General features: G+C 42.9%; 2 protein-coding genes across 18 annotated transcripts; both read right to left on the bottom strand.

Annotated features, from left to right (window-relative positions):
• Positions 1-12570: 12570 nt before the first annotated feature.
• LOC101001412 lies at positions 12571-33169 on the bottom strand. 15 transcript variants are annotated; one of them, XR_004182712.1, is made up of 7 exons: positions 30294-31295; positions 22925-23014; positions 20248-20504; positions 19328-19392; positions 15019-15074; positions 13431-13590; positions 12571-13176 (listed from the first exon to the last, which is right to left on the bottom strand). XR_004182712.1 is itself a non-coding variant. In XM_031664355.1 (4 exons), the coding sequence occupies exons 1-3, from the start codon at positions 31979-31981 to the stop codon at positions 13476-13478; spliced, it is 390 nt and encodes a 129-aa protein (XP_031520215.1). In that variant the 5' UTR covers positions 31982-33169; the 3' UTR covers positions 12571-13176; positions 13431-13475. The 15 variants fall into 15 exon arrangements, 1 of the variants encoding a protein (XP_031520215.1); XR_004182709.1 differs by having other exon boundaries at positions 20275-20504; XR_004182715.1 differs by lacking the exon at positions 30294-31295 and adding an exon at positions 31302-31654 and having other exon boundaries at positions 19328-20504.
• A 253-nt stretch (positions 33170-33422) lies between these two features.
• Positions 33423-54175, bottom strand: PITX2 (paired like homeodomain 2). Of its 3 annotated transcripts, XM_031664354.1 has the most exons (5): positions 52812-54175; positions 48981-49036; positions 48371-48508; positions 37156-37361; positions 33423-34685 (listed from the first exon to the last, which is right to left on the bottom strand). In XM_031664354.1, the coding sequence occupies exons 2-5, from the start codon at positions 49024-49026 to the stop codon at positions 34122-34124; spliced, it is 954 nt and encodes a 317-aa protein (XP_031520214.1). In that variant the 5' UTR covers positions 49027-49036; positions 52812-54175; the 3' UTR covers positions 33423-34121. The 3 variants fall into 3 exon arrangements, with proteins under 3 accessions (XP_031520214.1, XP_021794402.1, XP_003899146.1); XM_021938710.2 differs by lacking the exon at positions 48371-48508; XM_003899097.4 differs by lacking the exons at positions 48371-48508; positions 48981-49036; positions 52812-54175 and adding an exon at positions 38246-39098.
• Positions 54176-71301: the final 17126 nt, after the last annotated feature.

Here is a 71301-nt window from a genome sequence, read left to right as displayed (position 1 = left end):
TATGACTACATTTTCATCTACCTCTACATCTATATCCATGTTCTGTATCTAGTATTCACTAGGATTGTTCACAAGGTTTTGATTGTTTACAAGTTTTCTCTTTTTTGAGCCAATGGTAGAATTGCATCTTCCCACAGCAATAATCAGATATGGCCATTGCACTTGGTTTGATCACTGAAATGTAGGGGTAAGTATCATGTGCCATTCTTAAGCAAAAGCTTCCAGAGCAAACAGAACTTCCATATGTTCTGTTTTCCTTCTGGCGCAGCAACTGTCAAAGTTCTAGGTAGTGGCTGCATTGACCTAGTTTAAGAAGAACAATTATGTATGAAAAAGAGCCCTCCGCCATACCTCAATGAACATTTAACATGAGTAAGAAGTAAACATCTTCCCAGAAGTTTGGGAGGCTGAGTGGGAGGATCACTTGAGCCCAGGAGGTCAAGGCTGCAGTAAGCCCTGATTGCACCACTGCACTGCAGCCTGAGCAACAGAGCGAGACCCTGTCTCAAAAAAATAAAAATAAAAATAAATAAAAAATAAAAATGTAAGAAGTAAACTTTTGATGTATTAAAGTAAAAAAAAGCCTGAACAAATGGTTTACCAATGATGATCTGAATGACAGTTTACTGATTAAAATATGTAGATGGTAAATTAACATAAGAAAATATACTCACCATTATTTGTCATTAGGAAACTGAAAAGTAACATATCACTACAAACCTGTTAATGGCTAAAATTAAAAAACTAGCAATACCAGTTGATGTGGAGCAACAGGAAGAAACTCTTTTTTTTTTTTTTTTTTTTTTGGTGAGACAGAGTCTTGCTCTGTCACCCAGGCCGGAGTGCAATGATGCAATCTCAGCTCACTACAACCTCTGCCTCCCAGTTTCAAGCAATTCTCCTGTCTCAGCTTCCCAAGTAGCTGGGACTACAGGCACGTGCCACCATCCCTGGCTGATTTTTGTATTTTTAGTAGAGACGAGGTTTCACCATATTGGCCGGGCTGGTCTCGAACTCCTGACCTTGTGATCCACCTGCCTTGGCCTCCCAAAGTGGTAGGATTACAGGTGTGAGCCACCACGCCCGGCCAGGAACTTATTCATTGGTGCTGGGAATACAAAATGGTACTTTTTGGATGACAATGTTTCTAACAAAGCTAAACATAATCTTACCATATGATCCAGTAATTGCACTCCTACCCATTTACCTAGCTTATTTGAAAGTTTATGTACACAAGAAAACCTGCATATGAATGTCTATAGCAGACTTATGCATAATAGTCAAAAGTTGAAAGCAACAAAAATGCCGTTCAATAAGTGAATGGAAAAACAAACTATGATAAATCTACAAAATGGAATATTATTCCTCAATAAAAAGAAAGGAGCTATCAACTTACAAAAAAGCATTAATGAATCTTCAATGACTATTACTAAGTGGAAGAAGCCAGTTTGAAAGGGTGCAAGATATATGATTCCAACTATATACAATTCTGGAAAGCAAAACTATAGAGATGGTAAAATGATCAGTGGCTGCCAGGGGCTTGAGGCCAGGGGAGAAGTAAATAGGTGAAGCACAGGGGATATTTCAGGGCAATTAAACTACTGGATGATATTGTGATGGTGGATACATGGCATTAGGCATTTGTCAAAACCTAGAGAATTTACAGCACAGGAATAAACCTTAACATGTGCAAATAAAAAAAAAATTCATTTAGGGGCTTAGGGGGCTCCCAGATGAAATACAAAAAGTAACCAAAACTCTAACTGTATTACAAGTACATTTACAACCTCATTTAAAGGGGTTGGGGGAAAAGTGTTGACCTCTGTAACTATGAAAATGAATGAAATTTGTAAGATTGAGGGCAAAAGAAACTATACATAAGCACTGTACTTTAGTTGACTGTTATTTCCCATGGGAATATTGGTTAACAATTCTGATACTGCTATACACATATGGTGGAATTGAACAATTATGCAAATAGACAGAGGATGGCGGGAGCCTGGTTTCACATTACTGGAGTGGGAGGTTACAGACAAGCAAGGAAAGGAGGCTAGAATGAGCCATGTGGTAATGGATTACAGTTTAAGGCATCAGTATAAACTTAGCTTAATGTAGAGACAAATGGTCACATGTAGAGATATTTATAGATATGTGTATATATAGGGGTCAGTATATACACATGTTTTTCCTTGCTCTGTCAGTTGACAAACACTAGAAGCAATGACACAGTAGTATAGAGCACATTTAGCACCATTCTCCCATAAAAGAAACCAGGGCTCCTTGGAGAAATGACTCATTCTAGGACTGGGGCAGGAAATATACAAGATGAGCTGGTAGCATCTTATAGCGTCAGAAAGCAAGGAAGTGCTCAAAAACCAAATGAAGCAAAATAAAAAAACTTCATGACTGGAGTATGTCAGAGGGACACAGAAGTCAACTGAAAGAGCTCCCAGTGGCCAAAGCTGGAGCAATTGGAGCAAGAAAATAAATAACATAGTATTGAATTATAACCCAAAGTATAAAATAAATATCCATGAGTCCATATTGATATAAATAAATGTATAAATTAATAAGTTGGAGACACAATCTCCTATGCAGAAGTCCAAATAAGTGATGTAGTTGCTTCTGCCTCAAGGAAGTGAGGCATAGCTCCCCATTCCTTAAAAGCAGACTGTGCAGAGTGACTTCCTCCCAAAAAATACAGTAAAAAAAAAAGGGCGGGGGCGGGGGAAGATATCTGGGCCAGGTGCATAGATGAGAGTTTATTAAGTAGTATTAACTCATATGATCACAAGGTCTCACAATAGACCAAGGAAGCCAGTCCGAGTTCCAAAGTTGAAGAACCTGGAGTCCAATGTTCCAGGGCAGGAAGCATCCAGCGTGGGAGAAAGATGTAGGCTAGGAGGTAAAGCCAGTTTAGCCTTTTCACATTTTTCTGCCTGGTTTATATTCTGGAAGTGCTGGCAGCTGATTAGATGGTGCCCACCCAGATTAAGGGTGGGTCTGCCTTTCCCAGCCCACTGTCTCAAATGTTAAACATCCTCAGACACACCCGGGATCAATACTTTGCATTTTTCAGTCCAATCAAATTGACACTCAGTATAAACCATCACAGCAGGTCTTGTATATTATGTAGAAGGCTGAATGTTTATTTGAAGTCTCATGTTGCAGATTAATACTTTGCCATCTGACACTTAAGGGGTGGGCATCACTTGTCAGAAATTCAAATACTTTTTAATGCAATATGCCTTTGATAAGAAATAAAGCCTCTAGACACTACTGGAACTTTTCATAAAACTTCACCTTGTACTCATCCTGTATTTGCTTATTTGAGATCTAATTATATCTTGCCTATTTAGAAAGTCCTTTTTGAATATTCCTTATTTTATTAAAAAGGGAACGGGAAAGAGAACAACCATTTAATTCACTATAATGGTTAATAACAAAAGCGATGGAGACAATGCATTTTGGTCATAAACTGTGCCTTAATAAAAGATGGGTTTTCTTTCAAACTGCAAAAAGAAAAATTTAGTAACAGCAACCAAAAACACCGTAAGCCTATATGCTGTGCTGAAATACAAAAGCATAAGCCAAAACTAAGAGTGTCTTTATTTTCTATTTGGATGCAAGCCAAAATCAAACAGAAGTGACATAGCACCATTCTGCCTCCCCCACGAAGGAAAGAAGGAAGGAAGGAAGGAAGGAAGGAAGGAAGGAAGGGAGGAAGGAAGGAAGGAGAGGGTGGGAAAAAGAACAGTTTGCGGGAAAAAGACATCAAATAAAAGCAAAGGAATGCAACTTCCAAAGAAATCTCCAGTTCCTTACTGACTGTGAGGAAAAAAAACTTCTCACTGGATTAGTCCTGACATATTAAGAATTAAGAGCAGCCTCTAGTGGCAGATTAAAGATTTTACAAAGTAGCCTTGCAGAAACCAAAATGCCTTCTATTTCTTTTACTACTTGCTCTAAGCAAGCTCAGAGCCAAAGTAGCTCATCAACTTTAGCAAGTATGAATAATTTCACCCGGCTTTGAGTGTCCTTAATACTTATATTCTATTTTATTCTTTTTTATACGTAGTTGGCTAGACTATTATAATATCATGGTGGGGTAGGATGTGGTGGGGGAGGATTTTATTTCAAGGAACAAAGGATTGACTGAAGCCTAAATGAAGACAGATTTGATGAACTGAAGTCCAGTTCTCACTTAGCCTTTTCTATATCCTTAAATGAGGAGTGATCAAAACTAGAAATATCCTAAGGAAAACAGAAGTACCTGAGAAACAATGAATTTCCCTGAACTTCATCTTTCCAAAAGGAGTGCCTTTCTCCAACACTGAATATGCTAAATGTCTCGTTTTACACACCTGCGTTACTCCTTCCTCTGAACTCTATCATCTAAACCCTTGGTTTCTCATCACTTATGAAATTAAAAATAAATGAATAAATAAAATGTACTTCCTCATCAGTTATTGTTACAAAGACGCTGTTGTCTTGGGATAAACTCAACACGCCGTGATACGGTGTGAGGATTGCCTATCATGGCAGCTGTCCACTATCCACAGAAACAATCAGAAGAAAGTTTTAGGAATACCCAAGGGCAGGTTCTTTTTTTTTTTTTCTTTTCAGATTTTCACAACGGACAATACCAGGGAGCCGGGGGAAAACTGCTGAAAGCTGGGGACACAAACTGGCGACTCAGAGTGGATAGAAGTCACCCTACCAGAGAGACCAAGGAACTTCACCTACCACCAACCACTTCCCTGGACTTTTTTTTGTTTTGTTTTGTTTTTTGACGGAGTGTCTCCCTGTCGCCAGGCTGGAGTGCGGTGGCCCGATCTCAGCTCACTGCAACCTCCGTCTCCTGGGTTCAAGGGATTCTCCTGCCTCAGCCTCCCAAGTAACTGGGACTACAGGGGCCCGCCACCACGCCTGGCTAATTTTTTGTATTTTTAGTAGAGAACGGGTTTCACCGTGTTAGCCAGGATGGTCTCGATCTCCTGACCTCGTGATCCGCCCGCCTCGGCCTTCCAAAGTGCTGGGATTACAGGCGTGAGCCACCGCGCCCGGCCGTTCCCGTGACTTTTAACCAGACTTTTGGATAAAGTGTGGACTAGTAAAAGGCCGAAACTCTAGCCTGCTTTCCCCTGGTGTGGACACCCTTCCCGGTCCTCAGGAGCCTCAGAGGATCACCCTCTCCGCCCGTTCCTCTGGGGCCCCGCTTGGGAGGGCAGCGCAGACGAGGCCCGACCCGGGACGCCGCAGCCCTGGCCCACCAGCACTCCCGGCCCACCTGTTCTCAGGATCCTGTGCATCCAGCGTTGGGCTGGTGCATCCTGCAGGTCAGAACGCGGTTCCACCTAGGATGCAGGAGCAACAGATGTGCGCGGAAAGGCTCCAAGGACAAGGACGAAGCCTCAGGCTTCTCAAAATAAATGGCGCGCTTGGCCTTGGAGGGAAAGAAGGAGGCCTCCCGGAAGATGTAGAGGAGACCGGAAGTCCTGACCAGCATGGAAGTGGGAATCACCGACCGAGGTTTCTGCCTGGAGGAACTTGCGGGGCGGCCACATGGAGCCTCATGCACGTGCCCAGCGTGCGGGACAGGAGGCTTCTGCTGTTGGCGGGGTCCAGTGAACCCCAGGAAGGGCTGGGCTGGGTGCCTGGGGCGACGGTTATTCTTGGCCTGGGACTTGGTCACGTCTCCGTGGAAATATTGCTAATTGTTCCTTCACTTGAAAGACGAGACTGTAGACGAAATATTTTTAAACCTTGATGAGCCTGTTACTCCCAAGAGCTTCTCTTCAAATTACTTGGAGGTAGAATGAACCATAAAATAATATTGCCTTATTTCATATCCTTATATAATCATTTATTTTTTTAGAGCTTCTCTGCTTCTCTTACACATGTGCTTTCAAGTAAATTAATCTAGATTTTATTTTTTTATTAAAAATTCTTACCTCTTCATAGGAATGCTACAATAATGAATTAATATTTGCTAAGCACTTGGAAGGTGAAAACTACATAAAATTTGGTGGAATTACTCTATTATTATTGATACAGGAAAACAGTAACTTGATGGGACTGGTAACCCGGGCCATCTGCTATGTTGAATGTAATCATTATTGTAAAAATGCTTTGCCTATTCAGGCAAAGTGGTGGAGTACAGAAATAATTATCCACGTAATTCAAATTCCCCCAGAAAATGCAGTCCTACTTGTAAGGAAAAGTGGATCTCCTCACTGATTTTGTTTTGTTCATCTCTATTATTATTGTAACATTTAAGTTAATCAGTTGTATAAATGGAATCACCTGGTAACTTTTCCATTTTAATTTCTCTTTCCTGTGATGTAAAATGAATTAAGGCCAGATCTGCATTAACAAATTGAGAATTAAATAATATTTGTCCTTTTACAGCAGCCCCACTATTTTGATTTATATTCTGGTGTTGTAACAGCAGTTTAAATACAATTCCAGTAATTTCAAATATTTTACATCTGATGATTAGTTGCACAAATTTCTGACTAGTAGAGAGGAATAAGATTGATAATGTCTAATTTTTCTTAGGTATATGGTAACCAGAGCAAAGACAGGCATTATAGCTAAAATTAGATTTCCAGTTAAACTTACTTCCCCCAGAACACTTTTAATTATTAGGACAATTGCATTAATTCTCCTCTTTGCTAATGTCAACTTTGTCATAGCCCTCAACATCACATAGTACCAATTGTTTCAGAAATAATCTCAAGAGTTTTAGAAATAAATTATTTTTTCAACACAAGGTTTTTAAATGTAATGTTCCAAAATATCCAGTAAGCAGCTGTAATCAATCATTGTTAACTTTCCTGTCTTCAAGCACAGAAAACATTAACATTTAATATCACAAAAGTAGGCCAGACCACTATCATCAACGTAATAGTCATCATCATTTATATCACTTATTAAATTACTCAGTACAGGAGTGCCAGGAAATGAAATAATATTGTGACTTCACTAGAGGGAGCAATTCGTTTTAGTAAATTGTATTACTTAGCTCTATATATTTAGTAATCCTAGAGTGGATCTAGACATTTAACATAATTTGAGAATTAAAATGTACAGAATTCATGAGAGATCTCAGTGAAGATGTACTGTCATTTCAAGAGTTGTTTAGAGGTTTTCTTAAACTATCTGAGGAGAAAAGCAGGGCTTGAGAACACAATATGGAATAAGTCCAAGGTAGTGATACTTTAGCTGAACATCTGTCAGCATTTCCATTTTGCTTTAATTTTCACACATTTGTACTTTTAGAGAAGAAATTACTGTCCACTAAAATTGATGCAGCATGTAATTCATTAAAAGTTCAACAACAATCGCAGCAATAATAGCTAGTTTCCAAGTATCTGGTTATAAATGCAAATAAACTCCAGACTCAGTTGAATAAAGATACTTATGCTGGTTAACCACTTAAGTGACAGATGTTCAGGCCTAGTCACATTTCTGCTATACATTTCTATTACTAGCTATTTATGACAACCTCAACAGTTCACTTAGATTTGCATCCTATTTGATATGTTTCATACTCTTGGTTTTAGCCAGGAAAATGTTTTTAAGCAAAAATTAATATGGAATTAATGCAATTAATATTGCCACAAGTATGACTAATTATATTGTTTTGATTACATGTTAAATGTTAATGTTTAATGATATAGATCTGGCCTTTGAAAATAAAGTAAAATTTGAGTTACTATCATTGAATTAATGCCAAATCTAAAAATACAAAAGAAGCTACATTTTCAAAAATTATGGTATTATTTTATTTTAGAAATAATTCATTCAATACATATTTAGTAAATTTCTACCTAATGACGGATACTGTTAGGGTCTGAGGACACAAAGATAAGTAAAGATCCATCTAGGTTCACAATTTAATGATCCTTATAAAATATAATTGTTTTCTAACAATTTAATTCCATTTATGTTTTTAAAAACCTATGTTTTTAAAAGCTTCCTCAAGTCTTTTACTGAAAGCAGTGGCTTTTCTCCTTTTCTAATCACTGAGAAACCATGACAAGGACTCAGAGGTTAAAGAAAGCTTTAGTTTTCCAGTACATGAGACATGTTTAGAATATAAATTGTCAATTCTGTCTGCTCCAACTATTTACTACTATTTGTTTATATGTCTATGGGCTAGATGTTCTTCAGACTGCATTTCCCAAACTTTTCCCTAAAACCCTTCTCAAAAAAAAAATGCAGTCTGAATTCTTGTGCTACTGCATTGATGGTTTTGATCTTGATTTTTACCTAGGAATGCAGAAAGAGAGCAGGTAACTGATGAATCCCTGGTAATAGTGTATTCCACATGAAATCTATCTTCTTTCCTCATTATATCATCTAAAATATTTTATAGTCCCACAGTCTTATAACAGACTGAGTTAACCATAGGCTTTTGTGAAATACAATGTATCAAGGTTTCTATGAAGTTCTATTCCAAAATATTGAGATGCATATTGTTTGTTGCACTGATAGTGTCATTTCACATATTTTTGTGCTGTGAATTAAAGTATAAATATCAGAGCCACAAAGGGAAAACCATGACTGAAATATATTAGGGCTAAGGATTACACAGTGGAGATGGACAAATTTTCTTTTAAGTGAAATACTGTGAAAACTCACTTTATGACAAAGAAAAGGAACACTGGATTTCAAAAATGTTCTATATACTTATAATAATGAGATATTTTTATATTGGCATGTAATTTATGGAGACAGTTGAGAAAACAGAAATCCATTCATTTTACATTTTAAAGTTTATCTTCTTTTAAAATTATGTGAGGTTAGTTCTCATTATAGTAAATAAGTACATATCAATAAAAATTATACTCCATATTGAAAAACATTCTGGCAATGTGTTACTTGTTTATGCTATAATGTTCTTAAAACTAAATCTACAAACATAATGTAAAAGTCGCTTTAGAAGTTAGAAGCCCTAGCCCTTTCAAAAAGGGAGCTAAATACATTAATTTTTTTAGTATTTTAATATTTAACATTGAGTCACACATAACCATCCAATATGAAAAGTGGGGTCCTCCTGTCATCATCAGAAATCTACTTTCTTATACATTTTGGATTCTAAACTCAGACCAATTGAGTTTGTAGAGAAACTTAATTTAATTGCAGTATGTATTGAAAATGAGAGTTCTCCATTCTCCTTAATGATGATTTGTATTACCTCATTTTACCATTGCAAAGAAAATGTATTTATGCCTATTTGGAAATCCTTGGCCCTTGGCTTTTTGTGTATTTGCAGTTTACAAATGTTAATCCCAGTGGATCCTAGGGACTGGTAAATGCTCATAGGCTAGGAAGGTACTTTATAAGAAGTGAAAAAAATAGACATTCCCTTTCATTTATAAAGCAAATAATTTAAAAACTTTAAGCTAGAATCTAAACACCTTGGCATAGTAACTAAGGTTTTGAAAGGCAATTATACATAATACATGAATGTTTTTACACATATTTCGCTTTATATTTTTTCTACTTAATCTATATTAATAATATAAAACAAAAAGAAATCTGCTGGACAAATAAGGCTTAGCCTGAAGAAGCAATGATAAGAAAAAGTCCTGAACATAAGATTTTTTTCAAGACAGCAATTGAAGAATGGGCTTTTATATGAGCTAGGCTCTTGAGGAAACAGCTCAGAACACTGGGGCTCTATAATGTCAAAGAGAAGTTTACTTCAGACTTAAAGTCAGCATTTTCACATATGTTATTCTACTGATAATAGGATTAATGTCTTAATAACTTTGCAAAATGAAACTATTAACAAAATATTTTACAATTACCAGGCTCTTCATCTTCAATGCACAATAGATAACACATAAATGTTTGTATAACATTTATATATGTTCTACATAAATGTTAAACCCAGTTTCTATGTGGTAAAACTGAGAAGAGTCTTAACTTCAAAGACAACTGGTAAAAGACTATGGCTTTATTTTCCACATTTCTATTTAAGGAAATATTATTACATTAGGCAAAATTATTGATATGCTTTGGTTCTGTGTCCCCACCCAAATCTCATGTCTAATTGTAATTCCCGTATGTTGAAGGAAGGGCTGGATGGAAGGTGATAGAATCACAGGGCTGAATTTCCCCCTTGCTGTTCTTGTGATGAAGTTCTCAGGAGATCTGGTTGTTTGAAAGTGTGTAGCACCTCCTCGATCATTCTCTTCCTCCTGCTCTGCCATGGTAAGATGTGCTTGCCTCACCTTCATTTTCTGCCATGATTGTAGGTTTCCTGAGGTTCCTAGTCATACTTCCTGTTAAGCCTGTAGAACTGTGAGTCAGTTAAACTGCTTTTTGTCATAAATTACCCGGTCTCAGGTAGTTCTTTATAGCAGTGTGAGAATGGACTAATACAATTATCTAATAAAGAGTATTGCAGATATATTGCTGTTCTTATATTATCCCTACAATAATTTCTAAGTTGTTTTTAAGAATTAGGGCATGAACTCGTCTTCTCTAATTCTTTTTATTATTCAAGAAAAAAAAAACTATGTCTTTTAAGGGACCCCAAAATTGTGAGTATTACATAGAGAATTAAGAATTTAACATCCTGCCAGGGGCTGAGTGTGGTGGCTCACGTCTGTAATCCCAGCACTTAGGGAGACTGAGGCAGGCAAATTCCTCATGCTCAGGAGTTTGAGACCAGCCTGGGCAACGTGGTAAAACCCCGTCTCAAAAACAAAAAATAAAAAAAAAAAATTAACTGGGCATGGTGGCGCATGCCTGATACCTGTAGTCCCAGCTATAGACTGAGGCAGGAGGTTGGTTTGAACCTAGGAGGTGGAGGTCGCAGTGAACCGAGATTGTGCCACTGCACTCCAGCCTGAGTGAAAGAGAGAAACCCTGTTTCAAAAAAAAAAAAAAAAAAAATCCTGTCAGGGATGGTGGTTTATGCCTGTAATCCCAGCACTTTGGGAGGCCAAGGCAGGAGGATATCTTGAGCTTAGGAGTTCAAGACAAGCCTGAGCAACATAGTGACCTCATCTCTACAAAAAATTAAAAATTAGCTGGTGTGGTGGCATGTGTTTGTAGCCCCAGCTACTCAGGAGGCTGAGGTGGGAGGATCACTGGTGCCCAGGAGTTCAAGGCTGCAGTGAGCCATGATTGTGCCACTGCACTCCAGCCTGGGTGACAGAGCAAGACAAGAAGAGGAAGAGGAAGAGGAAGAAGAGGAAGAGGAAGAAGAAGAAGAGGAGGAGGAGGAGGAAGAAGAAGAAGAAGAAGAATTGTGTAACTTTGGTTTACTGACTGAAAGTTTAACACATGTGTGGCATATAATGGACCATCCTGATAAGCCTCAAACAGTATTAAAGAAATGATTCTCAGTAAATGATTTGTGCTTATCTTCTTTGTACTTTGTGATATGCAAGTTAGCTTTAGATTTTAGAAATCATTCTAACACAGAGTGTTTTTACTTTAAAATGAAGCCAAAGTTGGGAATCTGAATCTTAGCTTCAAGAAATACGTTTATCCTGGAGAAGCCTTAAAAAAAATCTTTAGACCAAATACCAATGAGAGGTATCTTCCTCTGTAATGGTCTTTTGGTCTTTCTGCTTCGTATCTAGATGCTGGTGTTAACTGGGAAAACACTTAAATTACATTCCATGGATCTGCAGAAAGTTCACTGTGTCACCTAAGATGGTACTTCTACAAGGCTTTGGAGCTTTGGGTAAGGGAGTGCCTCTAAAATTTGCTGGTTTATTGCAGAAAACTGAGTGTATCTTAGATTAAATGGGAAAGCAGCCTTATGGCCATTTTGTAAAGTTTATCCAACATTCCAGTCTAGGATTTTTCTGAACTACCTTTTTTATAGGTGGTAATCCTGCCTATGTTTCAATTTTTCCAATGTGGAAGTCATTATTGTGTTAAAGAATTTGAGGCCAGGCGTAGCGGCTCATGCCTGTAATCCCAGCACTTTGGGAGGCTGAGGCGGGTGGATCACGAGGTCAGGAGATGGAGACCATCCTGGCTAACACGGTGAAACCCCATCTCTACTAAAAAAAAAAATACAAAAAATTAGCCGGGCATGTTGGCGGGCGTCTGTAGTCTCAGCTACTCGGGAGGCTGAGGCAGGAGAATGGCATGAACCCAGGAGGTGGAGGTTGCAGTGAGCTGAGATAGTGCCACTGCACTCCGGCCTAGGTGACAGAGACTCTGTCTCAAAAAAAAAAAGAATTTGAAGCATCAAAAAATGCTTCCATATATTTTGTTGAGATCTATGATTCTACAACATTTAGCCTTTTGTTCTTTTTCTCCCCTTTGAAGAAACATAGGATATGCAGAATATATCTATTATTTCTTCGCTGCACTACTGCTTTAAATAGGTGTATAGATACCATGTCATTCCTTAGTCTACTCAAGGTTAAACATCACCAGTTGACTGAAGCACTCCTCATGTTATGTTTTGTTGTTTTCACTATCTTGATAGTACTTTAGTGCTCTCAATATCTTTACCAATGTCTGTCATACTATATGACTCAAGCTATAAACAATATCCTACATTGGTGTAAGTCTAGAAGTGAACTATTAATAGATGATATGAAACCTTTATTCAATTGATGCAGACAAAAACCACATAATTGTTTTAAGCAGTCTTACCATTGCCTCATATTGAGATTGCTGCATAATAAATTACCCCAAAACTTAGCCTGGTGTCACGGTGCCTGTCTGTAGTCACGGCTATTTGAGAGGCTGAAGTGGGAGGAACACTTGACCCCAGGAGTTCAAGGCTGTAGTCTGCTACTATCGTGCCTATGAATAACCACTGCACCCCAGCTTGGGTAACATAGTGAGATCTTATGTCTAAAAATAAATAAAAAATAATTTAGAAAAGTAGTGGCTGAGAACAACAATAAACATTTACTATCTCACACAGTCTGTGTAGCTCAGGAATTTGGGAATAGCTTGGCTGGGTGATTCTGGTTCAGTGTCTCTCATGAGATTGTGGTTGACATTTCAGCTGGGGCTACAATCCTCTGAAAGCTGTCTGAGGCTGACGGTCTGCTTCTAAGATGGCTCACTCACATGGCTGTCAGGTTTATTCTAGCTCGGTTTCTCACCAATGAACTTCTCCATAGGACTGCATGAGTATCTTCATGACATTATATGATGGCTGTCTTCTCCCAGAGTGATCTGAGAGAGAGAGAGAAAGAAAGAGATCCAAGCCACAATCTCTTTTATGTGCTAGCCTTTGAAATCACACATTGTCATTAACATAATACACTATTGGTGCACAGGTCAGCTCTATTCAGTATGGGAGAGGGCTACACAGTAGCGTGAGTACCAGAAAGCAAGGATTATTTGGAGGTCATCTTGTAGGCTGGCACTAGAGTCTAACCTCTATCTCCCAATGACTAACCTCCATCCCACATGCAAAGAATACTTACATATTCTCAAGACCATCAAAAATCTCGTTCCATTACAGCATCATCTCAAAGGCTACAATCTTGCTGTTCCAAACAGACCCAGATGTGAATAAGGCTTTTTGAGTGTGGTTCCTTGAGTATAGCTCCTTGAGTAAAATTCCTTGATCTGAAGATCTGTGAACTAAAGAGATAAAAAGTATGCTCTTCTTTACCCACATACACACCCAACATGTGCCATAAATAAAATAACCACTATAGACACTACTGTTCAAAGTGTGGAAAACAAAAGGCATATAAGAGTCACTGATCCATAGCAATTTTGAAATCTGGCTAGGCAAATATTGAACTAGTATTCATTCCTACTGCTTCCTGGGAATGATTCTCTATGACTCTTGGTTTAGACCTTTGAAATTTTGGCTCTATCTTCTGAACCAGCTTATTTTTCCGTGAAAAAGGTAGCCTAGGTTTGCAGCTGTATATTTTTCCTAGTCTGGTTCCTGCCAGTAGAAATTTGGAGGTACAAAAGCCTCTTTTATTGTGTTCTCTTCAGTCCAACCTGTTGATGTTTCTAACAGTGAAATACTCTTAAAAACTTTGTAAGTCTCCTGTGAATCTTACTGGGGTTAATTTCATTATACAAAAGCCACACCTGCCAATCTGTTTGAAATAAGCTCTGCTCTACTTAGAGCTTGTGCTGAGGTTATTCTTAAGCTTCTTAGAACCTCTAGTGTGACTCAATGGTTCTCTGAGGTACAACCTTAGATCTTTCTAAGGCCTTAGCAAAGGATTTTATAACCACTTCCTCAGCTTCATTTTTACACCATAGTTGTCTGACATCTGGCAGTGTCTGAGTTTGATCTTTGTCCAGAAGCCATTTCTTTATTTTAGCATTGTTTCCCATCTTGAGAAGCTAGCAATTTTCAAGGCCAGCAAGTTTCAGCTTCTTTTGGTTTGACAATCTGTCCTTTAGCTTATCTTCTTCTCTCTCACATTTTACTATAAACAACAAGAAGAAACCAAGTGGCACCTTCCAAACTCTGACTGGAAATTTTTTTACCTAGATCATCCATTTTATTAGATACAATTTCCAGTTCCACAGTATTGCAGGTAACTGTATTGCTTAACTTTCTGCCACTGTATTAAAACTATCCCCTTTTCCTCCGGTTTCTGATAATGATTTCCTCAGCAGAAGCCTCCTCAAAGATGTCAGGCTTATTAATAATAGTCTATTGAATAATCTTCAGCTGTCACTAACACTCTCTTCAACATCTTTCAGTTTCTGCCATTGCCTAATTCCAGTGCCTCTCCTATATATTTAAAATGTGTTAAAATGGCAGCAACTCACTTCCAAATATATTAGTTGTCTATTCATGTGTAGGAAATAACCACAAAACTTGATGACTCAAAACAATAACCATTATCTCATTCCTGAATTTGACAGCTACTTAGCTAAATGGTTCAGGGTGTCTAATAAGGTTGGATTCAAGATATTGGCTGAAATTGCAGCATCTAAAAATTTGACCATGGCTGTAAATTCTGCTTCCAAGATGCTCCCTCACATGGCTGTTAAGTTCATGCTGGCTGTTGACAGGCAGCCTCAGTTGCTTACCACATGGACATCTTCTTAGGGCTGTCTGTGTGTCCTCATGACATGGCAGCTACCTCCTCCAGAGAGAGTGATCAAAAAGAAAGCAAGGCAAAAGTTGCTGTATATTTTACGTGCTATCCTTGAATGCCACACATCGTTATTTCCACATATTCTATTAGCTACATAGGGAAACTTCATTCATTGGAGAGGGGGTGGGGCATGACATTGCAAGGGAATGTGAATTATAGGAGCCTGGAATCATTGAGGCCATTGTGGAGGCTGGCTACCATATTCACTGAAGTCCCTGATAATTTAATTTTGAGATGCTTCATTCCTTTTGGTATTAATTGATTTTTTGAAACCTAAACTGTACCCCAATCTATCATTAAGTTTTAGTTGTAGTTTCAGTTCTGTATTTCAACCTCTTCGGATTTTTTTGAATTTTACTTCTGTCATATCAATAATACTCTTGAGCTTTGAATTATTAAGCATGCTAAGTTATAAAATTTTTGAAATCCAACTTATTAATAAAAATGTTGCTGAACACTTGTGTCTCCAGGCCTATATACACTTACAAAGTTCATAAAATAAGTACATATATCTTTACCTCCACCATTATAGAAATGACACACACACTAAATTCACTTTTTTGTTAGATATAAATAGGAGTCTAGTTCCCCCATGCACTATGATAATATAGTATACTAAGCAGTGGGCAACTCCAGGTTCACCAGGAACTCTAATATATTTTTTTAAAGACTAGATTAATTATACTGACAAAAACCTTAAGAACTGAGTACTAAAGATTATAAGTTCTAAATTTTCTAATTTGGAAAACTGAAACTTATAATCGAATTGCTAGAGTTGTACACAAAATACTAGCCTCTGGCAAAATTATGAGGTAGGATAAAGTCATCAAGAATAGAGATGATATGGTTGTTTTCTCCCCTTGGATTTAGCAAGGTGCCTTATTTCCAGTAGATCTTTAGCAAATATTTCTTAACTGATGAACTTGTTAATAAATTATTGGCAGATTATGCCCTCAAGTCTCTTGGTATCTGTATTAGTCAGTTTTCACGCTGCTGATACAGACATACCCAACACTGGGTAATTTACAAAAGAAAGAGGTTTAATGGACTTACCATTCCACATTGCTGGGGAGGCCTCACAATCAAGGCAGAAGGCAAGGAGGAACAAGTCACGTCTTACATGTATAGCAGCAGGCAGAGAGAAGGAGCTTGTGCAAGGAAACTCCTCTTTTTAAAACTATCAGATCTCATGAGACTTATTCACTATAATGAGAACAGCATGGGAAAGAATTGCCCCCATAATTCAGTTACCTCCTACTGGGTCCCTCCCACAATACGTTGGAATTCAAGATGAGATCTGGGTAGGGACACAGCAAAACCATGTCAGTATCCAATTTCTCCTTCCCCAAAGAACCTTCCCTTGGCACCCTAAAAATGCCCCCAGTGTTCCAAACTGAGAGTATTTTAAAATTTCCAACTATACAATCAAACTTTGACTATTTCTGATAAGGAAAAAGTTGGACATTCTAAGAAAATTTAGGGATCATTTGTTGTCAATGCCTTAATCTATAATAGACTATCTAATGGTGTAGATTTCCTAATAAAGCTGATAAACAAAAGTTTGAGGCAAGCTTCTGGCTGCCTTGCAAACCATAATAATTGTCATTTCTTGATCTCTCAGTAAGGTCAGTCTTAGATGAACATGTTGATTGTTTCATTCTTTACCAAACATCTGGACTTCCTGATGCTGGGATTCTAAAACTTTATTTCTTTTTAGCTGCCTTGCCATGAGTGATTCTCTTTCTTGTTCATCCAACTTAAGAAACTCCTCTGGAAATAAATAGCATTTCTGAGTTTTGTTAATAACCTTCTCATTCAGTCACATAAGTTCAAAAACTTGAAGTTACTTGTTCTTTCTCTAAACCCTGTCATCCATTATTTTGGTGGTCTTCCTCAGCGTTGTCTTCTTTTTTTCTCTACCATAATCCCAGTTTAAACCCTTTAGTTTAGTTCTTGTTGCAGTTCATCTGGCCATGTATTCTTGCCCCATTAACTCACTAAAGCACAGCATCTTTCCGTTTATTCACTGGTCAGAAACCCCAATGGCAATCCCATATCCTCACTGCCTATACAATAAACTCTAAACTTCTTAGCTTAGTTTTCTATGTCTGCCACATTCTAGCCACAGTTTAGCGTTCCAGACTTATCTTCTACTATTACTTCACACTGGATTATTCTTGGTTCACCAAACTCATCCCACATCTACCATCAAGTCTTGATTTTTTTTTTCTTTTCTTCTTTTTTTGTTTGAGATAGGGTCTCACTCTGTTGCCCAGACTGGAGTGCACTGGTGTGATCTCGGCTCACTGCAATCTCCACCTCCCAGGCTCAAGTGATCCTCTCATCTCAGCCTTCAGAGTAGCTGGGATTACAGGAATGCCAACACACACAGCTAATTTTTGTATTTTTTGTAGAGATGGAGTTTTGCCATGTTGCCCAGGCTGGTCTCAAACTCCTGGACTCAAGTGATCTTTCTACCTCAGCCTCCCAAAGTGCTAGGATTATAGGAGTGAACCACTGTGCCAGTCTTTACTATGCTTTTTACTCTGCCTGAAATGATTTTCTGATGCTTTTATTAAAACCCTGCCCAGCTGGGCATGGTGGCTCACACCTGTAATCCTGTAATCCCAGCACTTTGGGAGGCCAACATGGGCAGCTCACGAGGTCAGGAGATCACGACCATCCTGGCTAACACGGTGAAACCCCGTCTCTACTAAAAATACAAAAATTAGCTGGGCGTGGTGGTGGGCGCCTGTAGTCTCAGCTACTCGGGGGGCTGAGACAGGAGAATGGCATGAACCCGGGAGGCGGAGGTGGCAGTGAGCCGAGATGGTGCCACTGTACTCTGCCAGGGAGACAGAGTGAGACTCTGTCTCAAAAACAAACAAACAAATAAATAAATAAATAAATAAAACCCTGCCCATCTTTCAAAGTCAAAATCAAAAGAAATCTCAAACATGATGCCTTGATCATCCCAGCTAGAAGTGTTCTCAATCGTTTCTGAAAGCCCATCATACTTTGTACCACTCCTAAGGTATTCACTGAATTCTAACATAAATTTCAGTTATTTGCCTACATGATTTATCTCTTCTCGTGTATTTTAAGCTTCCTGAGAGCATTGGTTACCATTTTACGCATAGTGGTTAACACATTTGCCTTACTTAAAAGTGGTTCTTCATGAGTTGGAATCATGAAATGAGTTGGCTAAGTATTATACATTGGTTTGGGGGTGCTGGGTAGGAGCAGAGTATAGTGTGGTTAAGAGAAAAACCTTTAGAGGTCAAATGATCCCAGATTTAAATTCAATTTTACTAATTCTTAACTGAATGATCTTGGACAAATTAATTATTAATCTCTTGGTACCTCAAGTTCCTCATTGGTAAAATGAGAATAACAATGCCTATTTCATAGATTTGTTGTCAGAATTAAATGAGATATAAATTAGGTACAAAATACTTTTTTTTTTTTTTTTTTTTTAAGGCAAGGTTTTGCTCTGTCACCCAGGCTGGAGTGCAATGGCGTGATCACAGTTCACTGCAGCCTTGACATCCCAGGCTTAGGTGATCCTCCCACCTCAGCCTCCAGAGTAAGGCATGCACCACCATGTCTGGCTAATTTTTGTAGAAATTCGGTTTTGCCATGTTGCCCAGGTTGGTCTTGAACTCCTGGGCTCAAGCAATCCTCCTGTCTCAGCGATCCTCTCCAAGTGCTGGAATTACAGGCATGAGCCACTGCACTTTGCCAAAACACTTATCTTAATGAATAATTATGATTTTCTTATCCTCTATTGTGCCTGGCACAGAGTCTTGTAATAGCGCTCAACAACTTTTTATTAAACAATTTAGAAAACAAAAACATATTATTAATTTTGATACATCTTAATTATTCACATGTATTTAGCAAGAAAAATCTTAGATATAACAGAGTGGATAGAAATGGCAGGGTAGATAATGGAAATAAGATGCTGCATTTTTTAAAGTGAGTGAGAAGAAATTTAATTTTTGACACAGACTGTGTCATCGTCTTAACAACAGAGTATGCTGGGAATTCCTTAGTATTTTCTAATGGGAAAATTGGAGAAAGCCAATTACCTATTGTTAGTTCTAACAGTTCACATCTTAAATTACATATAAAAATGTTTAAATACTGAAGCTTATGGGAGGCCTGGGCAGGCTTCAGATTCTCAGCCAGTGGGGAATTTTTGTGCCAGACCACCCACTGCAAAAGTGAAAAGCTGGTACCTTTGCCAGTGGATATCTCTTCAGAGGAGTGCTCTAGGCTGTTGTAACCGTTTCCCCCAGGAAGACTGAGGGGAAAAGAATACATGAGAAATTACTGGACAAACACTGTCCAAGCTTCAAAGTAATAACCAAAACTGAAATTAATGCCCTTAACATCACCACTCTCCCTAACCTAAATCTGTTTACATAGATTTGGGATGACTTATTTTGAGTCTGCTTCTTTTGGGGACACAAACTTACATGAATAAAGCTAGAATTTCAAGGCAAGTCACGCTATTTAGTTATAGTTTGATTCAAATTTTTTGTTTATTTTTAATCATCTTTCTCAAAAATGTCTTTAGAAACAAGTCATTCAAGTAGTAATGCTAAAATGGCATTTACATTTGAAATTCTATTTCATTTCTGGGGGATAAACTTATAAAAGCAAAAGAGACATCCAAATAGTGGTAAGTTAAACCTGGAGAAGGTGTGGAAAGGTGCACCTAATCTTTACTCATAACGTTTACATTTTGTAAAGACTAATATTTAACGTATTTTATTTTAAAGATATCATCTCATCTATAATTAGGAACAGTGTGAAAATCTAGTGTCTTGGACTAATGCAGAGCAGCTGTTTATGAAAGTGCCTGAAACATAATAGACCTTCAATAAATATTATGTGTTGGCAAAAAAGCTTAACAGGTGTGGGTGTGTGTACACAACCCTCCTTCCTCACCCCCTCAATAATTCCCAGGCAGTGTTAGTAGAGGACCACTAGAAGCATGAGCATCTGAGGATCCCAAAAGACTATCTCAAATCCTGGCTTCAGAGGCACTTTTTCTTGCTCTCTAGGGGAGAGACTATTTATGGGGGAGGGAGGGAACACTAGTCTATTGAATCAGGAAACCTTTTCCAAGTGACAGAAACCCAATTTGAACCACCTTAGGCAAAACAGGAAATATGCTGACCAGAGTAGCAAAATCTCAGGAAGGACATTTAACTGGACCTCCAGAATCATAGTAATGGACAGGAGAGAGAGCAGGACTCTCTCTCCCTCCAACTCTCATCCGCGCTTCTCTCTGAGTCTGTCTTAACAGAGACTAAAATCTTCTGCCCTGGAGAACCTGGACTTCTGACAACTCATCTCTTCATCTTGAAAAGCACTGCTTCTCTTTTCGAAATTATCATTTGAAGATTTCTGTGGAAGGACACAAAAGGCAGCCAAGCTCACGTGCCTACTCTTGTGAATACAGAGATCAGTTCTAGAATTGGCAGCATCCGTTAGAACAATGTAGCACAAGTAAAGAGAAGAACAGGATCCCCCCAAAAAGGACAGTTCTGTTTCCAGAAAGGGGGACGTGTTGGGGAGACAAAATAAGTATTTCTAAGATTATATTTTTAAAAACCAGAATTACATTTACTAAATGTGAAATAAAGGTATCGTTTTCAATTGCTTTCTATTTTACATAAAATGTTTTTCTTTGCCTTCTAGTGCTTATCTCATCTTTCTTCTGGCACAAATGCTTTTCTTACACAGCGTCACTAAGTCCTACCCCTTCCCTCCTCCAAATCTGCACTTAATATTTACTTCCTTGGACTTCAGGTAAAATTTGGTGAATTGATTACATTTGTTTCTCTCTGTTTTGCCCAGAGTGCTATTAAAGTGGCAGTGGAAAAGAAAAAATAAATAAAACCCCAAGTGCAGAGGAGGAGAGAGACCATAACAGATGAAAAGTGATGAAAAATTTGGGAATATAGAATGCAGGTGGTGAAGCAACAGATTACCCCAAAACGTAGCATCTTAAAATGATAAATATTTGTTATCTCATCCCAGTTTTAAGGTTGAAGAATCTCACAGCAGTTTAGCTGGGTATTTCTAGCTCAGAGACTCTCAGGAGGTTGCATGTATGTTGTTTTCTGGGGCTGCCATTATTTGAAGAGCTGGAGAATCTGCTTCCAAGCTCACTCACATGGCTGTTGGCAGGAGGTTTGAATTTCTCACCATAAAGCTGCTCATGAAATACTAATTACGATGGAAAAAGCATAATGTTAATAGAGAAGCTATCAAATAACTTTAAAATATTAAAGTAATGAAGCAGACACCACCTTAAGTAATGAATTAACATAATCAAGTATTGAAAAATCACTATGTGTGCCTCCTGATATGATGGCAGCAGTATGATATCCTGAATATCATAAAAATATATAATCTGAGTCTAATCATGCAAAAATAGCTCAAAGGGCAAGCTGTGAGATGCTACGAAATTACTGATCTCTAATCTTCAAACGTGTTAAGTTCATAAAAGTGTGTTAGGTGCTTTGATATGGTTATGGAAACACACAGGAGGGGCATGTTGACCTAACCTAACACCAGAGTGTCAGGGAACATCTAAGCTGAGATCTGGAGTTAGCCTTAAAAAGGGTCAATAGGGGTGGAGAGAAGCAAAAAAGGAGTGAACAGGTCATAATGTACAAGGCCAAGGAAAAAAATCACTTGATCTTATGCCAACTGATATATGTGTATGTGTGTATATATACATAACCATACATATGGACATGTGTATATTTTTGTAATTATATGTATATATATAAAGAAGGTATGTGTATATATATGTGTGTGTGTGTGTGTGTGTGTATCCTTTTCTTAATATCAGCAAGTTGGCTGCTTTTCCTATCATGTCTAAAATGTCACGTCAAACTGCCTTGACAAGTTGTCCATTGCTTTAGTGTAGGAAACGTGCACTGAAACACATGTGAAAGAGTAAAACATCTTTACCTTTGATTGGCTGGGTTACTATAATCTCCACCTTTTTCTTTCGCTACTCATCTCATAAGATAACTAGGAAATACTATTTTCATAGCACTTTTAATTTATGAGTCATATTTTCTAATCACATCAGCAGAAAGTGATACAGAAGACTAGCAATTCTTTGGTCCTGTCACATTGTACATAACTTGAGTCCTATTCTAGTTCTGCCTCTGACATTCATTACCCAGGCAGCCTGAGGCAAGTTACTTCTGAGAATCAGTTTTCTTATCTGTCAAATAAGGAAATAATATTATCTACTTTATAGTATTCTTGTGAGAACTGATTGAGATAATATTAATATATAAAAGGCACTGGCACAATTCATGGCTCATAGAAAGTACTCACCAAACTATCTTCTGCATCACTGTATATTGTTATACTTAGAAATGGTTATGAATAAAATAAAGGTAAAACATGTTAAAAGTACTGTGAAAATAATATTGACCCATTGCTTTATGAGAGTGTAGACAATTTTTTAAATTATAGTGACTGAGACAACCAAAGAAAATGTGTCAAATCTGTTACCTTTTTGTGAGTTTCCAGTCATCTTCCCCCTAGGTTTCTGGAATCTCCAGCCATCTACCTCTCCCTGCAATGCCGACCCGAACTAGTGGTTTTCCACGAGAGACTGGGGTCTTTGAAAGTTCTGCAGCCATTGCAAAACCCACTGCATTAAAATTCATTAAAATTTCTCTACCATTCCAGTCCCTATCATTTTATTTATTTGTTTGTTTATATATGTATTATTTACTTATTTAGCACAATGAGGTGAAACTTTTTTTTTTTTTTTTGTATATGTTAAGAGTTACCAAAATGTTCCATGGATGTTTCATCGAAGGTAACACCATTCTTCCCACTGTTTGCAGTGAAGTGTGTCTAGTTTGTTGTTTAGGTAACAGCTGGAAAGTAGAAGTGGATATGGTTAGTGTTCTAAGGAATATTCTACCACCCATAAGTTCATCAAAAATGTGTGAGGCCTACTGGACAAAAATGAAATAAAAATAACTATAACTTGTTTGGTCTGTGACCCTAATCAAAGTCTGATTGGGTTAAGTCTTTCTTTTTCTTTCTTTCTTTTTTTTTAGACAGAGTCTTTCTCTGTTGCCCAGGCTGGAGTGCAATGGTGAGATCTCAGCTCACTGCAACCTCCATCTCCCGGGTTCAAGCAATTCTCCTGCCTCAGCCTCTCAAGTAGCTGGGATTACAGGTGTCCCCCTACCACTCCCGGCTAATTTTCTGTATTTTTAATAGAGATGGGGTTTTGCCATGTTGGCCAGGCTGGTCTTGAACCCCTGACGTCAGGTGATCCACCCGCCTCAGCCTCCCAAAGTGCTGAGATTACATGCCCGGCCTGGGTTAAATCTTTTTTGTTGTTTTTGGATAAATATTTTTAATTTCTTAGGTTTTTATGTCTCTAAGAATAAAAAAAAAACTTTGTCCATAATATATTTTGATACACTATATTTTACTACAAATTGTGAGCAGTGAAATTTTAAAAAGCATAAAGTAAAGGAGAATTGGACATCATAATCCCTTAACTAGTAAAATGACTCTAGAAAATTGCGAGCTGGAAACTTCTGTTACCTATGTGTCTCCTACCTTTTATACTTCCCTTACCACACATATTCCCGAAACTAGATTTTTCAAACTTTCTTTATTTTGATAATATATTAGGAAATACTAAAATTTGTTCGGTATCTTATGAACCTGGATCATGATTCACCATCCTGAAACTGCTCTGATGTAGGGAAGATGCTAGCAGTGTTGAAAAACATTATGATGGAATTTCTGCTATAGAATTCTTTTACACATCTAGTTTGTTGGGAAAAGGATTAGAAATTAATTAGAATTAAGCTGAGATTTAATTTATGCCAATTCAATAGATTTTAATGTCTTTGAACTTTTGTTTTTGTGAACAAAGATTTTAATTGTAACATTTGATCAATAGGCATTTATTGAACATCTACTCTATTACAAGGTATTGTGCCAGGCCACCACAAGAAGCCAAAAAAAAAAAAAAAAAAAAAAAAGACCCGCAAAATCTTAACTCATAATAAAACACCCCATATGGTAATTGCCAAAGGAGTAATATGGATGAAAGTTAGTTTGGGAGTATGGGAACAATAATTGCCCAGAAATAAAATGAAAAAGTAAAAAGGGAGAGAGTCATGAAATTTAGAATTAACCTCTAAGTGAGATTATGGAAGAAGTTAGAAAGGAAAAGAAGGAGCCAAAGGAGGGTGAAATGTGGCAGCCCTTCTGTGAAGTTAAAGATATGTTTCAACCAAGTTCTAATATAATGAGTAGCAGGATGACAATGAAGGTGTTTCTCAATTGTACAAGGAAGATACATCACAATAAAATACTGCCGAGCCAATAAAAAGAGTATATAGCACAAGAAAAACAGATGCATTTGTGTGAAAAGATGTGTAAAGTTTATGTACTAAACTTAGTACATAAACTTTATGTACTAAAAAACAGATGCATTTGTGTGAAAAGATGTGTAAAGTTTAGTACATAAACTTTACACACTTTTCAGTGTTTTCTTGGAACACATGAATTTGACAATGCATATGAGTCCACAGATGGTAGTTTCAGGGAAGGAGGAGCTTTCAAGGTGAGAATGGCAAACTGGAGATTTCTCACTTTGGTGGTCATAATGCCAACGGTCATGTTGCCTGGGTGAAAGAAGCCTGCTCACTCACTCTCCCAGCCTCTCCAGCATGCAGTGGGGCTTTATTAAAGAGTGTGCACAGTCCTTTTTGTGCTCTGAAAAGACAAGCTATACAACATTGCATGCTTTACTTATTCTACCTGAAACTTTTATTGTTCATAGAAGCACTCCGTATTCATAAGTACAAATGGTTTACAGGTAGACTCTTGACTGAATAAAATAATGTATCATATCTGGAAAAGTGAACACTACAAACAATCTGAAGCCTTAATTCAAAAGAGAAGATAAGCGGAGCATAATCCAGGAGCAGCCAAAATTCTGGGGACAGTCGCCTGTTGTAGAAGAAGGGCAATAATAAAGGAGGAAATGAAGAAGGTAGAAAATAAAGGGAAAGTAAAGAAAAGGAATAGAGAGAGAGACTTAAATTTCTCTCATCCATGAAGCTGTGTTGATAGCTATTCCTAATGCCCCATTCTCTGACAAGGCATTTTGTGTAAATGCAGGGTCCAGCAGAGACTTTGTGTTGCCAGGCTGCTCCAGCCACTGTGGTCTCATCCTCTCTCCACCTCCATGGTGGCACCCCACCCAGATTCCTTTCTTGTCAAACTTGTTTCCAGTCACCCAAGCCCTCTAGTCTGTGACCTCTTGGTCAAACTGTCTGTTACCCAGGACACAAATAGATCGAGGGTGTCAGATAACATGGTAATTTGGTGGAGGAGAAGAGGGTTTGAGTGAACACTGCAATACCCTTTAGAATACTCCTTTCCCCAACTACTCAAACCCCTAAAAGTAAATTGCCCTTTCTCCACCTATGTTTCTCTGTCTCTAAGTCACTGAAAAGCAGCTGAGTATGTGATTCATAGTTCTTTGTATTTATTTGCTTCGATGCATTCATTGTCTCTCTAGAGCTAACTTAGTGGAACATTTGAGTCAATTCTATTTTTCTTGGGAGAGTGGAATAACATCAAGTTGGGTGCTGACGAAGTTGAGCTGTATTGCTCTATAGGAATGACATAGAGTATTGTGTGCACTGAAGTTAGAGCAGTGACACTACATGAAGTGATGAACACTCTGTAACCACATCTTAAACAGAAAGCCATTTTCACTGAGAACGAACTGATGGGTGATGTCCAATTAGTACACATACACAGCACTTGTCACATTGTTGATGCCTGCTGAGACTCTGGAAAGCCTTGTTTACTGCATGTCTCTGCTGCCACCCTCCAACCCTTGCCAGAAATTCTCAGGATCACTACACAGGCTGTGAACACACTGAAGCAGGAGGAGTGGCCTTTGAAGAAGCTGGGATGTGACCTTGAGAGTAGTGCAACGATGCAGAGTTCTCAGCAGACATGCACACCACCCAGCCACTTTCTCACACCCCTAAGTACAGAGATTTGAGTGAATGCTCTCAGCAAAACTTCTGAGAGCAAAACTTCTGAGAGTAAATATATATATATTTACTAAGAGGTTATAATGAGTCAAGCATGCATTTAAATAAAACTATTTTGTATAAGAAAAAAACGGTCTTCTTAAGAGGTACAGGAATTTCTCTGCAGGTTGATTGGCAATTCCTGAAAGACCTAATAACATCACGTCTCCCTTTTGCTTGCACCCACCTTATCTCAGATTTTTCTTCAATTTGTCGGGGGGAGGGGGTTGTGGAGGGAACAGAGGTTAGGCAGAGGGAGAGAGACAGAGATACAGAAACAGAATCATCTTCCTATTCAGGAATTTGCTGAGTGCCTGAGTCAGTAATGTTTCCAGGTGAGGGCACAGGAACTTAGAATGTGCACTGTCTTGAATTCTTCCTTCAGCTCTGTTATCTTTTGGTAAATTCTGTATATTTTGACTGGGCACGTGAGCCTAGCACATAAGTCAGTGCAGACGTATCATTTTACTTTCCATTACTTATGTTTAAAGAAAAAACAAATAGGTCAGAGTCGGAAGGAGGCAGGATCCAGACCAGTTGTGGGTGGGATTGGATGGAAGCCTAGGATTTCAGCGCGACCTCAAGCCAGGACTTCTGCGAGGTCTCAGGTCCGAGGGCTCTTGCTGCCACTCCCCACCTACTGAGCCCTGCCTCCCAGGATCCCACCCCAGGCGCCAGAGATGGCAGCAGCACGACAGTTCTCGGTCCTGTGGACAGCCGCTCCTCCTAGACTCCAGCTTTCCCCCACTAACCTTTATAAGAGATGAAAAGCTGTTCACACTTTCTCAAGTGTGAAAGAAAAGGAAATGCTCTTGTGTTAGAAGCCCTGAACCTCAAACTCCTCAAGAGAACGGTTGACTCAGCCACCCCCCTCCTCCAGCCCCTCATTTGTCCTCTGCTTCCTGCGGCGGAATGGTCCTTGATAAGTGGCCTCAAGAAGAGTCGGTACTTTGGGCCAGGGACACGGCTGGGGCTGCTCTAGGTGCAGAGCTCTCTATAGGTCCTCTCTCCCAGGACCGGATAGATGATTCATTTTTATACGTAACGTTTTACCCCAGTCTATAGCCGCAGCTGGTTAATGTTCAACCCCCGGGCTTCGAGAGGCAGCTGCAAGGAGGCAGGCAGGCATGACCCGTTTAAGGTATATGGTTGCTCACGGCCCGAGAAAGGGTGAGAAGGGATGTGGCAGGGGGATCCTCCCACCCTGGACTCCCTGGGTGGACTAGAAGAGAGCAAAGAAGCTGTCACATCTGTGGGCCAGCCTGGCGCGCGATCTTTGGAGGCGCAGCGGCAAGGCAGGGCCAGGGCTGAGTCCAGACCGCCCACGAGGCGGCCCGCCAGGCCGGGAGCTGCGGCGCGTGCGGGGTCGTCCCGAGCGCAGGCGCCAGGGCCCCCGCTTAGCCCCAGCTGGACCCCGCGGGCGGTCGGTGCAGTTCGAGCGTGTGGGCTGCTATGCCCTGCCTGAGGCTTCGGGCTAGGGATGCGGGCGGGAAGTGGGGGTGCGGCGGCAGCTGCAGATTAGATTCCGGTTTTGTTGGCCGGAGGGACGCGCAAACTTCGAGTGCCGGGCCAAGAGGGCGACCCCGGAGGTGCGTAGGTGGCCCTCCGGGTTCCCGCTTCTCCTAGTGCCTCTGAAAATACCGTCAGGGTAAAGGGAGACAGGCAGTAACTCTTACTACCACCGCCCTTCCCCCATGTCATTGGCCAAAAAATGAACATTAAGATAAAGCAGCTGTTTTAGTAAATGGAAAGTGGTAGGACGAGGTTGTAACTGAAACCCTGTTTAGACGGCCAGTGAGGTCCTAGGAAAAGCCGCCCCTGGGGGCACGTTCAGGTGGAGCGGCTGTTTCTCGGGTCGTTCTAAGGGATGGACTGCGTGGTCCCCACGGAATTCATGGGTCCAAAAGGTCCTGGTCACCTGTCCAAATATCCGTACCCTGGCGCATGGCGGATGACAAGATGGCCCGGCCACCCAGAGGAAGGAGGATCCGGGATGGGGAGCTTCGCGTCGGGAAGCTGTAGCTCAGAGCTGCAGCCTAGCATTCGCAAGAGAGTCGTCTTCTTCTTTTTTTTCTCTCGTGTTCAAAGAAACAGATAAACAAGACACCGCCTCATCAGATAAGAACGTCTCCCTCGATGTCCCGGATTTCAAGAGGTAGCTGGAGAAGCTGAAGTCAGGAGTGTCTTGCGAATGAGCATCGCCCGAGGCCCAGCACCCACAGAAGAACGGTTCTATTTTACTCTACTTTGCTTGATATTATTTTATTTTCTAACAAAGTGATTCGTAGTGTACAACCTCAGGCTCTGAAAGGCAAAGCCCATTTCTTAGCGCTCGGGATGGCTTGCAGGGTCTCCACCTCTGTCCTCTCTCTCCCCTCAATCCTCCACCCCCATCCATCCCCTGAGCCCGCACACAGCGGGGTGAAGCTGTCCGGGAAACTAGTGGGCAACCAAATGCGGGCACCCTCTGAAGCAACGCCGAGAAGGCCCTGCAGTCGATCCATACTGCAGGAGGACATAGAAAGATGCCATGAAGTTCTATTGGGTGCAGCAAGCCGCTCCCCACACACATTCCCTGTGATACGTGCCCAGAGAAGCAGAAGCAGTTTCGAGGGCTGTTGACACACGCAGAGCGGGGAAACTCGCCCAAGAATTGGACTGCCACTGGTCTGAGTCCCAGGTCACATTTAATAAGCTGCCCACAGCTTTCCGGGGGACAGCAGGGATGGTTCTAGATCTCATCTTTCCAGAGCGACGAGGATAAAAGTTCCTGCCCAGGACTGTGTGCGAGGTTGTCCCGCACTGCTGCAAACTGTCAGCGGAGGCAGAGAGGCTTTGCTGTTTCTGGAGAGAGGAAGCATTGGCAGAGGGAGTCTGGCTGTGAGGAATCCACCCCCAGGCCTTAGGGTGGGTACATCAGGTCCCAGGATCAGCGGGCCATTTCCTCAGTTGCATGAATGGAGGAAAAACAAAACAAAACAAAACAAGACAAAACCTTGGCTGTGGACAAAGAAAATAGGAGAGGGAGAGGATGGAGGAGAAAAAGAGCACGAGGGAGGGCAAACACCTTAAACATTTTTTGCCTGAAGACTAAAAGAACTAGGTCTGGAAAGATTCATCAAAGTGCCAGGGTGCAGACACCCACCCTGCCCAGGGAGAGGCCAGTGTGTCTGCACTTCTCTTAGTCCTTCTGAAGGAAGGAAATTTAAAAGCACCCCCCGCTACCACCCAAAAGTAAACACTTTTACCATGTAGTCATTACATGTTTTTAAATTTTTTTAATTGTAAGGAATTTGGATGGCTCTTATAGCCATTCTTCTGCAGAGTAACTTAAGCTTCAAATAGCTCCTGTTTTCCACAGCTACTACTGAACTGTTAGCAATGTATTGTTACAAAAGGAGTAGAAATGATTTTTAAAGGTAATTAAGTAGATTTAAATATATCTTCAGTGGGGTATATCATTTCTTGCAGGATTTCTCTAATCTTCAAACAAAATCTAAAATCAACATTTACTTTTTAAAAATGCATAAAATACTCAGCACAGAAGTGAATGAAGTTATGCATCCCAAACACAGTAAATTCTGTTTTCTATCTTTTCGGATAGACAGTCAACAATGGGAAGTCCTCCCTTTGGGGAGGGGGCAGGGAAGGGTGGGAGGGGCCAAGGGTGATAAATTTTTAAGATTAGAGTAAAATTTCCCTGGGCTCATCTGCTAGAACCTGAAAAGATAAATCAGTTACATGTTTACAATGGTGTTTCTACTTAACCCTCTTTAAAAAAACTCAAATTACCATTCCCTCAAGTTCAGTTAATGCAATTGTTTGGGAAGCTGGGGAAGAAAATCTATTTTTAAAAAATATTCCTTCTGAAAATCTGCTAACAGAAATTCCTCTCGTTTACTTCCAGACTTCTCCTTCAGTCAGCCATGTTTCTTGCTTCCCGGTGCGCTTAGATTAACTGCAGTTCGTCAGGGGGTTTATAAATCAATCAATAGGGAGTCTATATTCATAAAGGCCTCTGATCTAATTACACCCCCTCCTTTTTTCCCCCTCTCTAAAAAAGTTAACTCACGGAGCCAAGGACTCCCAGGGTAGCTCCGTCGATTATGGGCGGCCGGAGGCTGGGGAGTCCCAGCGACGACGGCGGGGGCGCCCGTGGATTAGGATGTGGATTGCAGGACAGACCTTTGTTTGGTCACATTCGCGACAGGGATTGGGGGAAGGGCCGTCCTCCTTCGGAATCACGCTGGATTTTTATAGACTCGCCTTTAAAGGGCTCACTCTTCACAGGGTTAATTTATAAGGCTTTCGAGGAATATTAGGACTTTGAAGACATTGTTCATATTTTCCCATTAATTTTTTTGTTACACTCCTAACCCCCACCCCTACACCCCCCCCCCTTCAGCGCCTAATAGAAAGGGGGTGGGGGTGGGAGAAAAAGCAGGGCAAGGAGGCGAAGAGGATTTTGCCTTCTAATCAAACTGCTTATTCGGCCCAGGCTCTCCAACATATTTTTAAAAATTAAATTTCTAACCAAGTCGTAAACACTAAAACTCAGATTTAGGAATTGGGAGGAAGTTGAGACAATCATGGCCTGTATACACCTTTTCCCAGGTCTCCACCAATCTGAAATCGGTATTAGCGGAATGAAGAATTTGGGGCCTTGGAAATTTTTAAAGAGGCTTACTTTTTTTCTTTTCTTTTTTTAAAAAAACAAAACAAAACCCGAGGATAGGCCAAAGACACCGAGAGAAAAAAAGGTGCCTGAGAGTAACAGGTGAGGGATGGAAAGGGGTGGTGGGAAGAAACCCCCCAGACGGCGGATCGCCTGCGCGGGGTTCCTGCCCCAGGCCTGGCGAACTTTTGAGCGCTCAAGGAGCGGGGCGGCCATGGGCTGAGGCCAGTGAGGCCTGGGAGCCTCCGGGCCCAACCTCGAGCTCGCCATTTTTGAACTCAAGCGGGGGAGGTTGGTGCTCACGCTATAGATTATGTTAAAGGTTTCTTTAAGCACTTTAATACACAACTAGCTCAGAAATCATTAAGAGACCTAGAGAAGAAGAAAAAATACCCTCACACTCACCGGTAATAAGTGTTGACATGCAGCAAAAATCGATTGAGTGGAACCGAGGTGGTGGATGCAGCGACGGCTGGAGGGGGACCCGCGCAGGGGCGGGAGGGGCGAGGGGACTGACTGCACCGGCTCTGGGAGCTAGGTTTCTCTCGCAGGATGGGAAAAGAAGATGCGGAAAGGGGCAGGCGGCCTGCAGGCTAGCGGGGATGAGAGTTGGGGGGAGAACAGAGGAGAGAGTAAAATTATTCCTTTTGGAAGTCCAAGGGAAAGGAGCTGAGGTGAGAGAAATGGCCTCTCTTAGGTCCCAAGTCTCCGCCCCCAGCCTGCACCACTCAAGTCGGGGAAGTGACAACTCTTCCTAAACCTCGACTTCCATTTTTTGTTTCCTGCAGATTGATTGATTTCCTCGCGTTGTTCTAGTTCCACAACCAAACTAGGCCGAGGTACACCTCCTCTACCCAGAGCTCCCAAATCACTCACCAACCTGCAGGAGAATCAAATCCTCCCGGCAGGTCTCGTTAGCGCTTCCAGCCCCCATCCCCAAATCCCCTCTTCTAGCTCCTTCCTTCCCCTCCCCGCTTTGCCCCTCCCCGCCCCCCTACCAGGCTGAGAGGCGGAGGTGCCAGGACCGCAGGGCCCTGCGGCTCCAGAAGCCAAAGTCCGCCCGTGGGGACCGTTTTGCTCTTCATTGCTCTCAAGCGAACAACATGGACGGAGGTGACCCTCGTCCAAAGGGCTTTTATCTGCCCCCCACTGCTGCGTGATCCCTCCGCAAGTCGGAGGCAGAGCTTTAAAAAGAAAGAAAGTTAATGTGCGTTGAGCACTGATCTTAAATCGGGGACATTATCTGCGATCTCTTTAAGTGGCAGCAGCAGTTTCTTGCAGAACAAAGACTCAGTGTCTGAGCTCCAAAAGCTTCTAGGTAAAGTTTCATTCAGATGAAAGCAACTAAAGCGCGAAAACAATGATATTCTCGGCTCCAGAAAATCGGAGGTTACTTTTTGCTCTAAGTTCCCCAGCGTGGTGTTTGTTCTCGCCCACTCTGGTTGTGCGCGGGGTTGACAAGCATAACAAAAGATCTCAGCACATCCCTCCCCCTATCTCCACAACGACCCTCGTAGCGCCATGAGGATGAATTCTCTGGGACTAAGTGGTATGTGCTTCTATTTGTTATGAAATCAAATTTCACATTTTTTTTTTAAGCTGAAAATCGCTGATAAAGGAGGATCGGGTGCTTAAAGTTCATTTAAACACTCACACCGGACTCATTCCCTGTTTAGATGTCAGAGGATGCGAGGGAGGGCCAGGGCTGTAATTCATCTTGATTTGCTTCATTGTCCTGCAGTTTGCAAACTATAATCCTGTATAATTTCAGGAACAAGCAGGTTTAGAATTAATGGGTCAATATTATTTAAAACAAAACACCGGGAGCATGACCTTTGCCTCAACTACATATTGCTCGACAAGACTCAGGAAACTCCACTCTAACCTCTCAACCCCTGGGCTCTTTGAGAAACTGAAGGGCTGTAGTTATTAGAAATCGTCTTTGTTTCTTTTAATGTCTCCAAAGGATTTGGAAATAGTAATGCAATATAACATGAAGGATCTCTCTACTTAAGCCTGAAAGATAAACGTGGAGGCCTAAATATTTTGAACTGGAGATGTTTCCTTGTAAATTTATTATAGATGTATTCCTCCTGAGAGAAATGCATATAAACTGTACATGTATAAATGCACAAATATTTCTCCAGAACAATTTGCTAGAGGTGTGGGTTTCCTCATAAAGGAGTAAACTTGAGAGTCATTCTAAGCTGATGGACTTGCTAAATTTCTTTCTCCTTTTTTCTTTCTCATATTATTTGCTAGCCATAATGGAATCCCCTGGGTTTAAGCCAAAGAAAAATTGGAGAGACAAAATTAGATTTTGCAGCCTTTTTTCCCCCCAGGAATGCCTTTTTTTTTTCTTTTTAGTTTCTGATGAATGGCTATAATTTATTTCTACTAAATTTAAATAAGGATTGCTGCCTTGTATGTTTAACTAGGCAGGCAGAGGAAACTGGTTTAGGAAGCAGTGACTGAGATGCCCTGGCCAAGTTAGTGACAGAGGAGGGCAGAAAGAATCCAGACCAATTTGTATGCAGTATATTTTACTCCCATGAAATAAAACACATTTTTTTCATATTTGCTGAAAAGTAAAACAATAATATTGTACGAAATGTTATACACAGGGTAGGTTGTACATAGCAGTTTCAGAAACATCATTGCATCCACCAGAGAAACTATTCTAAAACTGATATTCACACATTTTTTATAATAATAATATGTTAGAAACATACAGTGTGGCATTTAGTATATACACTCCCTTGCTTGCAAGCGAAAAATCCTAATCGCTTCTGTATAACATGCTTTATTTTAAAGCCTAACCTTTAAAAACACTGTTGTGATATTACTAACAACTGCTTTTATAAAATTAATTTGACATTTCGATATATATACATCCTTTCAGTCATTTAAATGTTAACAATGCTAAACTTAAAAAATAACAAGCTTATAGTAATGTTAAAATGTCATATCCAGTCAAACATTTGTTTGTGTGTGTGTCCTTGCAACTGTTGGAAATACTTGTAGTGAAAGATGTCAGACACTGAGGACATCCCTTTGAAATCAAAGGAGCTCTCTCTTTGATTCAGTGGTTTCCTTTTCTCTATATAGCTTCTCGTTCTCTCCCTTTCTTTAGTGCCCACGACCTTCTAGCATAATTCCCAGTCTTTCACGGGCGGAGTTGCCCCATCCGGCACGGTCCTAGGATCCCGGCGCTGTGGGTGCGGCTCACACGGGCCGGTCCACTGCGTACTGGCAAGCACTCAGGTTGGAGGCCGGGTTCTGCACGCTGGCGTAGCCGAAGCTGGAGTGCTGCTTTGCTTTCAGTCTCAGGCTGGCCAGGCTCGAGTTACACGTGTCCCTATAAACATACGGAGGAGTCGGCGGCGCGTAAGGACAGGCAGGCGTCGGCACCGCGGAATTCAGCGACGGGCTGCTCAGGTTGTTCAAGTTATTCAGGCTGTTGAGACTGGAGCCCGGGACGCCCGTCACTGCTGAGGGTACCATGCTGGACGACATGCTCATGGACGAGATAGAATTGGGTGGGGAGAACATGCTCTGCGATGACAGGGGATTGACGTTCATAGAGTTGAAGAAGGGGAAGCTCTTGGTGGATAGGGAGGCGGATGTAAGACCCTTGGCGGCCCAGTTGTTGTAGGAGTAGCCTGGGTACATGTCATCGTAGGGCTGCATGAGCCCATTGAACTGTGGCCCGAAGCCATTCTTGCACAGCTCGGCCTGCTGATTGCGCTCCCGCTTTCTCCATTTGGCCCGACGATTCTTGAACCAAACCTGGGAGCGGTTGGGGCAAGGGAGCAAACAGATGCCACAGTGCAGATTAATAAAACTTCCATCGGAGGCCAACCCCCGCCCTCCCCCGACACACACGCTAGCACACTCACACACCCTAGCCTCGCTTCACTGCACCGCCCTGCACACCAAGCTACTAGGGCCAGCTTTCGGTTACTGGCTTGGGTCTCCACCAACCGCGGGCGATCTGGTCTGCTCTGGCCTGCGAGCTGGGACTCGGAGCTACACCACAAACCCCAGCCGAACGCATGGAGACCTGCGGACCGCTTGATCACTCCGCCAGGCTTTTCTCCAGGCCCAAAAACACTTATGTAAAATAAACGCAGGGCAGCAGGCATTTCCAACCCTTCTCAGGGCACCTTGCAAAGTTGCTTCCATTCCGAAGCCACAGACCCACAGATGAGGAGAAGGGGCTAGAAGGGCACTAGAGGACCCTCTTCCTCCCTCGCAACTCCTCCCTCCCCTCCCTGACCTCCACTGTCGTCCCCCACCTCCTGGTACGTGCTCCCTTAACAGGGACTAGGCCGTCGACACCCTTTCTCGCCTAGCAAAACAACCAAATAAAGAGCAAAAGACCAACTCTCCGTCAGCTCGTTAACTCCAGGAGCTTGGCATATTAAACTCTGGGAACCCGGAAAGAGTAGTTCTGCAGATTCCCCCGCCTTTCGCTCTGTCCCCTCTTTACCCTAAGCCCACCACAGGCCTGGCCCGCGCGCCAGGCCCAGCCCGGTCGTTTGGCTTTGCAGGCGGCCGCCCAGGACGGCCGGCCCCCACCCGTGTCCGGTGGCCCAGCCGCAACCCCGCTCCCAATCCACATCAGGCCTGCCCGTCGCCCCAGACGGCGGCTTTTGTGTATTGGAGCGAGGCTTGGCCTGAGATCTCCGAGCTGACACCGGTGATGTTTCACATTACACATCTCCGCCGGGTCCAGCCGCGTAATCCTTTTCTCTTTTTCCTTTCATTCTTGATTTCCTTTTTATCCCCCTTCCTCTTTGCACCCGACTGCTATAAAAAGCACGCCTCACTCCCACTTGGCTCGACAAGCAGCCGCCCTGGAAGGAGAGGCAGCTGCAAGGAGAGCTCAGCGCCACGGCTACAGAGCACTAGGGTGGAGCTGCGGAATAGCTGGCGGGGTGGGAGGGCGTTTTCGAAGGATCCCAGAAAACCCATAGACTCTGTCTTTATTTTAATTACTTGCCATTTCTACCCCAGACCATCTAAACTTTGCCCAGGCGAGAAGAGTAAGTGAGAGGCCCCTTCCCCTGATGCGCAAAAGAGCTAAAGAAAGACTGACTTTGCTCAAAACCACGCCGCCCAGGACCCAGCTCCGGCTCTGGGCAGTTAAACTAAAACCATTTTCAACTTCTTCCCGGCCTTTTATTCACCAGCATAGCCTCATGCCTTGCACAAATGCCACCCAGAGAGTGTCTTCGTTCCCTCTGATTTGGGAAAGCATTTTGGTCTTTATTCTTTTTATCATTGTTGTTTTCTTCTTTTTGCTTTCTCTGCTCTAACTGGGGGCTTTACTTTTCCTACCCAGAGCACTTAACTTTTTTTTTTTTTCTTTTAACAGCAAAGCCTCTGGATGCCGCTTGATTTGCTTGATTCTGTTTTCTGCTTCCAGAATTCTAACAAATTTGGAATCTTCCACCGACCAGCATAAACCAGGACGTTGCTATTGGGTAATTTATTTAAGCTCATTTTTGCCAATCCATAAAGTCACATTTGCTACAAAGTTAAGGTAAGCCCTTTTTACAAAACTACGATTACAATTTAGAGGAGGGGGTGTGAGTTTCAATCTCCAGAGTTCAACTCCTGAAATAAGATAAATAAACCAAGCTGAAAAGTCTTTTTTCATTTTCTTCTTTCTCCTTCTAAGAGGACTAGCAGTTGTGTATTAAAACTTGGCCCCCACAGATCACAAAAATAGGAAGTAGGGTGTATGGGAGAGACCTGAATGACCGAAAAAAACGTAAAGAAAGTGTAAGAAGCGCGAATCCAGGAGGGAAAAAGCTGGAACAGGGCCGGCACAAAGGTTTCCCAGGGAGGGCCAACTCCTGTGTGTCTCTGGCGGGTTTTCCTTGTTAAAGGCGCACAGGTTGGAGCCTGTTCGCGGCTCTTGGCCTGGTAGGGATTTTATTAGCTCTGGTCTGGCAATTGCAAGCCAGGAACACAATGCCCTGTGCAGGGGATTGCCCACGCAGCCCGCCTCGTGAGGTCGCGGGATGGCGGGGCAGTGAGCGGGTGCCGCTCCGGGAGCCTGCGCCCGGGCGGCAGTCCTGTCGGCCTCGGAGAGGGAACTGTAATCTCGCTACCAGGCCGCCGCGAGGCCTTCTGCCTTTGCAAAGCTGCGCCCCACCGGCGCCCTCCCACATTCCCTGCTGGTCTACTTGGTCTGTACGTCCGCAACATCCTCCCCCTCATCCCTCCCAGACTCCGTGCTGGCTCCTACCCGGACTCGGGCTTCCGTAAGGTTGGTCCACACAGCGATTTCTTCGCGTGTGGACATGTCCGGGTAGCGGTTCCTCTGGAAAGTGGCCTCCAGCTCCTGGAGCTGCTGGCTGGTAAAGTGAGTCCGCTGCCGCCTTTGTCGCTTCTTCTTGGACGGGTCCTCGGCGCCCACGTCCTCATTCTTCCCCTGCTGGCCCTTATCTTTCTCTGAAAACGAAACACACACAGTTTCCCGTCAGCATGCCCACCTGCAACGCGAACGCCAACTGGACCGGCGGCAGAAGCTGTGGAAGAGCTAGGCTGCCTGGCGCCGGAGAAGGGTGCGCGCGGCGGCTCCGGGCCGCGAGGAGCTCTGCGCCTGAGGGGTGTGCAGGCGCGAGTGTGGGTGTCCGCGCCCCATCTCCTCCCCTCCCCCAGCGCCGCACGTTTTATTTACATGTTTATCTCACTGCAGCGGCACATTCACTTTTACAGCCTGTGCTTTCAAGTATATTTATACACCTTTGCGCAGACACACCAAATCTCCTGGGACTCGCACACGCGCGCGGCTTACAGACCCCCTCCCCCCTCGCAGAAAGCTCAGATTTCGATGCGGTTTGGGAAGGCTAGGAAAAGATGTGGGGATTCGGTTGGGCACCCAAGTTCGCCGGCCCTTTCGAAGAAAAAAAATAATGCCTCTTCGCGAAGGGCATTTCTGAGTGGTTTCAGACAATTTCCTAATGAGTGGAGCTCCTCGGGAGCTGAAAGCCGAGAGGAAAGCAGGGACAGAGGTGGGGCGGCCTCTGAAGGTCCTCGAATCGAGATGCTGGGATTTTTGTGACCCAGGAAACAGAAGGGAGGCCAGGGTAGGAACAGAGAGGGCGGCAGAAAGGCTCGAGCCGTTAGCGCCCGAGGAGGTGGGCCGGTCGAGGGAGAACTAAAGGGATGCGGGGTAGTCAAAATTCCGGCTCCCGGAAGTTCTGCGGAGAGCCAGGCGAACGACCACTCCCACCACGCCTCCCCCAGGAGGGGCTGACTTCCTTGGGGTCAGAGGGAGCGGGTGGCGCTGGGCAGCTGAGCTGGAATGTCTGCAGGGCGGCGCGGCGCCTTACCTGCGGCCTCCGGGCTGGAGGTGTCGGAGATGGTGTGCACCTCCAGTCTGTGCTTGGAGGAGTCCAGGGAGCGGGGCTGACCGGGAGCCAGAACCGAAGCCATGGCTAACGGCTGGGGATGGTGACAGGAGGAGGATGAGGAGACGGCCGACAGCTTGGTCCCGGCTGCTCGGTGCTCCAAGTGAAGCGGGCCTTTCATGCAGTTCATGGACGAGGGAGCGCGCAGCTCTACCAGTCCTGGGCTGCTGCCCCGCCGAGCCCCCGTAGCCGCCGCTGTCCACTCCGGGTCGCGCTCTAGGCGCGGAGTTTCCCCGCTGTGGGCAGAGCCAGGGGACGCAACCCCCGCCGAGTTCTCAAGGCAAGCTGCCCCCGTCTCCTCCGGAAGGCTCAAGCGAAAAAGTCCGGAGACCGAAAGTCAGCGGGCAAACGAAGACATGGGATGTGGGCAGAAGGGCACCACCCGGAGAGTCTTTAGGGAGCAGGCTTCCAAGCTCCAAAGCGAAATAAGAGTGGGCAAAGACCCCCTTCTTCTCTCCCTCCCTCCCCCAAAAACCCCTCCAATAAGGAAAGCTAACGCAGACCGCGCTCTGCCCACCCCCCCACGCGGCAGCCCTGACAGCGAAGTGTCAAGAGTGACAGGGACAGGTAGCTGATATTAGATCCCCTGCGGCAGCGGCAGCCGCTGTAGCAACGACGCTGCCCTCGGAGCGCACCCTCCGCAACGCGCACACGCACACCCCTCGGGCGGTCGAACAGAAGCCGGGCCTCGCCGCAGCTCAGCTCCAGGCACCCAGGCGAGCGACGGACCAGATCTGCGGCTCCGCGCTTCCCTGTTGGCCTAACATCTTAAAACCAGAGGCGGGCTTCCTGGTGCCCAGACGTCACTCCGCCGCGGCCCTCCCCAGCCCTCTCCGCCTCCGCCTCCTCCCAGACCCTTCTCCGGGTGGGAGTGACGTGGCTCCGCACCAATCAGGACGCCCCGAGACGCGGTGGAGGGACTGTCCTGCCTGCACCTATCAGCAGTGCGGGGCCGGGCTAATGCCTCGCCGTGCCCACTGGGTCTACACAGGCACGCTCCCGGGAATTCTGCTCCTGCCCAGCCCAAGGCGATCCGGCTTTTAGTACGAACCCAAAGGTGAAGAGATGAGGCTAGGAGTCGAAGGCTTGGGAGAAGAGAGTGGAAAGTTCAAGGGCTGAAAGGTACAAGGATCAACAAACCCCCTCTTTGTGTCTCACTACATCCATTTCCAATCCCCTACCCCATATAAAAAGGAGACATGCTACTTAAAATTAGAAAATTTGAAAAACAGTAACAAATCACCTCTCCGATCTTAAATTTTCCAAACAGCCTGTCAAGTGAATGCTGCGCTAATCTGAAGAAGCTCGACTTTAATTGCAAAGAAGACAGCCCTGAAAAGGCAGGCTAATAAATTAGAAATTGAGAAGCAAATGGACCCGTCAAAAGAAAATTACCTTGACTTTAAACGAACAACTGTTTGGTGGTTCACTCTGGATTTATACAAGAATAAAAAGTCGCCTCAGATCACGTTCTCTGTGATGCTTATTAGTCCCGAGACAGAAAACACACAATAGAATAGAAACACTAACCCAGCGTTTTCAAAATGCTGAAAGCTTATCCATTCTACTTAACGTTGATTAAGACACATATCCTAGATCTTTCAAATTCCTTGTACACTGTATTAAACTCGTCCTAACCCGAGAGAGGCACGCTTTAAATTCGACTCTCTTGTTTACTTTATTATCAATCAGATTCAAATCCATAAAGCCTGTAGAATCAACAACCTTGAGCTAATTATATATGAAATATGCCTTAATGAATTTCCATACAATTAAGAATGTTGCCAAATAACCAATTTCAAGGATAATTTTTAACAGTCCTTTTCTTTTCCCAGTAAGCTCAAGGCCGTCTTGAGCTGTTAAAGTCCAAGCAGGCAGCAGGGGTGTGTGTGGGCTAAGGGCGAAAAGCCTAGAACAGCTCTCAACTAGGAAAAGCAAAGCCTTATTTATTTATATAAAACAAAAAAAAATCACCTTTAGAGACATCAACTCTTTATAGCACTGTTTCCAAGTAAATTTAATTTCCAAATAAATTAAAGAAAGAAATCCAAACGTATTCAAAATAATTTTTGAAAGTCCTTTTGTCCCCCAGCATAGGTCAGCTGGAGAGGACAAACTAATCTCCCTGGGTTTCTGCATTGGCGATTGTTTTATTGTGGAGTTAGTGTTATCATCTCTGAATGTGTATTTGTTTGACGGTACAGTCAATGATTTGCAATGCCAGCATGAAGTATCTTTAAAACACTCCCTCCTTGTCCTTGTTCACAAGATTGGGAAACTTATTCAGTGTGGAACAAAGTGGATGAAGCAGACTACAAATATATTTGCAATTTATGTGTCTCTCCTTTGCCCTGTCCACCCCCAAACCCTGTCTGCAACTCCTCCCCATTTTAAACTTGTAGTCCAAAGACCCAAATGAGAACTGTTTTTCAATCTTTCTTCACCAGTATCATCCCACTTTAATTTAGCTGCAAAGGAGGAATTTCTTCATAGTAAGATTTAAATCAGCATTTCTGCTTTTAACCTTTTATTCCACTTTACCCCATTCCACACATACAGACACCTGCTCAGAGTGGAACACATCCTCATGTGACAGGTCTGCATTAGCTGAGACTCATACATCCAGCTATATTAGGTCCTGCAATCTTATCACTAAATTATACACATTACACCAGCAGCCTGTTGGTAAAGAAGGTTAAATTAATTTACATTCTGCTCATTATCTGGTGCTTAAATGACGCATTTTATCCCTGAGATTTGGTGGAGAATCTCCTTCTCAGACCCCACAGCATTTCACTGAAGACAATGCTCTTACATTTGTAGTGGTTTTTAATCTGATAAGACTCTAATTTGCTTAAGTCTTTTAAATAAGGGTTTTAAATGTTTCTAGCCATTTTCTTATTGAATTTCCTCTAATTCCCCCAAGATCATAAAGTATATGTGTAAAGTAAATATTTCCTCCCATCGCACTGCCAGCCAATGACCTATAACTAAGTCAATAAGAATCCAGCTCTTTTCTGCCCAATGTGTTTACTAATCATATTCCAGTTTCTTCTTTTAAACCTCAGAATGGCTCTGGTCCCCACAATACCATGCCCCTTTAAAGCTTCGTTTCATGAAGGGACTCCATCACATTAAAGAATGAAAAGAATCTCCACTGTAGTTCATATACACAGCCCCTCACTCCTTGTTTTTCAAGATTCAAACCCCAGAGCTGCAAATATTTTTGGAAGCTTGGGTGTTAATGTCTTATTTTAGAAAGCCGAGAAGCTCCACAGAGCCATATAGATTTCTAAACCCGTCTCTCATAAACCCACAGAACTTTGATTTAAGCTCTGGTGGCTCCACTCTACTGATGGAACTTTCATCACGGCAAATATACATGTATGAAGGACCTCAATCAGCCTCCAAAGTGGTTGAAAAACCCTAGGGCACGTGACCGCTCCTCATAGTACCAACGTGTGGGAGAAGTTGGAAGCACTGGGGATCAGCAGGCAGCCTAGATGCCTAAAAAGATAAGGAGTCCTAACTTGTGTGGACCCCTTGAAGTCAAGTGGTGAATAAAGACCATTATCTAGAGAATTCAGATTACAGTAAAAGCAAAACCATATCTATTTGTATATATATTCACATCCATTTTATAATACAGACACACACACACACACACACACACATATACTGGCTCTGTAAACAACTGACTCAAAGTGAGGGTTTTCTTTGCATTTTTCCAGCAGGAGTTTCAACATTCTCCTAATCTCCTAATCACTTTACACACTCACAGCAGCGGCTATTGGGTGACATTCTTCTCAGGCCCCCTGTGTGGCAGGACACCAACATGATAAGTCTGCATGGGGAAAAGGAGGTGTGTGGTGGGAACTAAGAAACACTGTCCAGTGAAAACTCTGTGGCATGGTGGTGGTTGATTTTGGAGATTTAATGTACATAAGACTTGTGCGTGCACAGGCATAGGCAGTATAGATGAGAAAGGGGCCAGAAGTCAAGAAATCTTGTGCATTTTGTGATTATAGCACTGCTGTGACCTCTGGCTAAGTTCTTCTTAATTGGTTGTAGAAATTACTATGAGTTCAGCCTCTAACACAGAAGTTTCCAATACGGAGATCATCAGTGGGATCCTTGTAGGAAAACTGGAGGTGCTGCATGGCTTACGTGGAGCAAAGAAGGAAAGCCCAGTGCAGGCGTGAGGTTTTGAGTCTCAGAGACATCAGGGATTGTCTCGATTGGGGTTTCTTGCTTATTATTTCAAAGAAAGACCCTAGAGAAGGGAAATGTGTGACACGGGGTCAGCCATGTTTTGTGCTGGTATTTACCACTGATTAGCAGTCTTAAAGTCTTATTTAATTTCACACTCTTCAGTGTTAGTTGTGCAAAGTCCCTGTGGCCATGGTGGTGAGCGGATGGGCTGTGCTGCCAAACTCTCCGTATCAATGACCCAGGTCTGGCCTGGGACTCAACCAAGTGATCTCTGACTTTTGGAAAGAGTCTGTCTTCAGAGTTCACCCGGAAGATGGCTTAATCAGATATCTTCCTGAGCTGTCAGGCCTTAGAGGGGTGGGAGTCCTGCCTGGCCCAAGCCAGCTCAAGGGCAAGGCCTGCCTGGACTCAGCTTGGAGCCACGTGATAGGCGTGAGTGTGTGAGCTCCTGGTAAGGCACAGAGGTCAGATGGAGACCTTGCACCCTGCCCGAGAAGTGCCCTACCCCCTCCACTATCTGGCTTTTCTCTGCATACAAACCAAGCTGAAAACCGTCCACTACCCACCACCCCTCATAGCCACGGAACCAAATAACACAGAAATTAAAAGCTTCACTGTAGCTGCCCTTTTCCCCATTCCCTAAATGGAATTTAAAAAGCTCTGACTTGTCAAAAGGGGAAGGTTATTTTCTGAATAGGAACTCTGTAGACATACTGAGCAACAGCCACCCTCTCTGGGTCCCTGCAAATGGTACCCATCCTTCCATCCCACAGCTCTAGCTGCTCAACCGTTTGGGATTTGGGGTAACTAGCTGGGGAAACAGTGTTCAGATGGCAGTGGGAGTTACCACCTCACACTGGCCTGGGGAAGAGAAGGGAGATTAGAGGAGGGGGCATTTGCTAGAATCACTCTATGAACATGCTGTTAATGCTTCCTCACATTTGCATGTTACCGTCACAGTTTTCCTAGGCGTCACTGAATCTCCAGAATGCAACTACTCGCCAAACTAAGTAAGATAAGGAGAATGGTATAGCACATGTGTTGGAAGAAGGGGAAAGGAGGGTGGAATATGAAATCGAGCATAGTTATCCAGGTCAGGAAAGAAGGAAGTGGCAAGGGGCTAAATGAAGTCCCCTCTCACTTTTTTAAACAACAGTTGGATTAAATGCTCATCTATCTTCCTCTTTTTCTCTTTTCTTCCCTCTCCAGCACATGTCCATCTCCCTTTTCGATTTCTTTTGCTCTTCCTTCTTTCTGTTTTCTCTCTCCCAGACATGCTGGTAGCTAACATTCAGCATTAGTTGTCATGGTGACCATAAATCACATAAATCCAAAAATACCCACCTATAATCTGAGATGAAGCTTTTATTTCCCTAGCGAAATAATATTTTAAAAGCTGTCAGCTGACAAAAAAAAGGAACCCACCTCATTGTAGTAACCCAAGTAATATATTACTTCTAAAGGTTTAAATTAAAATGTCAGCCTGTTAAAAACATGCTGGTAGAGTCTTGGACACTCTTCCTGTCAGATCCTCACAAAGAAGTTGACTCTGCCATTCCTGGTCTCTCTTTAACATACACACACAATTCTGTATGCTCTCTCCCTTTCTATTAATTTCTTCCTCCCCTACCAACTACTTTAGCTCTCAAAGACTGTATGTATCGGGTTCTAAAAGAAAGGAATCTCCTCCTAGATCAGAAAAGGGCCTCATTGGTTGCTGAAGTGAAAGATGTGGGGTTTGTGGGGAAAGGTTATTAGGACCATAATGGCGGTGGTGGTAGGAGGTCATCCTAGAGGAGTTAAGAAGAAAAAAAAATGCAGGGAGAAGGACTGGAGGTGGAAAGACAGAGTAACAGAAAACTGAGCAGGGTGGTCAGGTGCTGTGGTGAAGTCTAGCCCCGAAATGGAAGGTATATATTCTCCCACTCCTGCCTTTTTCTCCTCGGAGAGAAAACTTTCCCAATCAGAGACCCTGGGGGGTAGGAGGCGGGCAAACGCCGCTGCAGTTGGGCCTTTTGTCTTCTACCTTGGGCTTGTTGTCTTTTGCCTATCTTGGATTACAGGGTATTCGCCTAGATGAAGAGCCATTAATTACCCATTCAGTCAATATTAGGAAGACGACAAAGCTTTTTACATAGGATTAAGAAGACATCAGATTGTTCCATTAGTATATTCCTGCTCACGAATAAGCTTTCGTTATACATTTCCTTTTCCCCCGAGCCGCTCTAACAACTGCTGCATATATTAGCAGCGGGCGGTGCTGTATAACTGCCGAACCAGCCTTAAGAAACTTTGTGTACCGAGTCAGCAGCGAGGAACGCGACCTGTAAAGACCACCTTTGCGGGTAGGGATCCGCAGGGACCGACTACCTTCGGGCAATTGGTACAATTTCCCCCGGTGGTGAAAACCCACAAAGCGGTGGGGCACCTTTCCAGTGAGCTGCAGATTTGCCTGGGGGCGGGCGGGGGGACAGGGACAGGGGAGAATGGGATGGCGGAGGTCGGGGGGAGGAAAGAAAATGTAAAAATTCTCCTTACCCCTATTTCGTTGCTTTTTCCTCAAGCCTCATGCCCTCTTCAGCAAGCACCTGTCCCTTCGGCGCTAGCCACAGTTAAGAGTTCTCCACCTTTTCTCTACACATCCCCTTCCTTCTGACAAGGCTCAGGACCTTGGTCACTAACCCACGCACCACCATTTTGCGTTTTGCTACAGATGGTCTGGGTTGATCTCGCCGGTGTCCGTGTTAGGATTAAAATCGCTTCATAACGGCGAGGAAAACGGGATTATTTGCTTTCAGGGGGGTATATTAGGAGTCCACGTAGTATATGCTCCGCAAACATTCGCTGATTGAATGAGAGGCGCGGGGGCGGGGCGGCGGAGAGAAGTCTGCGGCCGCCGAGGCGGCCAGGGTTAACCCAGGTCCTTCGAAGAAGGCTGGGACCGAGCTGCTGCCGCGTGTGAAGGTGTGTGTCGCGGCTGGAGGTGCCACAACGGGCCGTGGAGCCCACCTCCCAGAGGGAGGAAGTCTGTGCACACGAGAGACTTCCGTCGGACACTTTCAGCCCATCCACTGGGCCAAAGCTATTTAACAATGTGTTCCTGGGGGAGGCCGGGGGAACAGGCGTCAGGTCCAAAGGGGCTGCAGCGCAGTCCGATTTCAGCACGGAACCCAGAGCCGCCGCCCTGAAACTTTTTGAGCCAGTGACAGGGGAGGGTCAATCCGTCCTCCTCCTGAAGGTAAAGACCATTTTATGAGTTCCACAAGATGAAGGCACCTTTCAGGACCCCCAAAGCAAGAAAAGCCAAAGAAAGGCCTCTTTACTCTAGGGGGTCATTCTCAACTGGCTTCTGCACCATCTTCTGCTAGCTGCGTCCACCCTCTCAAACCTCTGGCTTTTAGGGGTCTCCAGTCGCTTTCGTGCTACCCCCGTTTCGGGGTTCTATCCAGGCTGGGCATCCGCCCAATGGGTATCAAGGAGACTGGGACTCACTTGGGAAGGAAGGCAGAGCCTGGACGGCTTAGAGGTGGACTCTGCCTATACAGAATGTCTAGTCTTTAACGAGAACATGGTATTTTGGGGGGTTGGGGAGCAGAGGCGGAGAGGGTAGCGTTATAGACTATCACGGCCCTTTAAAGAAATCATATGTCATTGTGAACTTTTTTCTCTTTAAAAGAAAAGAAAAAACTTAAAAAAATACAAGAAATAAATCCTTTTGTTTTACAAGCAGGCTGTGGCCAGGACTTTGGATATTCCATAAGTTAACTTATAATCAGGGAAGGATAGGTACTCCGTCAACTTTTCCTTCAGCAGTGCTATAACTTTGCTCATTCATGTGTGATTTTTTTTTTGTTTTGGTTTTGTCTACTAGTTCCTTAAAAGCCAATTAAATCAAGATTTTCAGCATTTCTTCTCATTACATGCCTTTTCTTAATTAATGGCATTAAACGTGTTTGGGCAGCAATTTTTCTTTTCGGTCTAAAAGTAGAAAACAGACACATCGAGTGTAGTGGAAGAGCCTTTCACGTGCACTAAAATAGTGCGGGCCTCAAAGTAATGGTTAAGAAAGCAATCATTCATTATTTCTAGTTCTTTATTAGCTAGTTACCGAAAGAGAACGACTGGGGCGCCTGCCCGGCTTGTGACTGGCGCAAGCAAGACTCCTCGGCTCTTAGCCGTTTCCTGCTGACATACGAGGACCCCATCCCACCGTAGGCTTCTCCACCTGTCCTCAGAATGCATTCCCCATGTCTAGGAAACCCGGGGTGGGGACTAGGGGAAGGAGGAGACATTTTGTGTCTCTCTGGCTCCCCGCACAATAAGAAATGTCAGCCTCGGCTTGGCGACTGCAAGCCCGCCCTGCGCGAAGTGAGATTGAGGAGATCCTCTAGTCTGACCGGAGCCAGGGCTGAGCCCGCACAAAGCATTCTCCCCAGAAGTCATCGCTGCTCTTGATTTTTAACCATATCCCAAACATACTATGGTCTAATAATTTATTTTTACTACCGATTATCAAACAGAAGAAGAATTTAACACAATCTAAATGACAGAAATCACACGACGTTATCTCTGCATTGCCCCCATTTAACCCCATGGGGTTAATCCAGGACAAGTGAGCGTTTAACTGGCCCAGCAGGGCGACTGGCGATGTACTGCAGTGTCCGGGCGTGAAGCACCAGATCAATTTAGACGCTCCATTTCAACAAATGATCATTTTCTCTCAGATTCACGGGGAAACTCCAATGCAAGACCTTTGTTTTCTTCTTAGTAATACGATTTGTTTTTTTGGCCGGGGTCCCAAATCGTCCCCCTCCATCCCATATTACATTTGTATTCTTACACTTTAATCCGGAAAGAGGGGGTTAGAGGCCGAGGGCTGTGGTGGGGGGGGGGGGGCAGCTTTATCTGCTCACATTATCAAAGGTCAACAGCCTCCTAAGGCTAGGCACTTATTTACTACGGAGCCAGGAAAATAGAGGAACAGTAAATTTGAGGGTTTTTTTCCCCCCCATGTATTTGAAAAGAAAGGCATCTTCCCTCCTCCATCTCTTACACACACACACACACACACGCACACGCACACACACCCCCCTACAGAACAAGTTTCAATTCAGGAAAGGCCTGTGGCGTAGGTTGGAGACTTTTTTAACTTTTTACTTAAGCCTGCAGACCTCCTCTGGCAATGTCCCTCGACTCCTCAAGAGTGAAACCAGCCAATCAAGCAACGATATCGCCAAAACCCAAGGTCTGGCAACCAGTACTTCAGGCAGGTTCGCTTCGACAGGGGCAAACCTCCATTCTATCCTGGGCTGTTAAGCACAGTGGCTGCCCTCCAGCTCTGCAGGAATATTGTCAGCCCGCCTCCCCTCCCTCAACCAGCCAAAGCAAACCTTCGCCAACTCAAGTTTCGCGTGTTTGCCTCCCGCGATAAACCGCGCACCCACAAGTCTGGGTGGGGCGTGGCTGAAAGCCTAAGGGGCTGAGTAGGTCCTGGTGGTGCTGGGCGCAGTGGGATATGACGAGCGACAGAGGTCGCTGTTGGACCACTTTTCCACGCCAGCCAAGGCGCCTAGGTTTGCTGGCGAGTGCGAGGACATCAGACCACAGGGAGAGAACGAGAGGGAGGTGTTGGGTCTCAGGAGTGCAGTATAATTTGGGGAAAGGAATTAACGTCCCTGGGACGGCTGCTTCCCGTCCCACCCAGAGGCCGAGTGTCTAAATTCAAGCAGCAGGCGCGCCAGGTCTGGCGGCCTCGCCTCTTTGCGCTTCGCCCGAGGCCCAGAGTCCCAGAGGCGGGTGCCCAGCGCGCGGCCTGCGCTTCCCTCCCGGCCTTACCATTAGCGCCCTGATGCTGCCGCGGGAAGAGCTTGCTGCTGGCTGCCTCTTTTCGGCTCTCAGGAGAGTCCGTGAACTCGACCTTTTTGATTTCGGAGTCTTTGGAGAAGAGACATTCAACGGCCGCCGGCTGCACGCCTGGGCCACGCGCGCGCCCGCCCCACGTGCGGAGAGAGGAGCCCCGGACCGTGGCCGAAAGGAGCCGGGGACGGGAGGAGGGGGAGGGGCGAAGCAGGCCGGAGGAGAAAGAGGGACAAAGAGCAAAGACCCAGTTAGAGGAAAGAGCGGACGGCATCCCCGTCCCCCGGACCCTCTGGCAACCCGGGGCAGGATGGCGTACTCTCTCTGCGCCTCCCCGGCTGCCCGCGGTTCCAGCCGAGAGGAGTAGGATGGGGGGCTTCGGTATACAGCGCGCCGCTGCTCCCTTGTCCACCGCCCCGCCACAGAGAGAGGTCACTGGCGATTTGGTTCTGATTTCCTTCCTGCCCAGGCTGGCCCCTCGGGGAAGCGCCCCTCGCTGGGGCCTCACCGCAGGGCCGGTGCCCTCTTGCCGCCCTCACGTGGCGCGGCCTCCCGTCCGATGACCCGGGCAGGAGAAGGGGGCTCTTACCTAATTGCACACACGCCGACACCAGTTTGCGGCAGTTGGTCTCCATTCCCCGTTATCTGCAAAACAGAAGAGAAGGAAGGCTATAAGAAGCGGCGACCATCGAGTGCGCAGGGCTCAGATGGGACTACCCGTTACACTAGCTGTTAGGCGCCTACTGTGTGCTAGCCTTCGGGCGTGTTTTTCCGACCTGACAGTCTCTGTCTGTGCAGCAGTGTCTCCAGCCTAGCCTCGGGCCCATGACATCTAGATTTTATCAAGAGGGGATCTCCCTCCAGAGTTGCCGTAAAAGGGCCCAGAGGTTAGAGGACTCTAAAGCCACCGTGTGCTGGAGAGGCTGTGGACCTACTTTCAAGAATCTCGGTGCCGGGGTTAAGAACCTATCTGAACGCGATGGCAGGAGGAGTGGGTGGGTGGAGAGGACTTTTCTCTTTGGGAAGCTGTATGCAAAGACCACCCTTCAGTGCTTGTCCATTAGTCGGAGCTCAGCAAACATTTGTACAAAGTCAGAGCCAACGTGCCCCTGTCCTAGACAGCAGTTTCCCTCGGTTTTCTGTAATTCTGAAACGCACCGGCTCTTGGCCTAGGTTGTTCCAGGAGTGAGCAGACTTCGGGCCTCTCATCCATCAGGAGCCGCTTTTCCATATTTAGCCACACTTTCTCCTAGAGATACTAACCCGGCCATTTATTTACCCTAAAGTATGATTTAAGATCGCAGACAGAGAGAGACACCGGGTGGACTGAGCGAGACTGAGGAGAGCAGGGCAAACGTTCTTGGAGGGTTTACTGCCCGACGAGGACGGAGAAAGAACTCTGGTATAACTGCTACCCAGTTCTCCCCCTTTCTCTCCCGGGCAAGCCAAATCTTTTTCACGTTTTCAACCACAACGCAGCAAGCCAAGCATTTAACGCGCTCCCCCTTATTTGCCACAGGCAAGTTGGGAGAGGTGGGTCTTGAGGGGCTCCACCGGGTGGGTAGAAGAGCCGCGGTTGCTTTAAAGACAGAAGAAAAGAAGGTCCAGGGCTCCCTAGGCCCCTTCGATCTCAGCGCCTGCCTCTCTCCACGCTAACCAGGGTACGCCGGCGACCGGAGGGCCTACTTCGCGCGGGTGCGGGGATTGGGGTGGGAGGAGGCATTGTTGGGTTGGCGGAGGCACAGAGGCGGGGCAGGGAGCCGTGGGCCTGCCTGTGGCCTGAGTTGCGTTTCCCTGCGTCTCGGCCTCTCCTGAAGGGAGCGGGTCCCTAGGAGCCTCTGGCCAAGGTTGCTGCCTACAGGCGGGGCCGCCTGGCGCTGTGGCGTGGGGATTCAGGGTGGGGACCGCCAGGAGGTTCCCCCACCCGCTAGCGAGAACGCGGGCGGGGACTCTGCCGATTCGATCCTTGTGGGCCCGTGGGCCCAGAAGTAGCAGTTTGGCGGCTCCAGATTTAGTGATTCTGCAGTAAAATCACAGGATTAGTCCCTGATTGAGATGTCTGTTCGTGAGATATTACAAAATTCATTATCACAGCTTTCTACTAACTCGATATGAAGTAACACAGATGGGATTTTATTAGTCCAGACTTCAAATGTTTACTTATGATAATTTCAGAGGAAATTTGCATGTCATCATCATTTCGATAATCTTTTTTTTTTTTATATGTCTGAACTGGCTGCATTATTAGCTGGTAGCCGGAGCACTGCAGATGGTAACTGCAAATAGTTTTTATTTATTTATTTTTTTAAAGAATGAAATATACAAAAGAAAAAGATTGGGTTGCTTGGTGTAAAGTCAGTCAATTATTACACATTCTTCCCCCCACTCCCCCCTGCTTCAGTGCTGAAGACCAAACAAAGCAATACAAAACAAATCTTCAAGAACTCATAGGGCTCCACTCTAAGGACTGAAAAGAAGGTCAAGGCGTGTTCCTTAGCTCACTCCTACATGTCCTTGTGACTTGGAGATTTATTTTGCAGTCAAAATGAGCCTTGAGACCTACATTTTTATGCTTCATTTAATGACCAGGCCTACTAGAAGAACTGAGTCTAAATAACTGGGGAAAATAATTTTTTAAAGAGAGACCCCCAACTCCCGCCTGCTGATCCTTAAACTTGCCCTATCAAGACAAGTCTTCTCTGATAAATTTGGCTGCCAGACTTCGGTACTGGCTTCAATGGCTAATCTTACAAATTGAGATGGGAGACTTTTCCTAATGGGAGGTAGTTCTCACTCCCAAAGTTCATGTTCTGGTTGGAATGTATATGCCAAGGAATCTTGTTTGGGCCAACTTGGGTTTTATATTGTGAGCACGCAAAAAGCACTATACGGCTAATGGAGGACGCGGAACCATGGCAAAGCAGGCAGGCAAGCCCTAAGAAATAAAATAATTTGCTTAAAAATAATTTCTGATGACTGTTGCAAGAATGAAAGTGCAGGAAAAATACAGTTCGAATAATCCCAAATCCTTTCACAGCTCCTCCCTTTTCGTTCACTTTGTTACCCTATAACAAAATCTTTAATGGAAAGTTTAAAAATAAACAGCACAGGAGCATGTGTTTTAAATGAACTAAATTGTGAAATTAGCCAGTAAATTAATTTGTAGTAAGTAATTATTTAAAGAAATTAAAATACTGCTCAATTCAGTTACGTATTTTACCATGTGTACGCGTTCTTTATAACCAATTAATATAAGTGCTTTAGGAACATTTGAAGACAAACACACTTAACTTAAGGAACAAAGCACCTAAATAATTGAAGTGTAATTTTGCTGAGTTAAAGTAAAACATCCATAAATGAAATGGCTATTTAATTTTTTAGGGAAAGTTTGATTGTTGAAATCTTGTATGATCATGTTACATCAACAAAAATCTTCAATTTATTTTGCTTATGTGCTTTGTTTTCTTGATATTATTGGTATTTGAATTTTAGATGGATTTCTGCCAAAATGATATTTTGTGTGATAAAAGCATCTTTAGTTTTGATTGATGGACTAAAAGGAATGCAAGGAAATTTCTCTAAATCAGATTAATTTTTCACAAAAATATTTTAGAATGTATGAATTCTGATATTTAAATTTATAGTAGTAAAAGTGTTCTCCGTTTAGTTCAGTAAGACAATACACAAAAGAGTAAAAAAAATCACAGCACCCTATGATAGTTTGATTTCTAAATTGCTTAAGAAAGTAAAGTGATTAAACTGGAAAAGAAGAACATATTTCTGAGGTTTAGAACCGAATTTTTTTTCTTAATCTCCAGTTGGAAAATAGTTCTCTGCATCCATTTATAATGTATCTCCTGAAGTGCGAGATTGGAGTTGACTGGTGATCAATTTAAAGGAGTTATAATCCAAAGAAATGGTGCAAGCATGGCATCCAGGCCTGGCTCCCAGGTAATTCGCTTGGGCCTGAGAGGTCACTAACTGCCAGTTAAGATGGAATCTTTTTCTTTTCTTTTCTTTCTTTCTTTTTTTTTTTTTCCAATGGATAACAATGGGAAAGGGGCTAATCTTCCAGTAGCTGAAACTTTGTACCCAGCCCTTTATCTTGAGAATGCTAATCCTTGGCCCGAGGATTTGTTCCTGCAGTGTTGGCACCGAGATTTAAGGGAAGATACCTCGTTTTAAATGCCAGCCATGGTCGGGCTTCCCACTCGACTTCAGCACCCGGTAGATTGTTAGTGTCTGTGGCGGGGGACGAAAGGAACAGGGCTTTGCAAGGTCTGTTTGCCAACTGCGTTACCTTGGGCGAAACGTAGCCCCAAAAGCCACAAATCACCTACGGTGAAGATTCTCCGAAGTGGAACAAATTTCCAGACTCGCATTATCTCACATCCCTGCGGGATAGATGGCCTCCACTTACCGGCTACCGGGAGAGAGCTGCTGTCTCCGCGTCCCACTGCTTCCCGGGGCGATTTCCAGCGAGCCGAGGCTCCGGCTGCACGGCAAGCGCCCGAAAGCCGGGCCTGAGAGGACTGCAGGGCTCCTGAGGGTGCCAAGTTCCGAAGGAGTCCACGGGTGCACAGGGGCCTCCGAAATCTAGCCGCCACTGGCAGTTTCTTTCTGCTCCTCTCCAGCTTTCTCGCTCGGTCTCGCACTCTCTCTCCCCTCCCTCCCTCTCATCCCTCTCTCTTCCCTCTGCTCCTGCTCCGTGTGGGGAGTGACGTGACGTCAGCAGAGATTCCACCAAACTCCACTGCACAGTGGCGCGCGGGCGGCCGGCCGAGCCCGGCTGCGCGGCTGGCGATACAGGAGCGAGCACAGCGCCCCGGCGAGCGCCGGGGGGAGCGAGCAGGGGCGACGAGAAACAAGGCAGGGGAGGGAAGCAGAGGCCGGCGGGCCGAAGAGTCGGGAGCCGGAGCCGGGAGAGCGAAAGGAGAGGGGACCGGGCGGGGCACTTAGGAGCCAACGGAGGAGCAGGAGCACGGACTCCCACTGTGGAAAGGAGGACCAGAAGGGAGGATGGGATGGAGAAGAAAAAGGAATCTGCGCCAACCTGGCAGCCTTAATAAATCAGAGGGGGAGCGCCAGGGCAGCGGGGAGACAGAAAAGCACTTCTGGGGAGCAAAATCAGGACGGGCTGGGAGGAAGCGACAGGGAAAGTGGCCAAAGAGACGGAACAAAGGACAATGTGCATGGATTTGTTTGGGACGAGGCGCGTGGAGTGTGGGTGTGAGCGTGCGTGTGTGACCTTCTTTCAGGCCTGCAGAGTTGAGGAAAGAGGTCACAGCAAAGAGGGACTGCGGCGGGAGGAAAGTGAGGGACCGATAGAGGGCGGGAGTGGAGGTGGGCGCGGTGGGGATGGGAGAGGATGAGTGAGGAGAAATCTGAAGAATGGAGTGAGCTAGTGGGAGAGGGTGGGAGGGCCACAACCGTGAGCAAGCGAGCTAGGCTTGTCAGCTGGGTAAGGCCGGGACGCTGGGCCCAGCTTAGCGGGACACCGCGCCCGAGGTCAAGGCGGGTGGACTAGGCACGCTGAGAGTGTCGGCGCGCAGGTGGGCACGGCCACGCACTGACCAGTGTTCACGAAGGATTTGCGCTTGACAAGGCTCAGACGCTCATAGAGTCTAGAATTTCCTCTGCTGTACCTACATTCAACAAGTTCGCCCTGGGTCACGGATATCTCATTTTTTAAAATGACGAGGTTAAGGTTCCTGGCGAGGATGGTATTAAATTGCACGGGATGGAAGTGGGGGTGGGGGAGAGAGTTTCCCTCAACTCCACATTTGCTCCTGTAAAGCAAAGAGTATGTGAAATTACAGGGGATATTCTCACTCGAAAAGTGTGCCTTACTTCTGAACCCTGATTTTCTGATTTCTTGACTTGAGCAAAGACGTGTATTTCGGTAGTGAGCAGGATATTTTGGCTCTGTCCTGCCTTTGAGTGGAAGGACTATACATATAAATCGCCTGGAGGACCAGGTGTGAAGGCTTCTGCCAGGCATATGGGACAATGTTTTTTCAATCTCAAGGGCATTCTGTTAATGTATGTTTTTGGAAAGTGTCGGAACACAGCCATTGCTCCTGGATTCAGGTTTTCCCACTAATATTAATTCCTGCTTGGGAGCAAACCTCAGGCCCTCTATTAAAAAGACCTCTCTTTGGTCCCTAATTGAGAATAAAGTTCCCTCTAAAAGTTGTGTCGCTCTTCCTACATCAATATATCAATACTCACAATTTTAGGAATATATAATGACTCGGGAGAATGTGCATAAAATAGATACATTTTAAAAAGCCTGGTGCTTAAAACTAACCCTAGTCACTATATAGGTGCTGGCTTTCCCTACTTTTGGGGGCTGTCTGGAACATGTTATGTGTTTTCTTGAATTACTCCGTGTTTTGAATTCATTTGAGTTAGCAGTAAAAACAGGCAAACAAACTTGCTCAATTTGTTTTGAGTGCTAAATCCCTTCACTTTGAAATAGCTAACAGTCGACAGATGGACTCATTTTATGGAAAGGGTTAGCCTCTTCAGCCACGAAGAAAACCGATGAGAGATCTACATTTTAAGCCATTTCTAACCTCCACGTAACATCCGTGAAAACTCAAACTTTCTCTCTTTACCCAGTGGAAACTCAAAGCAGTGTTATTTAAGGGGAGAGAAATGAGGGGGAAAATGCCCACGTGCTGTTTAATTGTATTTCCTCTCTGACTCTGAGAATTTCTATTTTTGGTTTTTGAAATCTCGCCGAGGCAAGAAAATCAAATTTATTCAACAAGTCCCACAGCTGAACTCTAATTACAGGACACCGGAAAATGCAGTCCGAGAAAGACATTTTCACCTCTGCCCATCGACGATTTTTGCAGCCTCCCCACTCCTCTGAGTAATGGGCTAATATAACCCTCTCTTTTTTTTCTTTTCATTTTGTAGAGATTAAGAGGCGCTCGTAGCAGAACGGCCTCACCTTCAGCTGGTGGCGAGGAAAGGCAATCTTACGGGAAAGTTGGAAGAGAATGAGAAAACCAAAGACAGAAAGATTCAGAGACCCAAGGAGAGACACAGGGAGAGGGAAGGGAGTTGCGGTGGAAAGACGCACAGATATGCGCGTGCAACTCCCTCCCCTCTTTCAGGTTTCAGAGGTTTGCAAACCAGGGCTGAGAGGAAGGGGCTCGGGAAGCTCACGTTCCCCTCGCCCCCCTTCTGTCTGGAGTCTCGCCCGCCAGGGGCTGGTTAACCCCAGTCCCGGCCGCCGCAGACACTGCACTGAGCTTTTGGGTCCTCGCCTCGCCCAGCGCCAGTGCAGCTGAAGTGAGCAGCTGGTGGGAAATGCAAATGGCTCCTGGAGAAATAGAAGATACAGAATGATTCTCATTCCCTCCTCGAGTGTGTGGAAGGAGCTGGACATACGTTTCACGCTCCTAATCCTTCTTTTACATTTTTAGTCATACTCCTATTAAACAACTAATTAATGCCCAGAATCACCAGGGAATACATTAGGCATGCAATCGTAGAAGCAGGGTACTGTGGGGCTACAAACCACCGAGCTGATTTAAGACGTGGATTTCAGGTTTTTCCCTTGTCAAAGCAGTAAAGGAAGAGTGGGCCGTGGCGACTGTATTTAGATTTCGATTACTTCAAATTAGAAGGAGGTGGAAGGAGCGTCCAAGCAAAGCAAGCAATTCTCTGCCCTGCAGATGTAAACAAGATTGTAGCATCAAAGGTACAAGCTCCTTTAGGGCAAGATCGCCTGGACTGGGAGCCTGGGGAAGGAAGACACTAACCTTACCTATCTGTGAATTTCAAGGATGTTACACTTTTACATAAACAACTCCAGTGCGGATCCTCTGGTAATCCCTGGGAGTAATCCCACCGTTCTAGAATATTAAAACTTTTTTTCCTCCTCAAAGAGTATATCCTTTTTATTTCCTCAAAATCTTGAACTATGTCTAAAGATAATAGTCTTCCAGTAAACTAGAGCATTGGACCAATTCCTTCACCCTTTCCTACAGACATTTCGATGATCTGATTTTAATGTGTGGGTGGCACAGGGAATTAAAAACAGCCCACAAAACTAAGCTTAGGTGAAACAGTGCTGGCTAAGTGGGTTCAGATAATTTTTAGTGAGAATCTCATTTACACTCCTCCCCCCAATATGTTGAGGCAAGTGACAGAACTGTTAGAGGGGGAATCAAATTGGAAAGCTCAGGGAGGACGACAATTTCATGATCAAAGTGGGGCAAAACCGTGGACAAATATGGGGTGACCTCCGCCAACTCCCTCTCATCCAAGAGTCAGGATGTGGGAAAGGTACAGTATTATTTCAGAGCCCGCTGTGACGGGCTGTGCGCTACCATTTACTTTCTTCACTCTGGATTATGATCTCAACCCTGGCAAGCAATTTCCCCAGCTCCTTATCTGACAACAAGCGAGTATGTAAATACCAATGGCTAGCGATGTTTAACTGCCTCAAACATTATTGATTTGTTGGCTGTTCTAAATTGTCTTCCTAGTCCAGGTCTTGTTTCCGAATTGTCTACTCTAGAGGTTTGATCCATGCCTCCGATGCTACAATACAATAATTGTTTTTTTTTTTTTAAAGGCATTTAAGATGAACCAATTGATTTGCATATAAATTAAAATTACTATGCGTTGCCGATTCCAGTGTTTTATAATCATTTCGAAATTAGTACTTAACCACTTGAGCTAAAAGAATATATAAATGTCTGTATTGACTCACTAATGAATTACCCAATTAAAACGTCCGGAAAATGCTGGGTGCTGCAAAGATTGTTAAATCAAGACATATTACAGGAGGGATGAAGATTAGAAAGGTAATAGACCAATATCTGGAACTCAAAACGGAGTTTCCGGTGATTCCTAGCTTTAATTATGGAGCAGGGGTCTTTCTCTTCTGTTGTTAAAAAGATTTTGTGCTTGTTTGTGAGTGCATTCAAGTGGAAGGAGCGCTCCCAAGGCTACGGTGGCTCAGGCCCTTTGCTCGGACCGGGACCTTACAGTTCTAACCCAGGAGCGTTAAACTCTGGAAGACTCCGGGGCAGCCCTGGAGGTGCGTGGCCCCGCAAGCCGCCAGGCCAAGCTTCCTCTTTTTGTCTGCCCCTCCGGCAGGCTGGGCGAGCTATGGCAGTGAGCTTTCCGCGCAATCCAAGAGCTGGAACCAGAGCCCACATTTAATAGATATGCTAACTGAGCACTTACCTTCGTCCTGAGAATAGGAATAAAAGGTAGCTCTTCTTAAGAGAGGCAGTGCAAAGGCACGCTATAGGAGTTCAGAAAAGGCTGGCGGCGGGAAATCTGTAGCCTGGGGGCTAGTCAACATCCCCTTTCATTTCAAGCACTTATTGATTTGCTGTTGTCATCTTTGGCGACGCAGAAGGACACTTGAAAGAATTTCTGATGGGGCTCTGATCTGAGAAAGGAGGTGACCTGCCCAGGCTCCCACCAAATTCTTAATTACCACATCAACTGCTTTTTTTATCCCCCACCCGACCTCCTTCCCCCATGGCAACTGAGTTTGCTTATTCTTAACTTTTTAATTATTCAGAAACTCCTTACCGCTCAGTGGCTTCCCTTCTTCAGCAGTTTTCTATTCGAACCTTTTCCCCCTTTCCGTGGTAGGGCCTGTATATTGATCCCTCTGACCTTTGGCACATCTGGGTCCTCCGAAATCTCTCAATCTTTTCAGATTTGAGGATGGAAGGCTCCACCCTCTCCACTGTGTGCACACATTCAGAGATATGAAAACTTACACAGACTGCCTTCAAACCCAGGGGATCTAACAGATGTTCCCTTTCCAGTTTGTCTCTTGAAATCTGAAATGCCTGCCTGATACCAACCTGGATACCACTCTCTTGCCCTTCCTTTTTCAAAGCAGTTTGGACATGTGTACAAGTGTGCCCAGAACATCTCCACCCATATTCTTTACCAAACTGTAAATAAAGAAGAACTAGTGAAGTAGATTGGCATATAGATTGCATCAAGAACCAGAATCCCCGGTTTCTGGATTCCCCATTCAACTCTGGCTGTCATCTACATTGAGAGAGTCATTCCAAGCAGAGGCCCGTAGAAACCTGCATTGTGGGACAACAGGTAAAGCCACAGTAAAAAGTGGAATAATTTTAAAGTCATTTCATTAGATTGTAAATTGTATTTCTGGGTTTTGTTTGTAACCACCTAGTTTTAGCATATCCAGAATTAGACAGGAAAAAATAGGTTAACACAGTTATTAGTACTAGAGAAGGCAAAGTCCATGGGCTCATCAGTGAAAAGAAGATCCCCAAAGTCTATAACTTTTGATCTTTTAATTTCATTTATAATTGTGGGAATGAATAAGACACCAACTGCTTTATGTATTTCATTTACATCGATCAATTTGTGTTTCCATCAAAAGCAGTTATATAGAATTTCTTTTAACTTCTGGTAGCAAGTTCAGAAAATAAAGCTTACAACCACTCAGAACTGGATACATCTCTTGAGCTGACCATTCCTGTAAGTGCAGGAATATAATATAGTTCTTCTATGGTCTTTTTGTACTCTTTCAGGCTTTGCGAGTCCTTATCAGGTCTGATATCACTGTTTGGGTCTACATTCATTAAAAGCAAATTTGATTTCTATGCTGATTTTAAAAAAGCCTATTTGGCCAGCACAATCTTGGTTTTCAAATTACAAAAACCTTTTAATATACAAAGCTCCCAGTTTTTACCTCCTTTAGCTCCTTGCTCCTTCAAAACTTCTATTTTAATTGGTGTAAGTAATAATAATTTGTATTACTATTTGTACTTCTTTTATTTTTTTGGAGATTGGGCTGGATTTCAGAGAGAACACCAGCATCACCACCACCACAAACAACAAAATCTAAAAGTGAAGCCCTTTCTTGCGTGATAATTGGTACTTGGAATGCTTCTGACTTACTCAATGTCATCTTAGAAAGGTACCTTGTAAACTTTCTTGGAATTTCTAGCAAGAGTTTGTAGTAACTGGAGCAACTTCTCTCTGGGAAGATATCCTCTTTGATGGGCTTTCAGTTTCTGGAGGAATAGATTGAGAGCAATTAGAGAGGGAGGGGACATTGGAAGTTGGCAGCTGCCTCAGCTGAAACAAGCCTGGGTTCAGTGAGGTGATTGATGCTGTGGTTGATTCCCTACCCCGAGTTTCTCTTTAATGGGGGCACTGACTTTTCCCACTATGGGATCCCAAGGCACTTGGTGTGTATGCAGATTCCTCCCTTGTGGTCTTTACCATGTGGTTTCATAGCAGGTCTCTGGTTCAATGATGTTTTATAGTCATAGCCCTCATATTCATTATCATGATCTCAATGTTTAGGCTTTAATGTATTTATATGAAAGCTGCTTTATTAGTAAGCCGGAGTACACAGGAGAGATGGGGGCAAGTAAGGACTCAGCAGAACTCAAATTCAGACATGTTTAAATGGCTTTGACTGTGTAAAGTGTGGCAATGCTTCCTGCTCTCCTAGCTTTCTACTCTAAGCTTCATCTGTCCTCTGGCTAATGAAGTGTGATATAGGCCACATGGTAGGAATAATAGTATTTGTTGAGAACAAAGTGAAGTCAGGAAACCTGATATATACAAAATGCATCTAGTAATTTGAATTAGTAATAATGGTAATAACGAATATTTACAGAGTGCTTAGTTAATCTAGCTATCGTACTAAACAGTTTTGTATTGACAATCACACTTATTCCTACTACAAGGTAGGTACTGTCATTTTACAAATGAGGACAGTGAGGTTTGGCATGATTGTGTCACTGACCCAAGGTCAACCAACAAGCTTATAACCACTGGAGGCCACAGTGGATAGAATATTGCTTCAGGTCACATAGTCAGTAAGTGGCACAGTGGGAATTTGAATCTAGGTTTGTCTAACTCCAAAGTCCAAAATGTTAACTAGTACACTGAACCAACGGCAACCAGAACCAGAAGATCAGGGGCCTCTGGGGGAAAGAAATATAGAACTTACATATGGAATATTTCATAAATAAAAGAAAAATGCAGAGGCAGGAAAAGCAAATATATTTCTTGAGAGATGGAGAAAGTCAGAAATGTTTTAAATGCTAAAGAGGAGGAAATGAGAAATGATTGGATGAGAAAGCAGAAAAGTCAAACTCCGGTATTTGTCCTGGGCAGTTTAGAAAGAGAAAGGTTAGCTCAGGGATATTCCTGAGCCATAGGAAAATGAATGCTTTAGTTTGGCCTTAGCCTAATATAGGATCTCAGGAATGTGGTTTACTAGAACTGTTTCCCAATAATTCCAAGGAAGAATAAAATCTCTGAATTAGGTTTAAGTAGTTTTATTCCAGAACCAAGGAGAGATGGAAGTAAGATCCGAGTAATAAGAACATCTATATTGCAAAAACATGCAAGTTGAGTAGGAGCGAAATCTAGAAAAACCTGTTAGGAATCTGGTTATTGTGTTAAACCATGCCACACTTTAAGTAGAAATCAGATTTTTATTATCATTGCTTACCTAGATATAGTTAGCAACTCTATTATTGTAGTAAAGTCATTTGAAATTTTAAGAGAAATGACTTCTTGTGCTGAAGAAGACATCTTGGGTGGAAGGGTGTCAGGACACAAATGCAGTGCAAATATAGTGATTTCAAGGACATAGCCTGTGGGGAGCAATGCTGGACTATGTACCAGTTGTTGGTGGTAGAATGTTAGCTAGGGGAGAACACCAGGTAGCTTTCTACAAGGTCCATTTTATCACAAAAAGACGGTGACTGATCTCAAAGGTTATTCCCAATTCAGTTTTGTCCCATTATTGAAAATTATCCAAAATTAGCTTCATTTTGGCCTTTTCCAGGAGGGATGGATAAATATAATTTGTATGTATGGCTTTTCAGTTTTAGGAAACATAGGAGGAGAATGAAAGAATCAATCTAGTCTCCTGTTTTCTGGTAGAAACTCTCATACCTGTGCCATTGCAGGAATTCAAGACTATCTTCTCCAGAATGCTGTGGTATTTTTGAAAGTAAGGCTTGAGGGCACACAGAGCCTTATTTTCTGTCTCTACACCATGGATCTCATTGTATTTTTCTAAATGGGAAAGAGAAATTAGAATTCATAGAAAGTAAGATCTGGAAAGGATCTAGAGGGTACTCCTCTCTCTCAGCCTATGTTTAAATTACTTCCAGAAATATAGCCAGCTGCCCTTTTCAGCAAAGAGCCTCCTACGTCCCTTGGTAATGCATTCTCATGCTTCATAATTTCACAACTGCACTGTATATCTGCTGACTGAACTCCAAGTACTGAAGAAAATGATGTCACATCAAAAAGCTCTAATTAGCAGGGGGCATGTTTTCCAGAGTTCTCCAAATATTTCATGTCTTTACCCTAGAAAAAGATGAAAATATTATTAGCCTCATTTAACAGATGGAAAATTGTGTCATAGAGACTTTTAGAGAGTAACACCTGGTTATGCAGCGTGATGCCTGAAAGAACTAAATTAAAAACAAAGTCAGGAAATTCTATGTTCAGGGCTTTCCTAGCAGACACGTCACCTCTTGGGGGCTGGTTATTATCTTTCTGCCTGAGTAAAGTACATGTTTGATTGTAACTCTATCTGTCCTTCTGTTTGTCTGCCTGTGAGTAGTTTATCTTTTAATCCATCAATTTATCTCCTTGCTATTTTTCAAAACACTGTAAGTTAACCAATGTTGATAAAATTTCACCCTTACCATGAGTGCTACTTGAGCTGATTGAGATGGTTGTCATATTTTTCAAATATCACGTGTAACAAACAGTGCGGCTACTGTTTTGGCATCAGGACTTTGTTCTTATCTGGAAATGGTACAAATACTACACCTTTTGTCATGACAGGGCCACTTCCACTTATTAGGACTTTTGATATTTGTACTGTCACTTGGGAGAATGTTGATCATTTTGTTCATGCCACTCTTGAGGTTATAACAACTGCTTTTTTGTTTAGCTGCGTCTTTTTTTTCACAGGTGAATTTAGTTTTTTTCTCATGCTTGATTTCAAGAAACTGGTGCTTCACTGAAAGATGTTTAAATTTCCTGAGAGAAAATGTTAGAACAAGAATACTTTGTCATGTACTGTCCTTATCTGAGTATTAATGTTCTTTCAAATTCATATGTTCCCTAACTTTTTGAGAATTTCTTTTTCCTGAATGTAATTTATGAATCAAATGTGATCGTAATCTTCAAAATATCATGTTGTCCACAATAAACATATACAATTTTTATTTGTCAATTAAGAAAAGCAATAGGGTTCTTACCCTTTTTTTTTTTTTTTTATATTTGCTCTTTTTATCCTCTCCTTAGGGATTTCCTCTCTTCTCTCAGAGATGTATTCACTGAGAGCATTTTGTTATTTTTCTCTCCCCGCAGCCATGCATGGTTAAAGCTGTGTTCTTGAAATTCTTTATTCTTTTTGTTACAATTGATAGCTCATTCTGCTTTTCATTAATTCATTAATATCATTCTACTGGTTTCTAATTTACACAAATCAAATAGAATCTAGAAAACTCAATAAAAATAAAAATAATGTTTTCCATCCTGAAATATTTATTTATTGTTTTCCTCTAGGGTACATATATCATATTCCTTTTCCTCATATATCATATTCCTTTCTAAATCCAGAAGAACGTGTTATTGAATACAGAGAAAACAATTTAAGAAAGGAAAAGGAATGACTTACCTAAAATGAGGAAAAAGCAGAGTTGAGGCCTGAGACTGTGGCTGAAGAAGATGATTCAGTTACTATCTGGTAGCTTCGTTTTGTGGTAATTTTTAAAGCTGAGTTCTGGATGATGTAAGTAATATTTTTAGATGATGCTGAATTAAAAAGAAAAATTCATGGCATCTGTTAACTATATGCAAATGAGCAAAGAGAAAGGAAAGAAAAGAGGTGGTTAAACTGACATGGTAGGGTTCAGGATTGGGGGAAGAAGAAAGAGTAATAGAGAGTGGAATAGTTAAAAAAGAATGAGATCATGCCTGTTGCAGAAATATGAATGGAGCTGGAGGCCATTATCCTTAGCAAACTAAATCAGGAACAGAAAACCAAATAACGCGTATTCTCACTTATAAGTGGGAGCTAAATGAGGAGAACTCATAGATACAAGGAGAGGAACAACAGACAGTGGGGCATATTGGAAGGTGGCAGATGGAAGAGGGAAGAGGATCAGAAAAAATAACTATTGGGTATGAGGCTTAGTACCTGGGTGACAAAATAATCTGTACAACAAATCCCTGTGATAGGTTTACCTATAAAACAAACTTGAACATGTGCTCTGAACCTAAGATAAAACTTAAAGAAAAAGAGAGTGGAATGATTTGCAAATTGACTTTAACAGACTGTTTTTTGAGTCCTTTTTGTTTCCCAAATTGAATTTAAGTGGTATTACATTTTTAAATGAAAACTTTACTTCTAACTATACGTGAAGTTAATTTCTCACCTTTCCAACAATTTTTTTTTTTTTACAATCTTTTGTATTGTAAACAATGCAGGGATTTGGTTTAAATGTTGCTAGCTTAGTTTATTTTTTAAAAAATATATCTTCTGAGAGGTTTGAGAAAACTAAGGAAGAATATTTTGTTTAGCCTTTCCAAATACTATTTCCCTGGAAAGGTATAACCCAATCAGTGAGTTAGTCCAGACCTCAGAGGACTCCTGGAATTTGAAAGAGGGGAAGGATGAAGATCAGGCTCAAGACTATTCTTACATTGCTTTACTATCAAACCAGCAAATCTGGATGTCCCGCAGGCAGGCATGTTTATGAGAGTTACTCAAAAGAGGATATGCCACCAGAAGTGCCAAGTTTGGTGATCACGCAGTCCATGTGGAATGAGAACTCTGCCAGGACAGAGGAGCTTGAGTTGGGAGGCTGGGGTAGAAGCACGATAACCCTCCAGGTTTCCCTCTGTTACCATGTACCAGACTACTTGCTGCCCCATGGGAACCAACATTTGTGTTCTATTTATTACTAGCTCATTGGCCTATGCCTGTCTGTCTATGGCCTATGGATAGTGAAAGATAGAGCAGAATTGAGGAGTTGGGAGTAAATAAAAATAAACATTTTTATGTGAAATAAAAAATTAATTCTAAAACAGAATGAAATACTTATCTGGATAATATTCACTGATTTTAATTGATTTATCATTTCTGATTTCCTACTTGAGGTTATAAGCAGATACCTGAAAATTATGAAATTGGTATAAACCCAGACCTTCAAAGCAACTGATGGCCAAGAGGACTGTGTTATAATAGCCACATTTTCTTTACTAGTGTTAGGTTTTAGTTAATAAACATTACTATTGAGCTGAAAAATACCTTACTGTCTTTGAAGTCACTGACTGTGGTTTTTGCTATTATTTTGAACAATGGATTTTTCTGAGGTTGTTATTCTTATTAGGATTTTTCCTTTCTATTTGAGTTCACAGTATAAAAAAATACAAATAAGTTGTCGTGAAACATTTAAGAAAGCTAAATCTGATCTGTCTATCCTACTTAGAAGTAAAATGATTAAACTATATGTGGCATTTTGTTTCATTAAAGTTTTCATTTAAAAAGACAGTTTAAAATAGCTACATAATTGAGAATACATTCTCTGTGCCTATACCCTGTATTCTCTATGTACAGAAATGAAAAATTGCTTAAAAATTCAAAATAGGAGGTTCATGTGAAGCATTGCAATTTTAAATAAACTACCCTGTATAAATGTGTGCATAAATATGCACATATATACATACATTATATATCAACATTTCCTCTAAGTCCTATCTGCTTATAATTTTGACAACAAAAACAAATAAAGAATAGGATAAATAATAATCAAGATGGGAAAACCCTCTGACTCATTTAGACAACTCATATGAATTCTTTGAATGTTTCCAATTTATTTATCAAAGATATTGTCTCATTCCCTAGTGAGTTCATGTAGCCCTTATTTAAGATTTAGCCCAAAATTTAACTGCACACTTCACCTAGTATAGGATAATGCTTAAATGTGAAAACAATGTTTTATAGTTTTAGAAAGCATTCTCTGAAAGTGTTGATGAATTATAAAAATCCAAGCAATCCAGTTCAGACATCCCCTGCCTCTCCTATCCCTAATCTCTTCATTCATAGAGGTGATTTTCCTATAATAGTAATAGCTAGTTAGAATATATTTAATAAAGGATTGACTCTTAATTTAAATAAGAGTAAAGTCCCTATGGTAAGATTCTTAGTAAGGGTTATGAGGGAGCTTTTTATTTTTCCTCCCCAAGAACACCTTGGCGTAGTTACACATAATTAAAAAAGTATATGGCTTTATCTGATGCTGACTCTTCTTTGGAATAATGTTGAGAGTTAATGAAAACCTCCTTGTCTCAGGCCAATTAAAAAAAATAAGTGACATGGTCTTTGTAGTATAAAATGATAGGCTGGAATATTTTTAGATGACATATAATGTGTCAATTCCAACCACTGGATTGTTTTGGCCTGAGGAAGTTAAAAATACCCCCACCCTTTTCATTCATTCTTATATTCTATGTCAAAAGGGCTGGCTAATTATTCTGTATTAAAAATATAGCAAATTTATGCCAGGTGCAGTGGCTCATATCTGTAATCCCAGCACTTTGGGAGGCAGAGGCAGGCAGACCAGCTTGAGGCCGGGAGTTCGAGGTCAGCTTAGCCAATATGGCAAAACTCTGTCTCTACTAAAAACACAAAAATACTAACTGGGCATGGTGGCATATGCCTGTAGTCCCAGCTATTCAGGGAGGCTGAGGCACAAGAATCGCCATCGCACTGCAGCCTGGGCAACAGAGGGAGACCCTGTCTCAAAAAACAAAACAACAACAACAACAGCAAACCAAAAACCAAATTTAAAATTTATGAAAAATGTTATTTCTCCTTATGAATACAAAGTTCCCTATGAACCTTAACTGTTCTAGTTATAGTCAGTGTTCTTTCCTACTTGCTTTCATAGTTTATTTATATTAAAATAAGCTAAAACTATGAATGGCTGTACTCTCATAATGAAGAGAGCACTCTTCAGTGGTAGGCCTACAACTTGTTAAGTTGTTTATCTTGTAAAAACCAAAACCAAAACCAAAACACTATGCAGAGGAATAAAATGGAGCATTAGTGAAGGTCAAAATTAAATAATATTTTAAAAGACAATTGTATGTTCTCCCAAGTACTATGTATACATAGCAACTTGGGTCAGGCTCCTAAGTGTTGTCTACTTTAAATACTTGTGCTGCTCCAGTTAATTTTCTTGCAACAGGAAAGTAACAAATATGTAGATAAGCAGCTAGAGAGAAATAAATACATCTAATTGACAACTCTGGGAGCTCACTTGAATTAGTTGAAATTTCTAATCAATTGCCCATGCTTTTAATTTTTTCAAAATAGTGTCAGTATCAGTGCAACCAAAATAAAAGTCATCTAAATTATCCATATGCTTTTATATGCTGTTAGTGAAACTTTTAAATGCTTTATCCAAATTCTTTAATATTACCAATCATCCTTTTTTCTTTACATTTGCTTTATTTTATGTGAGCCAAGATATTTACGCCATTGGACATAAAACAAGGAAATTCATTTCTCTATTAAAATAGTATACAAACTTACGCTTACATCAAAATAAACTGCTATCAAGACACAGGAACTAGGAATACAGAGATGGAAGGATACTGGCCCCTCTTCAATTTTAGCCGCAGGAGCAGGACTGGTCCCGCAGTGCTCCTGACAGTAACGTAGGCTGTCATAAGCAATAGGATGTGGAAAAGCGTGGGACATGATGCATGGGACCTCAAGAACTCATCAAATCACTTTCATCTTCTGACCTCAGGCATGATGGTCTCAGTGCCACAATGCCAAGCTGAGGTGCATGCTCTCCTTCTATTCCGTAGATACCACCATCCCAAGATGGTGATTTCTGGGTTCCCAAAGCCAAGTGGGTCCACCATCCACAAGGCCCGGCTCAACAACTCCACTTGGGAAAATTATGACTGGATCTGGTTAAAGATCATGTTCACCCACTGTGCCTTCACCAAAGAGTCACACTGGAAACCAGGGCTGGATGTAAACTGGTGGTAGTGGGAGTGATAACCTAAACTCCTTCTCCAGGGACCAGGCGAGTGTCAATTTGTCCCGCTGGGCCTCAGCAGCACTAGCATCTTCTGTCTACCATGCTGAGTCTAGCAGCTCTCGCGGGACCTCCTCCAGTCAATAATCTTGAGAAAGAAGGAATGAATGAATATTTTTCTTATAAATATGGAGAACACTGAACGAGCTAAATTTCTACATGATTATCTGACTACTTACATATATGCAAGCTTTAGGTATGCTTGCGTGTGCAAGAACATATATGTAGTTTTATAGGCCATGGGCTAAGTATTAATTATCTTCGTGTTCCTATCACAGTCCCTTGATATTAATAATTGCTATTTTTTTGGTTTTTGTTTTGTTTTGTTTTTAAGGAGTTTCGCTCTTGTTGCCTAGGTTGGAGTGCAATGGCACAATCTAGGCTCACTGCAACTTCTGCCTCCCGTGTTCAAGCTATTCTCCTGCCCCAGCCTCCCGAGTAGCTGGGATTCCAAGTGTCCACCACCACGCCCGGCAAATTTTTGTATTTTTAGTAGAGATGGGGTTTCACCACATTGGCCAGGCTGGTCTGGAACTCTTGACCTCAGGTCATCGGCCCACCTTAGCTTCCCAAAGTGCTGGGATTACAGGCATGAGCCACCACGCCTGGCTGCTATTTGTTGAATGGAAAAATAAATGGATCAAATTGACAAATTGTCCTTGTGATGAAAATAATCAGAACCTAAAATTGGCCTATCTGGCAGTTGTGACAATTGGACTGACCTGTGGGCAGCTTGGTTCATTTCTTTCTTTCTTTTTAAAAAATGCTTCCCTGAAGTCAAATTGCTTATCATGGGTCCCTTACATGGGCTCAAAATTATCTTATCTATTGGTTTGTCACACAAGCAGGCTCTTCACCAGGCAATAGAGAATGTGGCACTCTTTTATGTTCTTTTCTTTACAATTATTTTGCAGTTAAGTATTTTATTTATTCAGACTAATGCTTCTCCCATTCCCAAGACTGAAGCAATGAAGTTTTATTTTCATGTATATGTTTTGGATGATAATCATAGTGCATTCATAATGAGTATAACATACTCATATGCATATATGAGTATGCAAATTGCATAGCAACTTACTATTATTGTTCCCATTTTGTAGATGAGAAAACTATGACTTAAAGAGGGACAGTAACTTTCCCAAGATATCACAGAAGCAGAGAGTGAAAAAATCATCACCATCTGGAATACAGATCTAGGCCTGTCAGACTTTAAAGCCCAAACCTTCACACTCACTTTTAACTGCCTCTGTTAATGAAGAGTATAATTCTAGCACATGCTCTTGTTGGGAATTTCATAATTGTAGTTAGGAAGCATAGAGAGTGCTTTCTTGTGTAACAGCTATGGGAAAGGGCTAGGCAAGAAAAAAAATCACCAAATACTAATAAAACAATTTTATTTCAGAAAACATTTACTATGCATCTTGATATCTTAGAGCGATAGAAGTGGTCACAATATGTAAACTTGGGTGAATGTGAATATGGATTGGCTTCTTTATTTTAAGAATATGCATCTTCCCATCATTACTTTAAATCACCTCTAGCAGCAAATTTGAGTGAGATCATAGATTTTGGTTTGGCTTAGGTAAGAAACCAGAGTCTATCTCCCCTTGGATTCAGTCCTTGGATGTATTTCTAAAACGTCTGAACCAGATTCCCTGTCTGAGTCAGCTGATGGGGTCTAGTTTCGTTTCAAGAGACTTCAGAATCAGAATCTCCACTCTTACCTCCTAATCACCCTTCATCTCTTTGGTCATATTCCTACATTCTACAATTAGAGACAAAATAATTGGAAGGCAGCTTAATCAGTGAGCAACTGTAAATGATAAGTTCTTTGCCTGGAAGGGTTGCCATCAAGAGGGAAAAGAAAAGTACAGGAGAGCAGGTGAAAAGTGAACTTCAAACACTTTACAACTTTGTTTAAGGCCAGATGTGTTTACTTTCACCTGGGCAGGGCAAAGAGAAGGAAACAACCTATGCCAGGCAGCTGCTACTAAATGCTTTCCATACCTTTTCAAGTTGGGTCCTCACCATTTCTCCTTGGAATTTACATTGTTACAGTTTTTCCTTTTTCAGGTGAGCACACAGGTTCTGGAAAGTTAAGGGACTTGTTCAAGATCTCATAGAGTTAGGACTGATTACAGGTGGAATTAAATCCAGAACCCATACTTTTCACCACAACATCCCCCTAGCACAGTACAAAATTGGGTGTGTGTCAAGCAGTTATGAACCGCCACTAGGCAGCTCTGCTTTAGATTAGTTATGCCAGGTTTTTTTCTTCTTTCCCTCCTCCTTCTTTTTCTTTTTTGCTAGAATAGACTTTGCAAAAATCAGTTTAATTTTTTTTGGGGGGGGGATTTTCATTGATTTTAGCATCACTGAAAGATTCTGGAGATTATTGTTTTAGTTACTGCAATGGCTTATTTATTGAGGTACTGAGGACTTCTTTTACTAGGAAAAAGAAGGCATTCAACAGTGTTTGCCAAATGAAAGACTAGCTGTGATAACATTACTTTTGTCTGTTTTCTGTGTGCATGCTGGGCTTTAAAATATGCTTGGAATTTTCTGTAGAATCATAAGATGCTGAAGTTGGAAGACTACTCAAAGAGCATCTGAGCAATCCCTCATTTACAGATAAGAGAACTGAAGCCCTGAAAGGATAAATGAATCATCCAAGGTCACATGCTTGGTTGGCAACATGGTTGGGATGGGGACCCAGTGGTTTTTTCTGGCCTTCTCCTCAGGGTATCTCTGCAATCTTTCATGTTAGTGTTTTGCTTGATGAGGGAAGGAGGTGGATTGTAATATATTGTGCTAGTGCAGTATGGTTTTCCATTTTTCTCACTTGTTTTTTGGTGGGGTATAGTGGGTTGAATGTTGGTACCCCCAAAAATATGTCCATGTCCTCATCTCTGGGACCTGTGAGTATTAATTTATTTGGAAAAAGGATCTTTGTAGATGTAATTAAATTCATATTTTGAAATGAGAAGACAATTTTTTCCACGGACAGGTTGGGGAGGGGGATGGTTTCCGGATGAAACTGTTCTACTTTAGATCATCAGGCATTAGATTTTCATAAGGAGTGTGCAACCTAGACCCCTCGCATGCACAGTTCACAGTAGGGTTCCTGCTCCGATGATAATCTAATGCTGCCGCCACTGATCTGACAGGAGGCGGAGGTCAGGTGGTAATGCTCACTGGCCTGCTGCTCACCTCCTGCTGTGTGGCCTGGTTCCTCACAAGCCACAGACTGGTACAGGTCCATGGCCTGGGGTTCGGGGACCCCTGCCCTTTAGCATCCAGAGAGAGTGCAGCCCTGCCAACACTTTCATTTCTGACATCTGTCCTCTAAAACTGTAAGAGAATCAAATTCTATTGTTTTAAGCCACCCAGTCTGTAGTAATTTGTTACAACAGACACAGGAAACTAATGCGTGGGAGAACAGAGAGAGCTAGGACTGATGTTGTTTTAACCACTTCTGACTTCACAGACTCCAAGGAGGAGCGAGTGTCTGCTGGGGTGGGGGTGGACAGTTGAAGAGCTTCAGGGACAGATGAACGTTTTTATTGTGATGGAGACTGAGAATAGTGACCTTTCTGCAAATAACAGGAAAAGTCCCCCAAAGAAAGACTTGGGGACATCTCATCAAATAAAGTGAAGGAGGGAAGGACAGACTATTCCCTGTTTGGTGCTCACACTCCTTCAGTCCTTGGTGCCCTCTCACTACTGCTTCCTGGATGTCTGTGAGCTTTTCTCGCCAAGCCACACGCCCTGAGA

This window comes from Papio anubis, chromosome 3, assembly GCF_008728515.1.
Source record: "Papio anubis isolate 15944 chromosome 3, Panubis1.0, whole genome shotgun sequence".
Classification (NCBI taxonomy): Eukaryota; Metazoa; Chordata; class Mammalia; order Primates; family Cercopithecidae; genus Papio; species Papio anubis.
Note: the sequence above shows the minus strand (reverse complement) of the source record. Positions and strands in the feature narration are given on the sequence as shown.

Coding starts and splice junctions, on each gene's coding strand:
- LOC101001412 (XM_031664355.1), bottom strand. CDS start 31,981: ATGAAGAGCAAAACGGTCCCCACGGGCGGACTTTGGCTTCTGGAGCCG. Junction 31,490..31,894: donor CACCTCCGCCTCTCAGCCTG/GTAGGGGGGCGG, acceptor CATCCCCGCTAG/CCTGCAGGCCGCCTGCCCCT. Junction 13,591..31,301: donor CATGTCAACACTTATTACCG/GTGAGTGTGAGG, acceptor TTATCTCTTTAG/TTCACAGATCTTCAGATCAA.
- PITX2 (XM_003899097.4), bottom strand. CDS start 38,453: ATGAACTGCATGAAAGGCCCGCTTCACTTGGAGCACCGAGCAGCCGGG. Junction 37,362..38,245: donor CTCCAGCCCGGAGGCCGCAG/GTAAGGCGCCGC, acceptor TTTCGTTTTCAG/AGAAAGATAAGGGCCAGCAG. Junction 34,686..37,155: donor TTACGGAAGCCCGAGTCCGG/GTAGGAGCCAGC, acceptor AACCGCTCCCAG/GTTTGGTTCAAGAATCGTCG.